This window comes from Lynx canadensis, chromosome C1 (genome assembly GCF_007474595.2).
Source record: "Lynx canadensis isolate LIC74 chromosome C1, mLynCan4.pri.v2, whole genome shotgun sequence".
NCBI classification, from domain to species: Eukaryota; Metazoa; Chordata; class Mammalia; order Carnivora; family Felidae; genus Lynx; species Lynx canadensis.
In genome coordinates, this window is record NC_044310.1 from 19,554,570 (window position 1) to 19,611,572 (window position 57,003).

The 57,003-nt window shown below is 46.9% G+C and overlaps 2 protein-coding genes and 1 non-coding gene across 4 annotated transcripts; all 3 read left to right on the forward strand.

Annotated features, from left to right (window-relative positions):
• The first annotated feature begins 1,116 nt into the window (after positions 1-1,116).
• Positions 1,117-29,889, forward strand: DHDDS (dehydrodolichyl diphosphate synthase subunit). Of its 2 annotated transcripts, none has more exons than XM_030324724.1 (9): positions 1,117-1,205; positions 1,698-1,815; positions 3,492-3,608; positions 6,416-6,558; positions 9,949-10,065; positions 10,977-11,078; positions 17,486-17,600; positions 19,581-19,688; positions 27,616-29,889. In XM_030324724.1, the coding sequence occupies exons 2-9, from the start codon at positions 1,753-1,755 to the stop codon at positions 27,853-27,855; spliced, it is 1,005 nt and encodes a 334-aa protein (XP_030180584.1). In that variant the 5' UTR covers positions 1,117-1,205; positions 1,698-1,752; the 3' UTR covers positions 27,856-29,889. The 2 variants fall into 2 exon arrangements, with proteins under 2 accessions (XP_030180584.1, XP_030180585.1); XM_030324725.1 differs by having other exon boundaries at positions 27,619-29,888.
• A 1,156-nt stretch (positions 29,890-31,045) lies between these two features.
• HMGN2 (high mobility group nucleosomal binding domain 2) lies at positions 31,046-35,161 on the forward strand. The gene is made up of 6 exons (XM_030324726.1): positions 31,046-31,241; positions 32,249-32,293; positions 32,495-32,524; positions 32,888-32,938; positions 33,780-33,875; positions 34,313-35,161. The coding sequence occupies exons 1-6, from the start codon at positions 31,227-31,229 to the stop codon at positions 34,346-34,348; spliced, it is 273 nt and encodes a 90-aa protein (XP_030180586.1). The 5' UTR covers positions 31,046-31,226; the 3' UTR covers positions 34,349-35,161.
• A 7,177-nt stretch (positions 35,162-42,338) lies between these two features.
• Positions 42,339-42,440, forward strand: LOC115522584. The gene has a single exon (XR_003971483.1). It is a non-coding gene; the product is annotated as a U6 spliceosomal RNA (small nuclear RNA).
• The last annotated feature ends 14,563 nt before the right edge of the window (positions 42,441-57,003 follow it).

A 57,003-nucleotide genomic window follows, 5' to 3' on the forward strand; every position in this document is an offset into this window, starting at 1 on the left:
GCTGACCATGGAAGCTGCTAAAAGTAGCAAACTATTACAGGGCTTCAGTAAATGGTCTTCTGCAAAACCGAAGTAATCAGCTAGGCTGAAACTTAGCTCCCAGGATGCAAAGCAGGAAGGATGGAAAAGCTTAAGACTATTCATGGGTGGGTTACTCATCTCGAGGGCTTTCTTTGATCATGTGTGGTAAAAGTAACCCTTTCATCAGACACATGATGAACTGGGAGTTACCAGTGCAGTAACTCTTCCTTACCTTGTTCCTGGGATGAGATTACAAAGTGAGAAACTACAAGGTTCTTTGGAAATTGTAAAGTTGGGGTTTTTTTTTTCCCTGCTTTTCTAATTTCCAGAAAATTGAACTCAGTTCCTTTTGTGAGTGCTCAAATTCCTGCAACAGTTTTCCTTAAAGGTTTGGTACAGAGCTTAATGCCTATGATTTTTCTATCAAGGTTAATCGATGGCCTCTCAGTTATTTTATTAGTCATTCTTAGAGCAGAGCTTTCCTGGCCTCAACCCCATTTTGAGTTGCTCTGGGTTGGTCCTGAGAATCTGACAATCTTAAAATATGAGTGCACAAATCAGCACAAAATGGATTGATAGTAAGTGGGTCTGTGAGACTGACTAGAGCTAGGAATTTACCAAATGATTAAAATCCACTAAACAAAAACTGCAAACAGTAAATACAGGATTTGAAAGACTTGGGCCAGGTCTCTAGGCCTTCCAGCGTGCGGGACACCGCCCAAACTCATTTCTCAGCAGTCCTAAACTGCCACCAGCGGCTGTAACGCCCTTGCGCTTCGGCATGGGGATCCCCGAATTCTCGCTCTTTAGGGGAGCCCGCCCGAGGCCTCCCGATCTGCGGTGAGATACAGACCTCTCCGCTCCCCGAGACGATCTCCGCCCCGCCTTTCCCGGCCGGTTCCCCAAGCACGTGGCCCGGAACCCGCCCGCCCCACTCGGTCACGTGAGCGCAGCTCTTCCCTGCCCCGCCTCCGGGAGTGCGACTTTTGGCCGGAACGTTAGCACCGCCCCTCCTCCAAGCCCGCAGGCGCAGGGCCCGACGCCGCCCATTGGGTGGCGGGAGGGGGCGTGTTCCAGCGCCCGGCGATGACATATTCTTCCAGCGCCACGTCGTGAGGAAGTGTCGAGCCACTGGAGCACCCGGAAGGTTCCGGGTGGAGTGGAGCAGGTGCTGGGTTTAAGCGGTGAGCGAGAGAGGAGAGAGGTGACTGGGCGGGATGGGGGGGGGGCGCGGCTGTGGGAGAAACAAAGGGGCTAGTGGAGGAGATGATTGAGGGAGTGATAATGGGGAGACTTCTGAGGTTGGAGGTGTCGGGTGCAACCCCTGAAGGGGTTGGTGTGTTGGAACGCAGAATGAGAAACGGTCTCTGGGAGGATGGAGAAGGAAGAAGCGGGGAAGGATCAGGATGCAGGCACTGTGGTGTGGCAGGAAGGCGACTTGGATGTCCGAGAAAAGTCGGTGCGGTTTCCAAGGAAAAGAGGATAGCAGCAACGTCTACCAAGCCAGAACTAGGGAAAGGCCTCTACCCCAAAGGTCTCATTCGCTATAAACTCTGGGTGGTGAAGAGTTATAGGCTTAGACCAGTGTCTTTGGATCCTAATGCTGGCTACTCTGCACAGTCATCTGAAGCTGTTTGCAAGCTTTGGTGATTTGTTCTCTTTCTTGTTTATCCAAGGTTACCGGGCTGGTGTCTTCTTGTTCTGGGCTCATCCTCTGCCAGGGCAGGAGCTATGTCATGGATCAAGGAAGGAGAGTTGTCACTTTGGGAGCGGTTCTGTGCCAACATCATAAAGGTGAGCACCAGTTGGCCTGCTGGTTAGTTGGGTAATCTTGTGTCAAAACCTGTTATTAACATGGAGTAGTAATCCATGATGTTAAGTGGAATTTAGCAATGGAACCGAAGAGTCTGAATTGCAAGGTAACTTCCAGGTCTGTGTTTCTGGCAGGTAATTGTCCTAATTTTCATGCTTTCAAGAACCCCGGGACCTCCCAATATCATAGACTGTTAGGTCTTCCTTACAGTTCGAAGTTTGTTACTTGGAACTTTGATCTATTTTTCCTTGTACTGTTCTCTGGATTTAGATAGAATAATCTTTCCTTGATGTGGCAGTAGAGAATGATGGTTAAGAGTTTGGACTCTAGAGACAGACAAACAGACCAAAAGTCCCATGTATCATGTATTAACCCTGTGACTTTATATAGTTGTTTTTGGATGAGAGGAAACATAACACCAAAAATAGCACTCTGTCTAGCAGTTCTTAATTACTGCTATTACTGGGGCTGTTTTCAGCCATTTGAGGACTATGATCATTCCAGTTTCTACACCCCCTTACTTCCCCAAATCTTGCCTCTGCTTCATCTCTAGGAATCGCAACAATTTATATTTTGTCCATATAACAGGTTTGAGATTTAAGCCAGCCAGCCTGATTTTTGTCTTTCAACCACAGACTGTCAAGCAGTGGGTAGCAGTGAATTTAGGAGTCAGCAAAGCCTTATACTAATCTCCCCCCACTCCCCTCCCCCCCACATACACACTCACACACATATGCCAAATGATCTCAAGCAGGCAAGCAAGTAGAAAGTATCTTTTTGGGGAACTACTGCAGTCACGTGTTGGGAAGAACAAACTACATGATTTGACTGGAAATTTTTTTTTCTTTTTATTCTACAACTTGAGGACAAAGGCCAAAACTGTTGGAGAGGTGCAAATGAAGCAGTCAGTGAAGAGGCCCTAAGGCCAGTGAAATTAGGCTAAGGAGTGAATTTTTGCTGTGATAGACAACTAAAGGCTGCTATACGCCAGATAAGAAGTTTTGTTGGCCCCCAAAATGTCTTTTTTGTTTGCTTTGAAATGGCTCCTGACATTTACATTTTGATACAAGTCCTGATGCTTGACTTCTCTTATGTAATTGGAAGATCAGTGACGTCGGGCCCCCATTCCTGTGTGGCAGCGATTGGATCGAGTGGATTCCTCTTTTCTGTGGAGGATACCCTTGCACTGGACCACAGCCATCAATATCGTTCCTGTGCCTGCCAGGTGGAGACACGAAACCAAAGTGGTGGTCAGGAGCATGTGGTTAAAAATGAGTTCTAAAAGCATACGGACCTCAGTGTGAATTCCCACTTTGCCTTTTCTTAGCTGTGTGACTTGTGGAAGTCACTTGACCTCTCTGAGACTTTTTTTTCCCACCTGTGAAATGAAGACACTGCTATTTACTTTATAGGTTTATATGAAAAAAAAAAAAAAACTTAGATGAAGTATAAAAAGCCTAGCATAGTACTTGGCGTATAGTAAGTGCTCCATATAAATAAATACCTACATAAGTAAAAGTGCTTAATACCCATTTATTGAACCAAAGCACAGAATACCCAGTTCCCTTCCTCAGGGGGCTTTTATCATAGAACTCAAGCCTATCAGCTTGGGGTTTCGTGGCTCTCTGTGCCGATCATTTGTCTTCTCACTTCCCAGGCAGGCCCAGTGCCCAAACACGTTGCCTTTATAATGGATGGAAACCGTCGCTACGCCAAGAAGTGCCAAGTAGAGCGGCAGGAAGGCCACTCACAGGGCTTCAACAAGCTGGCTGAGGTGAGTGTGGGTGGCAGGGAACGGTCTATGGAGAACTGGACTGTAGCTAGAAAATCAGGTGCTGAGTTTGCTGTGGTTTGAGAGTATTTTTTTTATAGCTCTTTATCGCTTGCTTGTTATGGGTCTCATGTCAACATTAACAGAAATCAAATTACAGAGTGAATCATCACAAAATATTAGAAACAAGAACAAAATTGACTTCCCTTACACCTTAGTATATCAATAGTTTATAGTTTTCTGGGCCTCATCCCAGTCCTTGTAATGTGTTCTAACATGACTTAACATTTATAAAAATGACATCTGTATCTTCAGTAACCTTGTTGGCAAGTCCTTTTCTAGGTGTATATATACATAGGTTTTCTACCTATATGTTTTAATGCCTGTGGAATATTTTATCATAAGGATCTGACATAACTTGTTTAGCTGCTCCACTATTACCAGACATTATAACAGTTCATTTTTTTTAATAATTTTTTTTTAAGCTTACTTGTTTTGACAGAGAGAGAAGGAGAGAGAGAGAATCCCAAACAGGCTCCACGCTGTCAGCACAGAGCCCGATGCGGGGCCTGAACTCACAAACCGTGAGATCATGACCTGAGCCAAAACCAAGAGTCAGATGCTTAACTGACAGAGCCACCCAGGAGCCCCTTAAACAGTTCAATTTTAGAATAAATTTTTTGAAGTGACATTTCTGGAACAAAGGTAGGGTGACTATACCTATCCTGATTTGCCTGAGGCCTTTTAGTGCTTACACTGGGAAAAGTGCCAGACAGCCCGAGTCATCACTCTAAGCAAAGGTCATGGGCATTTTACAGTTATGTTTGTTTTTTGTTTTTTGTTTTTGAGCGAGCACAGCAGGGGAAGGGTAGAGAGAGAGGGAGAGAGGATCCTAAGTGGGCTCTGTGCTGACAGCAGCGAGCCCGATGTGAGCTTGAACTCATGAACCGTGAGATCATGACCTGGACGGAAGTCGGTCGCTCAACTGACTGAGCCACGCACGTGCCCCGTTTTACAGCTTTAATACCTGTTGTAAATTGGAAAACGTTAAATTTAACAAGAAGAATGGAATATTGTCTGTTGTTGTGAAGCTGACTTTAAGAAGAATGGAAATATGGTCTGGACAGACCTCAGCTTCCCAGCACAAGAACATGGCCTGATGCCAGAGCATTGATATTTTTGGCCTTGAGTGAGTGGCTGGCTGTGGGGCTCCCTAACACGCTGAGGTGGTCTTCTGGTTTGTTGACCCCAGCTTCTCTTTTGTGACTAAGAGGCAGATTTGCCTAGCGCCGAGGAGCTTACGGTCTGGAGTCGCTCAGAACTCATTGTAACCCTTGCTCTGCCGCTTCCGGGCGCTGCGGCCTGCAGCAGGTTACACAGCTTCCCTTTGCCTCAGTTTCTTCGTCAGTAAAATGAGAACAGCAATAATCTCTACCTCCAGAGATGACGTGAGGAATAAACAAAATGGCACAGTGAAAAGCACGTAGCACAGGACTTAGCATAAAGGAAGCGCTCAACAAGTTGAAGTTGTGATTATTAACAGCTATATTGACTCCAGTCAGTGGTAGGTTCTGATCCAGATGTGCCAGCCGAAGGGTGGCTTCCCTGTAAGGTGTGTAGAGCCTGAGCCTGTTCCGGTGTGAAGCTCTCACAGGTAATTTTCCCAAGGTGGCAACGAATTTCATGTATGTGTGTTAAGGGATTAGAAAGGCAGCTCTTCTGCTTTGTTTCTTCAAGTTCAGTTCTGATTGAATGTCTGTGTCCCCTGTGGAGACAGGCTCCCTGTCTCAACACTGCCGTTCTCAGCTCTAGTCTGCTCTCTGCCCTTAGTGACTCTGGATTAGAGCAGCCCCAGGGGCCCGGCTTTACATAGGAGTTTCACTTCTCTTTTCACTGAAGTATAATTTCATCCGGTGAAATGCACAGAATGGTGGGGGGGGGGGGGGGGGTTGACAGTTGCATTTACCTGTCTAATCTGTACCCCTGTCAAGACAGAACATTTCCACCTCTCCAGAAAGTTCCCTTGTGCCCCTCCCTTCCCAGTCAAACCCTGTCCCACTTCCTCTTCCCCTCTTCAGGCAACCACTGTTCTGATTTCTGTCACTAGAGTTGAGGTCTTGCTGTTCTAGAACTTCACAGAACGGACTCGTATAGTAGAGCTGTGGCCTTCTGACACATTTCATCTACTGTCTGAGCCTCAGGTTTTCTCATCTATAAAGTAAGCATGAAAACAGTAATGACATTCTCAAGGGGCTGTTGGGAGATCGAATGAAATAATGAAAGCGAAAACCCTTTGCAGAATTCACTGCTACACGGCCGTGCACTTGATGCCTGTATTCTTAGAACTCATCAGCCTCTCAGTCTAATGGAATGATGAAGTTGTGCTGAGAATAATAAAACCTTGTGTTTTATATTGGTCTTCAGCCACCTTGCAAGGGATGGACTGTGCTCCTGTTTTACAGATAAGGAGACTGAGGCCCACAGAGGTTAAATGATTTGCCTACAGTCACATAGCAAGTGCATGGTGGAGTCTGAGACTAGAACCTAGAACTCTCTCAGTGAAGAGTTCTTTCCAGTAAACCAACAATACCAGCATAGCACACCCTCACTAAGTTCACATTTTTCATATTCTCAAGTGGTGGCTTTCTACTTACTTGGTTTGCTATTCTGACAGAAACACTGGTATTGTCCTAGCTTTACCTGGTTTGGGGAGGAGAAGAGTCTGCCTCTCACCTCCAACACTGAGTTGGGGCGGAGGCATCTCTTATTTCCCTTCCTTGTATCCTAGCTCCTTGCCTTCTCCCTCTCAGACTCTGCGCTGGTGTTTGAACCTGGGCATCCTAGAGGTGACGGTCTACGCGTTCAGCATTGAGAACTTCAAACGCTCCAAGAGTGAGGTAGACGGGCTAATGGATCTGGCCCGGCAGAAGTTCAGCCGCTTGATGGAAGAACAGTAAGATGCCATGGGATGGGGGAGTGTGTTCCTACACCACCTCCAGCCCCACACTGACCCTCAATGCTCTTACCTGAGGCTTATTTAGGGACCTCTAAACCCTTTTAATGTTAGTCAGGTCTCTCTCTTTCTCTCTCTCTTTTTTTTTATGTTCATTTATTTTATTTTGAGAGAGAAAGAGTGTGTAGAGGAGAGGCAGAGAGAGAGAGAGGGAGAGAGAATCTCAAACATCTTCATGCTGTCAATGCAGAGCCTGATGTGGGGCTCGATCTCACAAACTACAAGATCAAGACCTAAGCTGAAACAAAGAGTCAGACGCTTAACTGACTGAGCCACCCAGGCACCCCAGTCAGGTCTCTTTGATGGCAAGCTAGTTTTTCTCCACCACCACCACCACCACCACCCCCTTTTTTAAAGGGGGCATTTAATTATCTGAGGATATAGAGGTATTTCACAGAATGCAAGGATGAGTATAGCCAGCCTCAGGCAAAGCTGAAACCAGGAATTGAAATCCATTAGAAAGCGCCTCTTCCTTCTCTCTGCATTCCACCTTTCTCTGCTTCAAGACAGCAGCCCAGGGGCGCCTGGGTGGCTCAGTTGGTTGAGCGTCTGACTTCGGCTCAGGTCATGATCTCACAGCTCGTGAGTTCGAGCCCCGCGTCGGCCTCTGTGCTGACAGCCCAGAGCCTGGAGCCTGCTTCTGCTTCTGTGTCCCCCTCTCTCTCTGCCCCTAACCCACTCACATTCTGTCTCTGTCTCTCTCAAAAATAAATAAACATTTAAAAAAAATTTAAGGGGCGCCTGGGTGGCGCAGTCGGTTAAGCGTCCGACTTCAGCCAGGTCACGATCTCGTGGTCCGTGAGTTCGAGCCCCGCGTGGGGCTCTGGGCTGACGGCTCAGAGCCTGGAGCCTGTTTCCGATTCTGTGTCTCCCTCTCTCTCTGCCCCTCCCCCGTTCATGCTCTGTCTCTCTCTGTCCCAAAAATAAATAAAAAACGTTGAAAAAAACGTTTTTTAACGTTTTTTATTTATTTTTGAGACAGAGCATGAACGGGGGAGGGTCAGAGAGAGAGGGAGACACAGAATCTGAAACAGGCTCCAGGCTCTGAGCCGTCAGCACAGAGCCCGACGCGGGGCTCGAACTCACGGACTGCGAGATCGTGACCTGAGCCGAAGTCGGACGCTTAACCGACCAAGCCACCCAGGCGCCCCCCTAATTTCACCTTTTTAAAGTGCTTATACTACGTGCCAGGTCCTGAGCCTAACATGTATTCTCATTTCATATTCACATTATCCTATGAGACAAATATTACCATCCCAATTGTAGCGAGGAGGAAAGTAAAACCCAGAGAAGTTCAGGTTTGCCTGCTGGGTCACACAGCTATTGGATAGGCAGAACCAAGACAGACAAGATCTTTCCAACTCCAGGGCTGAGCTGTGGTCTACTATGCTGACGTCCAAAACACAGGAAGTAATCTTACAGTTCCTGAAAGATCAAAATACACGGAGGTAGAGGAGTTACTGAGATCGCTGTCTTCATTCAGCAGTAGAGGAAACAGTCTTAGGTTCTAAAGTCCGGGACAGAACAAGAAGAAATTTTAACAGTGGCTTTCCAACAATGTGCCCCAGAACCTCAGAGTTCTGAGCAGTGGGTATACAAAGAAGCCAGAGGGAATAAGGCACAGGGTGCCGGTTGGCATTTTACTTGTTGTATATATCGGGCTTCTGAGTAATTCTTATTATGAAGAAAGAGCTCTTAGCGAAAAGAAGGTTGGGAAAACCACTGACCTAATTCAGTTGGGAAACAACCCTAGAATGAAGAGAAGTGAAAGACTTGCCCATGGTCACACAGCAAGCTCATGGCAGAACCGTGTTGGGAACCCAGATCTCCTGGCTCCTTGCCAGGGCTTTTGCCTCTCCTTCCCTATAGATGTCACTCAAGTCACCTGTCTGTGTCTGAGAACGAGCATTCACATACTTTATCTTACTCAACACAAGCCAGTGTGGAGAGTATGGCAGGGATGGTTATCACCGCCCCCCCAGTTCAAGGGGTAGGGGAAACTGAGGTTCAGAGAGGCTAATTGGTTATACAAGGTCCGCTTGTAAGTGCTGGCTCTAGGCCTGAATCTATCTGTTTTCATTCTGGTTTTGCTTTGATCTGAGTATACATTTGTCTACTGCGGCCGCTTCAGTGGATTCTCAAAAATAGGTGGTTAGGTCTTGCTTCACCCTCGAAGAAAAGTAATGAGGGTTATAGAGTGGATAAGCTGTTAAGGTGTGGCCTTGCACTCTGGATCAGGGTTCTCCAGGACATGCCTGATACCCCACCTTACAGTATACTTCTTGCTATTAAGTTCCCATTTTCCAAACACTAGTCATTGAGTTTCTCCATAGCATCCCCAGGTGAGGGAAGCTGGTTGGGTAACTGAATTCATGCTCACTGTGCAGAGTTTGGGAATTACGGTATGGAGGCAGTGAAATGCCATGATGAAGAGGACAGGCCCTGGAACCAGACTCCCTAGGTTCAAATTCAGCTTTCCACCCACCAGCTGTCTGGGGTTGAGCAAATAACCTAACCTCCCTGTGCCTCAGTTTCCTCGTCAATAAAAGGGGAATGATAGTGGTCTCTGCCTCAAAGGTTGGTGTAAGGGTGGGATGTGTTGATGTGTGTGAAGCACTTAGACCAACATCTGGCACTTAGTAAACATAAACTTAATGTTAGATGTTGCTGTTATTAACGTATTTCACCAGAAGGTACAGAAGTAATGAATAATACAGCTCCTCCCCTTGAGTTTATTCTCCTGTCAAAATGGGACTAAGTACATAAAATGCAACTTGCCCACAAGGACACATGAAGCGGTGTAATGTGTGGTAAAGAATTTGGGTTCGGGTTCCCAAATCAGACAGACCTGGGTTTCTTTTCCAATTATTTTTTTAAGTTTATTCATATTTGTTTTGAGAGAGAGGGGCTGGGGGGAGAGAGAGACTCCCAAGCAGGCTCCGCACTGTCAGCGCAGAGCCCGACGCGGGGCTCAGATTCGCAAAATGGGAGATTATGACCTGAGCCGAAATGGAGTTAGACGCTTAACCGACTGAGCCACCTGGGCACCCCAGACGGACTCAGTTCTTTCTGATACCGCGTTTGATGGCCGTTTGACCTTGGGCAGTCTCTGACTATCATGCCTGAGCCTCAGTTTCCTGCTGGAGAATGGGGAATGTGCTGAACTCCTGTCAGAGTCATGGAGGGGATGCAGTGAAATACTGCACAGAATGCTGCATAGAACAGTGCTTGACACACACAGGAAAGCACTTAGAAACCGGGAGGTGAGTGTCGTCAGTTTTCCAGCTCCACAGGCTCTCTGTTCCAACCCCGCCTCCTTTTCCTGACCAGGGAGAAACTGCAGAAGCATGGGGTATGCATCCGGGTCCTGGGCGATCTGCATTTGTTGCCCTTGGATCTCCAGGAGCTGATTGCACAGGCGGTACAGGCCACCAAGAACTACAACAAGTAAGTGTTCAGATTTCCCCTGAGGGACCTGTATCAATCTTGGACTCCCTGCTGGCTTTAAGGAGACATGCTGGGTCTTTCTGGGTGTGCATTTGGTACAAGAGGCAAAGAGGGGTTTGAGATGCTTAGAGACTTCCTGCATCTGCTGCACAGCCCAGAGATGGTCCTTAATACCATGTTAAATGTGCACATACGTACAGTTTTTCATTCTCTTCCTTCATGTGTCTATCCCCCCGCAAGATATACATGTATGTTTACATATGCACATGTACATAATAATAATTATTATTTTACTTGTCAGAGGACAGGGCGGAAATGAGGGCTATAGAGTGGATGAGCTGTGGATATGGCCTTGAGCTCTGGATCAGGGTTCTTGAGGACCGGCCCGGACTTGCCAGGACCTGATACCCCACCTTTGTCTACACTGTATCTCTGTCTCTGAAGACAGATCCTTGAAGAAATTTTTTTCCTGTTCCACTCCTTTAACCCATGAATAGGTTGATATTGGGAGGTCACGCAGGTGCAGAGGCGAAGAGAGTTCAGTAATCCAGACTTCATTATGTGTACCTTTGGATTATAATATGTGTTTGGCAGTGGATTAGTTTGCATGAGATTTGCCTCGTATTCTACTTTGCTTGTGCTAATATCACAGTAGATTACATCCTCTGAAAGCTGGTTGGCAGTCGGAGGGAGGCTCGTATGTGTCATTTAGTGTTCACCTTGTTACAAAACTAATGACATGGTCATTCTAAGAAAACTTGGAAAACACAATTCATCATCTCACCTTTGAGTGATAGCCATGATTGCCATTTGGTATTTTTTGCTCTTGTGGGGAAGTGGTGCCCTGCAAGCAGTGACTCCAGTCCTTAGTCCCTGTCCTCTGCTAAATTATTCTCGTCTTCCTTTCTCAGGTGTTTCCTCAATGTCTGCTTTGCATACACGTCCCGTCATGAGATCAGTAATGCTGTGAGAGAGATGGCCTGGGGAGTGGAGCAAGGCCTGCTGGACCCCAGGTACCCTTAGTTGTTTAGCGTGGTAACTGGTAGGGAAACCAGGCGTGTACTTCCCGCGCCATGTACTTGGGCCAGGAGTCAAATCGGGGATACATGTGGACAGATTTGGGGCATGATTCCCCTGCCCCCCCACCCCCCCCATAGAGTTTAGGATTGGCTTGTTATAGCCCACTTTAGAATTTCTGTGTTCACCAAACACTAAGAAGCCCCAGAAAAATGGTATAACGGATAGCACGTCCGAGGCATTCACTAAAAAATGATGTTCTTTTTTTTTTTTTTTTTTAATTTTTTTTAACGTTTATTTATTTTTGAGACAGAGAGAGACAGAGCATGAACAGGGGAGGGTCAAGAGAGAGAGGGAGACACAGAATCTGAAACACGCTCCAGGCTCTGAGCGGTCAGCACAGAGCCTGATGCGGGGCTCAAACTCATGGACCGTGAGATCATGACCTGAGCTGAAGTCGGACACTCAACCGACTGAGCCACCCAGGCGCCCCTAAAAAATGATGTTCTTACACCTGAAGCTAATATAACACTGTGTGTTAACTGTACTGGAATTTAAAAAAAAAAAAAAAAAAAAGGCCTCCATGGGGCGCCTGGCTGGCTGACTTCATAGAGCATGAGACTTGATCTCAGGGTCGTGAGTTCAAGCCCCACATGGGTGTAGATATTACTTAAAAATAAAATCTTTAGAAAAAAAAAAGAAGAAGAAAAAGACGTCCTCCTGGCCCTTTGGCAGTGTTTTTCCTAGAATGATTTTTCAGGAACACAGCTTGTTGGGGGGTATAGTCCTTAGGTCTCTTCACATTACAGTTTCACGCAAGACTCCGGTATTTTTCGAAAAGAAAATTGTTCCTCATAAATAACATGTGAGATCTTAATTTCTAGAGCTGGAAGTCATCTAGCCACTTGGTCCCTCTCATGTTATTATTAGTGTAACCTTTGGTAGTAATATTAATAAACTAATAAGACCAAAAATAAAATAACAGCAGAAAGAACCCAGGCAGTGTGTAATGTGCTGTATTTCACTCAGTCATTAATCCCCTGTGTGAGAGCTTTGAGTGTTTGACTCCATTTTGTAGATGAGAAAACTGAGCCGAGCATTAGAGTGACCTTCCCCCAGGCTAGTCTGCCGGTCAGCGCCAGAGGTGACTCCTTTCTAATGCTGTCTGATTCCAGAGTTCTTGTCCTTTACCTCTAGCATCTGGGATCTTGGGACCCAGGAATTTTCTGGATTCCCTTCTTGGGAATAATTTGATTTACCTGGGAAACTTAATTAAAAATCAAAAAGTTGCTCAGGGAGAATAGAATTAGAAGAAAAGGAGATAGGGTTTTTGTGGGGGCTTTTTGGTGTTTTTCTGTTTCTTGGTTTTTTTTTTTAAATGTTTGTTTGTTTGTTTTGAGCAAGAGAGAGAGAGAGAGAGAATGAATGTGTGCAAGAGAGCAGGGAAGGGGCAGAGAGAGAGGGAGAGAGAGAATCCCAAGCAGGATCTGCACTGTCAGCACAGAGCCCGACTCAGGGCTTGATCTCACGAACCCATGAGATCATGACTTGAGCAAAAATCAAGTCAGACACTTAATAGACTGAGCCACCCAGGTGCCCCATAAGGAGACAGATTTTAACATTATTCTGTAAATCCTTTTCCTTTCCAACAGCTGGGTGGTCTTTCTGTGCCACATAGTTCATTCATTCAATCAGTCATTTATTCACTCAACAAACATTTTAAAAGTGCCACATAAAGGCCGAGCACATTGTTGTACAGAGGGAGTACAGTGGTAAGAATAAAAATACATATTTCCTATTCTCAAGGAGCTCTGGTAAAGGAAACAGACAATAATCTATTTTGCACATTCATATACAATTATAATGTGATAAATGCTATGAGCATTGGCGTATAGTACAAAAAGAATTTATAGCAAGAGGAATAGACCTGGTAGGAAAGGCTTTGCCAAGGAAATAAGTCGCGAAAGAAGAAAGGAAAAGCAGTAACTGGGGACAGAAGAGGTAATGTGAGGAGTTTGTCAGTTGCAGAAAGGTTGTTAGAATAATTCAGGTATAGATTACCTGGAATGGAACTGGGGGCTGGGGGCGGGGGGGGAGGAGGAGGAGGAAGAGGTCGAATCGACTGCATGAAGTGTTATAGATAAAATCGAGAGGCCTTAATGGACCGGGTCTGGGGAAAGGATGTGTTATGAGTGACTGCAGGGTTTTTGACTTCTGGAACAGTGCAGAGTGGTGCCCTTCCTGTGCCACAGACCCCTGAGGGCAGATCCAGTATGAGGAGGAAGGTCAGCAGTGTGATTTGGGATATATGGTAGATGTAGAACATAGCTCCCAGATCGACAGTTGTGAGGAGGGATGGGGACTGGACATATCAGTGTGGAGGTCATCTGTGAGCAGTTGGTAACCAAAGCAAAGAGGGCATGAGTACATTGAGGAGAGTCTAGAGTGAGAAGGAGAGAGGGCTGAGAATGCAGTTTCAAGAAACTCTAAGCTCTGCTGTCTGGGTAGAGGAGAATGAGCCTTGAGGAGAAAAGAAGATGAGCCACCAGAAAGGCAGGAAGAAAACCAGGCAGTCAATATTACAGAAGCCAAGAGAAGAGGGAATTGGTTGGTGCAGGTTGGGAGGGTGGGAGCATTGGTGGGAGCAACAGGGTTGAATCCTGTAGAGAGGTCAATTAGGTCGTGGATTGAAAATGAACTGTTGGGAAAAATGAAAATGCTGGTTAAGTTGGCAGAGGGCAGGCAGGAAGATGAGATCTGTAAGAAGAAGAAGGATGTGTGAGTAGATGCACGTGCATTGTAATTTTCTAATTCTTGACTTGTGGGGTGATTTCATAGTTGTTCACAGTATTATTGTGTTTTACAGTGAATGTTTCATTTAAAGAGACAAATGTTGAGGCACCTGGGTGACTCAGTCAGTTAAGCATCCGACTCTTGGTTTTGGCTCAGGTCATGATCTCGCAGTTCGTGAGTTCAAACCCCACTTTGGACTTTGTGCTGACAGCGCAGAGCCTGCTTGGGATTTTCTCTCTCTTTCTCTCTCCTCCCCTCCCCTGCTTGCTTGCATAGTCTGTCTGTCTGTCTGTCTGTCTCTCTCTCTCTCTCTCTCTCTCTCTCAAAATAAATAAACTTAAAAAATAAATAAAGAGACAAACGTTTCGCTGCAAAGAAAGAATGCTATTTAGCAAGTAGATTTGTATGTGTTCACGCCCCGAACTAGAGCCTGATCTTGCCTCCTAGTTCAGTGTATTGATACTCAGAACACATTGCTATAATCGCTGACCTTTATCTTCTTCTTCTTGCCCCGTAAGTTTTCCCGTATTTGTTTTCTTTGCCCTGCATGGCTTAGTAACTTACCTACATGGGATTAGTCAAGCAGACATGGCATGGGCTGGGCAGGGTCACCAGGGTAAGGAGGCTACAACCTTAGAAAGCTTGGTGTTCTGCTCACACTGGGCCGATCAGAGCCCCGGTACACACATACTTTTATAAAGGCCATACATGTTCAGAGTTTTGCAAACTACTGGATATATAAAGGTGAAAATTTAGATCTTCCAGGATCCCACCCCAATGTTCCTGGCAATACTTTGATTTTAAATATGTCTTTCTAGCTCTTCCTGTATGCTTAAGTATTTGTGTGTGAGTTTAATCAACGGAGTTGATTTTTCCCATCAAACTGTGACAATGTCTACTACTTGTGAGGGGTTCTGGGGTGTTTGCAGGTATGTCGTAAAAAAAAAAGTTATTTTTAGTCTTTACTTTTAAAAATTTGTTTGATTTAAGTTTATTTACTTATTATTGAGAGAGAGAGGAAGCGCACAAGCTGAGGAGGGGCAGAGAGAGAGGAAGACCCAGAATCCAAAGCAGGCTCCAGGCTCTGAGCTGTCAGCACAGGGCCCGATGCGGGGCTCGAACTCCCCAGCTGTGAGATCATGACCTGAGCTGAAGTCAGAGGCTTAACTGACAGAGCCACCCAGGTGCCCCTCAAAAACTTTTTTAGCCTATAAGCTCCTCACATTCCGAAAACCAACATGTATTTATTTCTGAGATCTGTTTTCAGTGATTCATTCATTCATTTATTCAAACACGTATGGAGTCTCTGTCCCAAGAGAGTCCTACGCTAGAAGAGCAAGAATACAGAGATGAGTGTGTCAAGGGGCTTGCACTCAAGCAGCTCCACAGTGTGGTTCGTGTATACAAATGAGTAATCCACGGTGCTGTGTACCACAGTAATGGATGCACAGGGCACAAGCTGGTGCTGACAAAAGTAGTGATCAGCTATGGTTGGAGGTTAAGGCAGAGTCATCTTTTTAAAACACAAATCTAGTAATGACATAAGTATTTATAACCAAAGAAATCACACTGAACACTTTGCAACCCGAATCATGCTTTGTTCACTTGATGTTGTAATATGAGCCCTTTTCCATGCCTGTTTGTTTTTTTAATTTATTTTTGAGAGAGAGGGATAGAGCATGAGCGGGGGAGGGGCAGAGAGAGAGGGAGACACAGAATCCCAAGAGGTTCCAGGCTCTGAGCTGTCAGCACAGAACTTGACGCGGGGCTTGAACCTACAAGCCATGAGATCGTGACCTGAGCCTAAGCTGGTCACTTAACTGACTAAGCCACCCAGGCGCCCCACGTGCCTCATGTTTTCAATAATTTTTCAAGTTATTTTTAATGGCCGCAGAATATATCTTGCTTTAATTTACTTAATCATTCTAGTTGTTGGTTATGTAGGATGTTTTTAATTTCTCCTTATTACAAATAAGGCTCCAACGAAATCTATAAACTTAGCTCTTGTCAGCATTTTAGATGGCTTCTTCCAGATTTGGGTCTGGATGTGTCCATTTCGCCTTATTCTTGTCAAGTTTTTTTTTTTTTTTTTTTTTTTTTTTTTTTTTAATGTGAACTGCTCTAATTTTATAGGTGAAAGTTGGTATTTTACTTTATGTAATAGAGATGACTTCTCGGGGAACCTGGCTAGCTCAGTCAGTTGAGCATGTGACTCGGGGTCGTGGGCTTGAGCCCCACATTGAGTCTAGAGATCACTTTTTAAAAAAATGTATTTCATTTCATTCGACCCTTAAAACAACCTATAAGTAGGTAGGACAGATTTGCCCATTTCAAAGATAAGGGAGTCGAGAAATTACATGGATTATACAGCGTCTCAAATTTCTTAATTAGAGGATTGAGACCATGCTGCTAAGACAGGACTATCAGATTATCAGGGAAATCTGAATTAGAGCCCTTCGTTTTGCAAGTCATAAGTGAGTATCGTTTCCCATATGATGTAACCAAAAAAAAAAAAAAAAAAAGCTCCCTCTGATTTGCAGCACTCTCTCTGAGAGATGAAATGACTTACCCAAAGGCACACTGCCGGTAGGTGTAGAGTTTTGTTTTACATACTCCTCCCAGATCTCTCTTTTTCACCCTGCTCCTGGAAGAATCTTCCCACTAAGAACTTTTACTTGCTAGACACTTCCCAAGATACAAGTCTTACCACTTAGAGATTCCAAATTCTGCCTCTTGGTGCTTGGCAAGGACCAGTAAACAGTGTTCTTGGACCCAGCAGACACCAGCCTTGCAAATACCCTCTTTCCATAGTGGCGGTCCCCATTCTGTCTCCATTCCGTCACCTTTCTAAATGTCTGTCTGCTTGAGAAAGTAGCTCTTAACAAACACAGGAGGGGTGGGCGTATTGCTGTTCTTTTAAACCCTAAGTAGTGTGGATTTTTTGCGGTGTTTCAGGGCCCATATGACTTAAAAGTTTTAAAAGATGTTCTTTATAATAAATTCCAACAATAACAAAAGTACATAAAGATAGTCTTTCCTTCTTATCCAACCTTCCAGAAGTGATCACTACTAATAATATGGTGTGTGTCTTTCTAAACTTTTTCTTTGTAGATACATAGATTCATATATGTGAGTATTTGAGTGTGTGCATATGTTTTCTGCATTGTGTATTTTCTGAGGCTTGCTTTTTTCAACGTTAGATCTGAGACATCTTTCTCAATCAGTGCATTTAGATTCATACTTATTAAAAATAGTTGTGTTAGTATTGCATCAAATTGCAGGGTCAGATATGTGCATTTTAAAAAACAAGACGTTTTAAGTGAAGGACGTAGTCTCGTAGGTGCATCCGATTTTAGGCCTGTAGTGAAATAACCTTGAGCAAGTTATTTATTTTTTCTTAGCCTCAGTTTCCCTATCTATAAAATGAAGATAGAAATACTTTGTGTAGTTGCGAGGGTTCAAACCATGCATTCATTTGGATGTTAGGGTCCTTCTGCTTGTATTGGCTAATGGTGTTCTATAAACTGGGAAGCCTTTAGTATGAGTTCACCACGAGAGTAATCCAGAAAGAGATGTGTGCTTATCTTTGTCTCTTCCTCACTCACCTTAGTGATATTTCTGAGTCTCTGCTTGATAAGTGCCTCTATACCAACCACTCCCCTCACCCTGACATCTTGATCCGGACTTCTGGGGAAGTGAGGCTCAGCGACTTCTTGCTCTGGCAGGTAAGTCGTTTGCAACCACCGCTGTGTTTATGTCAGCCTGAAAGCCATGACTGTGCCCACAGGGCGGATTAAGCGGGGCTCATCCCCACCCCAGGCTGTGCTAATACCAGAGAACCGGGGTTGTGGGGTTGGGGGAATCTGGAGAAGTGTATCCAGACTGTGCCTGGGAACATTTGCTGTCGCTTCCTCATCTGTCCCTGGCTTTGCCAGCCTGGATGGTTCTTGCTGTCTAAAGTGCCTAGAGGAAAATCAAGGCTATCCAGCTGTGGTGCAGACCTCACTTGTGCCCCCGTTCAAAGCACTGGACTTCTGCCCTGTCCCTAAGCGTAAGCTGCTGCCCTGGCAATCTAGCAGTTACTTCAGCGCCTCTGAGCTGGAACCTTGTGTTGGGTTCGAGCAGTTACTCATCTGTCTCCTTCAGACTAATGTCCGCGTCTATGCAAGCACAGTCCACAAGGAATATAAACTCTATGCAGACTCTTTCTTAGGGGCCTGCTGTTGCCTCTCAGCTCCATTACCCCAGTGTAAGTGGTCCCCCTAAAGCTCACAGCCAAATCAGTTTGCGTTTGCTAGAAAATCCCCATCATCTGTTAACTTGGCCCCTAAGTGGCACATGACTGTAGGAAGTCCTTGTTCAAGGAGAGGTCGGAGGGACTCCACTTAGAAGCAAGTTCCAGAAATTTTAATGGACTATAGTCTTAAATGATTTAGCTACTGAAGATACTTTCAGCCTTTGGCTATATTGAAAGAAAGCATGTGCAGCTTACGTTTCTGTGGTCTACTCTGCTGGTCAGATCATGTCTGGAAAGTTTACTTCTGGGCACTGAGTTTTAAAAGACTGCATTGGTAAACTGGAGGACTTAACAGAGCCTGTCAACCTGGATGCCAAGGAATCTGGAACTCATGTCATATATAAGGAATGAGTGAAAGATAGTGGTCTGAAAAAGGGAGGCATGGTGACAGTTTATTCCCTCGGAAAAAAATAGAGTTCCTCCTTTGTGCTGGGAATATGGCAATGGCCACGTCAGAAATAATCCCTGCTTTCTTCAAATTTATAGTTGGCAAAGGCAAACTGAACAAGTCATTACAACCTTGAGGACAAATAACAGGCAGCTGTAATCTAGCCTTCAAATATTTGAAAGAATGTCGCTTTGAAGAAGAAACAAACTTGTTCCAGAGAAAAGACCGGAGACCTTGGTAGAAGTTCCAAGGAAGGTGACATTGGTTTTGCATAACAAGCTGTCTGACAACTCAAGTTGTCCCTCTTGAGGCACTGAATTCCTCACTACTGAGGGGATCAAGCAGTGGCTGTCAAGATGTTCCAAAAGGGATTCGTGTATCAGTGATTATTATTAAAGTTCACCCAGCTCTGTAGTCTGTTTTACGTACATGATCTCGTTTAAGTTTCACAGTACTGCAAAAACCAGGTATTCTTATTACCCAGTCTTACAGTCAAGGAGACTGAGGCCCAGAGAGGTTAAGTAACTGCCTCAGGTCAAATGGATGGTAAATGGTGGAGCTAGGATCCAAAGCCAGGCAGTCTGGCCCCAGAGCCCGTGATCTTAACCACTGTGCCCTGCTCTGCTACTTAAAAATAACAACAGCAGCTACCATTTGTTCGTTGCTGACTTTTATCAGACAACATGTCTCCCAGATGACCTCTAAGGGCCAAGAGCCAATAACATAATCCAGATGTTATTTCATCGTCCTAAAATTGGCTCTTAGAAAAATCCTGGTGGGAATGTTGATCTAGTCTTGCTTTAGTTCTGCCTCGCTGCGGGCAGGTGCCTCAGATGACCCCTCCCCACGAGTGAGGTAAATTGGGGCTGGCAGCGGAGGCAGCGGCAGCTCAAGGTGCCTGTGTCAGCTCATCTCCGGGCTCCTGGGTCATGCTCAGCCCGCTCCTTTGGAAGCCTGACCCAGAGGGTGTTCCAGCAACCTGCTACTAAACTATACTGTCTTCCTTCCCCCGCTTACCAGACCTCCCACTCCTGCTTGGTGTTCCAACCTGTTCTGTGGCCGGAATACACATTTTGGAACCTCTGTGAGGCCCTCCTGCAGTACCAGATGAACCATAGCATGCTCCAGGTAAGAGCTCAGGGCTGGTCTGACTGGATGTGAGAGAAGAAAAGGTTAGCATTGATTGACCACCTACTACTTACACAAGGCACTTGCTACTAAGCTTGTTAGTGATGATAGTAGCTACAACTTATTTACTGTGGTCAGGCACTGTGAACATTTTATAGGTACCATCTCGTTGCATGCCCCCAAGATCCCAATGACGTAGGTATTATCAGCCCCACTCGTGCAAGTGAATACATCGAAATTATTTTGTTAAGGACACATAACCAATAAGAGACGGAACTGGGGTTCAACTTACACATCTTTAGTCTCTTTGCCACAGAAACCCAGGAAAGGCTTCTCGGTGAGCTTGTCCGTTATTCCCTGACGGTATTAAGCTAATCAAAGATTGTAGAAGTGGGAGTATGCGAGATTCAAGCCTCTTCCAGAAGGGATTAAGGACAAGATAGCACTGTCTTTCTATTATACAAAATTGTGTTCTGCCAAGAGTTGAAGTTCAGCTTTGATCACCAGATCTTGAAACAGGTTTTGTTCGGAGGCAGAGTCGCCGGCATCTGATGAGCGTTCTTAATAATCATAATGGGAGTGTGTGTGATGATGGCAGCTAACTTTGAGGGTCTCCTGAGGCACTTCGTTGTTTTCGTGGAAGTTTTCTCATTGAACCCTTCCAGCAATCCCACAGGTTTGGTGTCTTCATTTTCCAAGTATGGAAAGAGAGGGGCAGAGTAACTGTCTCCAGGCCACAGAGTTTGGAACCCTTAGCTGGTGCTGGTGCTTGAGTCTAGAGAGATAATGGCCAGGAGGAAACAATGATGTTAAGTTAAGGCTTCTTAATCCTCTTGGAGAATCTGATGAAAACCGTAGACCATCTCCCTAGAAAAGTTGCATAGATCACACCCAACATGTGGCATTTTGCGTAGGATCCTACCTATCACTGAAACACTTAGTTCACATAACCCCTAGAACCTGTCCGTGAATCCCAAGTCCAGAATTCCTGGAATAAGTCCATCAAATCATGAAGCTTTGGTCATATGCTTCGTCAGTTTTCTCAGAATATGAGGAATTGAAAGAGGAAGTTCTGTTGAAGTAAAGGGAAAAACAACAGTCTCAATTATCCACCCTCAGTGGGGAAGGAGTATCAGAATTTTCTACATGACCAAAGCTCCTTTAAGAACCAAAACTTTTGTCTATCCTTTTTGTTTTGTTCTATCCTTTTTTGATGGGAAACTTTCTGAAATGTGTCTTGTACATAATCCTTGACACCTATATACCAGGCCCTTGCTAACGATGATGATGATTAGAATAATCACATTCTAGTGATGCTAATAATGATAATGCAACTGCCGTCTTGAAGCACTTCCTTGGACAGCGATGCCCTTGAAGGGGGGACTGTTTGCCCAAGCTAGATGGTCCCCAAATACTTGGCTTTGGGATTTCTTGTATGCTTTTGTACATCTTCCATCTCCTTTTTTTTTTACCAGTCAAGAGGCTAATTTTGGCAGCATCCCACCTTCTCTTCCTAGTTACTGATTTAAATCAGCTATAGGCAAGGAAACCAGTCAGTCAAGCTTGTTAGAAATATGTCTGTGAAGTAAGAGTAAACGGTCTCTGAAGCCCAGAGAATTCTTGGTGCGTGAGCTTTTGTGTATGGGTATTCTTATCTCTGGTTTGGCTGTTCAGAAGCCTTTTATAGTAATTTCGGGTTTCTGAGATGCTTTCCCACATGGCTCTCAGAGGACTCAATTTCATTCATTGCATTTTTCTCTAGTGCCTAGTATAAGTCAGGTACTAGAGAGTCCCTACCTTCGTGGAGCTTATAATCTTACTTGAGGAAGATAATAACCTAGTAAACAAATATGTAAGATTATTTCAGATTGTGATAAAGCCACAAAGAAAGTAGAGTGGTGTGCTAGTAATGAAGAAAGCAAGAGATACTGAATGGAGCAGCCAAGGAAGTCCTTTCTTTTTTTTTTTTTTTTTTTTTTTAATTTTTTTTTTTCAACGTTTATTTGTTTTTGGGACAGAGAGAGACAGAGCATGAATGGGGGAAGGGCAGAGAGAGAGGGAGACACAGAATCGGAAACAGGCTCCAGGCTCCGAGCCATCAGCCCAGAGCCTGACGCGGGGCTCGAACTCACGGACCCCGAGATCATGACCTGGCTGAAGTCGGACGCTTAACCGACTGCGCCACCCAGGCGCCCCAGGAAGTCCTTTCTGAGGAGGTGGTTTTTATGCCATGATATAAAAGACGAGAAGTAGCCAAACGTGTGAAAACCTGGGGGTAAGGAATTATTCTCTGCAAAAGGAACAGCAGTGCGAGGATACGGAGGTTATCAAGTTTGGGTCGCGGAAGATCAGACAGGCCAGCATGCGTGAGAGAGAAGGGTGTGGGGCAGGCTGGGAGGGAGTCAGGCCTCTGGTTATATAGAGCCTGTGGGCAATGGCACCACATCTGAAGAATTTCGATCAAAGGACTGACAGGATCTGATTTACATTTTGCAAAAATCACTCAGGATTTTCAGGGAGGCAGGAGTCAAGGACCAAGCTCCTACAGTAGTCCAGGTGAGAGAATGTGCTTCGAGGCAGGGGGTGGGGGTGGGGGGGGAGTGATGTAGGGAGGGGGAGGGCTGAGTGGACCGAGATGGGGAAAAAGAAATGTGAAAACTGAAACAAATGAAAGTAACTCTAAGTCAATAATAGAACCCATAGAGAAAATAATTCAAGTTACCCAAACATAGTTCTCTACCGTACATCTTTAGGGGGATGTATTCTAAGGATAGTACAAACCAAAAGGAAATTTAAACATTATTTAAGAGGTTTTTGTTAGTGATCATGTTGATGATGTAAGTCTGAAACTCTTACGTATCCTGGAGGATAAAACAAATGAGTACAAATATGAATGTTACCAGGAACCAAGACATTTAGGCTTTGGCCTGGGCAGCTGGCGGGGGGACAGTTCTGCTGTTTTCTGGGGTGAGGGGGGACATGTTCGAGGACGACTATTAAGAGTTCTGTCATAGGGGCGCCTGGGTGGCGCAGTCGGTTAAGCGTCCGACTTCAGCCAGGTCACGATCTCGCGGTCCGTGAGTTCGAGCCCCGTGTCAGGCTCTGGGCTGATGGCTCAGAGCCTGGAGCCTGTTTCTGATTCTGTGTCTCCCTCTCTCTCTGCCCCTCCCCCCGTTCATGCTCTGTCTCTCTCTGTCTCAAAAATAAATAAACGTTAAAAATTAAAAAAAAAATTAAAAAAAAAAAGAGTTCTGTCATATACCTGTGAATCATTACCGCAAACATTTATTGAGTTCTTACCACGTCAGGCATCCTTGACATAGATTCTATGTAGTGCAAGAAGGTAAGATACTAACGTTACTGGTACAGTTTTTAAAGTGAGGAAACCAAAGTTCTAGCAGAGGTACTGACTGTCCTGACTCTTTAGCAGCCCCTTTGGGGATCCTGGCCAGGCTTTCTCTACCCAGGAGTCCTCAGAGCTCTGTTCCTAGAAATCTTAGCACCTCAGCAGAAGCTGAGGATAGATTCCAAACTAACAACATCCTCACCAGTCTGGCCTCAGACCAGGTTGCTGATCTTTCCAGTGTCTCCCTTCTGTGTACCCTGTATGACCAAACTGGATTCTTTTTCCCGGTTCCTTGTTCAGTTTTCCGCCTCCATGTCTGTGCTCCCGTCCCATCTCCCAAATTCCCACTGTTAAAATCTGAGCCGCCGTAGCTCTAAGCCCAGCATGGTGTGTGTTTCTTCCTGCAGGAAGCCAGGGCAGAGGGCAGGAAAGTGGCTTCTAGACCTAGAGCAGCTCACTGGGATGAGCGTACCTGGTGCGTGTTAAGGGACGCAGGGACTCAGCTACAACTTGTTTGGGGCCAGACCTTGGTATCTGAGGGGACCTTGGCAGTCTCCAGGTGATCACCCATCGGCCCTAGAGAATGGGGGCTGGCAGAAGGAGCAAATCTTGATTCAGATGCAGTAGGACAGGGAAAACATCAGCAGGGGAGGGGGGCTGGCAGTGCAGAGCCTCTGATCCTCAGTTACAAGCTGCATGGTTGGAAGGTCCATAAGGGGTCACTGAAGTGTTTGTTTCACCTAGTCTGTAAGAATGGTGTTGCAGAACATACATGTTCCCACTAAACTTCCTTTTTTTTGTTTTAAGTTTATTCATTTTTGAAAGGGGGGAGGGGCAGAGGGAGAAGGAAGCACAGAATCCGAAGCAGGCTCCAGGCTCTGAGCTGTCAGCACAGAGCCCGATATGGGGCTCGAACCCACGAACCACAAGATCATGACCTGAGCCAAAGTTGGATGCTTAACCGACTGAGCCACCCAGGCATCCCTTCCACTGAACTTCCTTTGGTGCATTTGTCAGAGATTAAACACAAGGCTGAATCAGTCAACTATTTTATTTCTATTTCTATTTCTATTTCTATTTCTATTTCTATTTCTATTTTATTTTATTTTATTTACTCAGGTAGTCACTATCTTCTTCTTAGGAAAAGTTAAAAGCTTGAACTATCGTCTCAGGCATTCCTGTCTTTGAATCATGGCGCTGCCTACTAGTTCTGTGACTGACTGTCACCCTTCAGAGTATCATTTTCCTCCTCTGTAAAACGAGAGGAGTAATGTTAATAATAATACCTGCCTCACTGGTTTGTGATAGGGTTCAGTAAGCTAATACACCTAAAGTACTGAGAGCAGAGCTGGAAAGGAGTTCCTTTTCAGAGAACGGTGGCCAACATCATTCCCCACGCGTGTCTCCGAGCTCTTCATCAGAGTTCTCCTGTCTCCAGAAAAGCCATAGACTCACGGCACCCTGCTCATCCTGTCCCTGGTACAGTTCCCTAGGCAGGGAGCCCCTGGGGGTGCTTCAGTACATTGTATTTCTGGCAGGGGTAGCTGTCTCAGGCAGCCCTCAGTAATGCATCCCCCGTGCTACTGACCTGGGCATGTTGACTGCGGCAAGTGAGGACTTATGGGAGGACTTGTCATTGGCTAATGAATGTTTTGAAACCAAATGCCTGCAGCCCAGGCCCAGGCAATGTAGTGGAGGACTGAAGGATTTATGTGCTGGGGGGCTATTACATCTTGTTCCCTCACTCTGCTGAGGAGAAAACAAGAGCAGAGAGGCTTAATGCCCAGGAGAGATTTAGATGAATAGGTTAGAACCCCATTTCTCAAAGCAAGCTCCATGGAGCTCTTGCACCAAGACCGCATAAGGTCTGTACAAAAAGTCTCTAAGGAAATTATTAATGCCCTGACTGGCCATTATACAGGGACAGTGGGCAGTATGGTCAGGGAGAGAGAAATTGACTATTAGGACTTCTTGATCCTGGATTTTCTGACACTGAGTACCTGAGAAGACTTAGAACACCTCTGAATTGTGCAGGTAGATCCAGAGCATTTGGAGGCTGGACAGACAGGCATCCATATGCAGGCCGCTGGTTCTGCACTCCACCCCTAGAAAGTGCAGCTTATCCAGAGGCACAACACACATTTCCCATAGACCTCTCAAGAAGCTCCCGTAATGGAGAAACCAATAGAGGGAACTTTATCCCTCTGTGTAACCTAGGCCAAGTCCCTCCCCACTTTGGCCTCAGTGTCCTTGTCTGTACAGTGGGGAGGTGGGACAGAATGTCTTAAGGATCTCCCCTGGCTGTGTCATCCTAACAGTGAATCACTGATTCCTGGCAGTTAGGGGCCAGGCTCTCCCTTGACTGCAGTCTCTTCCTTCCCAGCGCTCAGTCTGGAGCTTGCCGTTCAGAAGAAGCCTGTGCCTCACACAGTGACTTTGCACACAGCATGTTTTCCTCCCTCTGTGGCCGGGTACTCCCCTCCTTTCTGGCCTGCCAGAACTTACCTACTTAGCTCTGGCTGCGAGCAGTGATAATGGAAGAGCAGCTAACCATCAATGCCAGCCATGGGTCAGGCGTTCATTTCCTCATCCTTCCTCAGATTGCCCATTGTGCAGAGGACTCACTCTGGCCTGGTCAAGCTCTTCATTCCGTGTGTCTTTGCCACTATTCTCACTGACCGATGCCCAACCCCCCGCGCCCTGGCACCATGCACCCCACCTTTATCCAAATCCTCCGCGTTGGTTCATGTCCAGCTCAGATTCTGTCTGTCCATGAGGCGTCACTGTTCCTTGACCTCCATCAGCCACATTGTCTCTCTTTGAGCTACATCGCCCTTTTTCTTGCTTCTCTGATGACCCTTACACATTCTACCTAGTATTATGGGACTTTGTATATAGATCTGTGTCCTCATCGGCCCACAAGCACGTGGATTGCTGAGACCGTATCTTGTACGTCACACACTAGTAAGGTCCTGTATGCAGGACCCAGGTTTCCTCCTGACCAAGGCCAGGAAGAAGCCCTTCCAGCAAGACGGGAGGCATTCACAGCGACTTCTCAAACCCATTTTAGTCTTTGTAGCTCCACATGTGAGCTCATCACCCTAACAGAAGAGTACCCTTGGATGCCTGGGTTCATGCAGGACTCTAGGGAGGGATTTTCCAGAATTTCCACTTGTCCTCTTTATTCATGCAGTAAATCTTTATTGCTGAGAGACTCTAGCAAATCACTTCTCCACTCTGAACTTCCAGGTCCATCTCCAGCAGATAAAAAGTAGCTCCCGTGTGAGGGTCAAGTGCTTGTGCACATGTAAGATATTCTTTAAAGGGGGAAGACAGAGAAATCCAGGTTTACAGGCTGAGCAGGACACAGACAGGTACACAAATACTGTAATACAAGGTAGACTGTGGTAAGGGTCATCAGGGTATGAAATGCCAGGTCGGCAGCAAAGTCTAGTTTCTCACACACGGAACAGGTCTGGCAGAAGGAGTTCTGGTGCAAAGGCTCTGCGGCCGGTTAGGACAGCAGGAGCAGAGCCCATCAGTGAGGCACAGCAAGGCCTTGGTTCTGCTCCAAAGAGATTTTCCCCTCTCCAGGAGCATCTCCCCTGCCGTCCTGGGATCATATGGTCGGCCGATTAAGTATTTCACAAGTACAGGGCACCCAAGTGCCAGAGAGGAAAAGCCACACAGTCTCTGCCTTTTAGGAGTTTGTCTGAAGATACATAAACATATGAGAAGTGCTGCCAGGGAGCACGATCACCTGTGTGAGAGCTGGTTCCAGGAGTGCAGGGTGCTCTGCTGAGCCTTCAAGTGCTGAGTTTCTACCAAAAAATGGACTATGGACACTAAAACCTATTCTACTAGGCAGAAAACGGCAAGTGGCTTAAGAGAGCTGAACCCGTTTCTCACAGTATTCATAGGAGGATCATTTGCTGTAAGAGTCAGGCCAGTCTCTATACAGGAGGCAAGTTTGGAGCCAAACTCTGAAAAACAGCTTAGGGAGCTGGGAGGACGGCACCTTTAGAGTGACCTGGGAAGCCAAAGGAAATGACCCAGTGGACCTGCCCCAGGCAGGAATAGAGCCTTCCCAGCAGCAGAGAATAGACAATAACTTGTGAAATTGCTGTTTCTGTTTGAGAGCCTGCTAATATGCTAGAGAGGGTTTTGCATATATTATCGCTAATCCTTAAAACTCTTCAAGGTAGGCACATCCCCCACTTTATAGATGAAGAAATGAGGTTAGGAGAGGATTTGCCCAAAGCCACAAAGCTAGTTTGTGGGGGAACCAGAAGTCAGACTCATATTTGCCTGGTTCCCTTCCAAGTGTGAACCTGAGAAGAATTTCAGGAAATACAGAGGCTCCCACCCAAAACAAGCCAAGATGGACCCAGAAGCCCCACTGCCGTGCTTATACATCATGGGCACCACCTCTGCACACCTACTCCCAAGCTTTTCCAAATCTGGTACAAACTCCCCATTGTTCCACTTAGCTTGGCCCGCCTGGTGCCCCACCCCCTACCTCCTCCATCCCAGTTCACTCACACCTAAAAAATGATCTCCCAATCCCTGCTTTTCCTCTAGCAGAAGGCCCGAGACATGTATGCAGAGGAGCGGAAGAGGCAGCAGCTGGAGAGGGACCAGGCCGCAGTGACAGAGCAGCTGCTGCAAGAGGGGCTCCAGGCCAGTGGGGACGCCCAGCTCCGACGGACACGCTTGCACAAACTCTCAGCCAGACGGGAAGAGCGGGTCCAAGGCTTCCTGCAGGCCTTGGAACTCAAGCGGGCTGACTGGCTGGCACGTCTGGGCACTGCATCAGCCTGAGTGGGGCTGGCCTCCTGCCACTTTGCCCTGCCCTCTGCCTCCAGGGCCCCACTCCCCTTTCTTTTCTTGGTGAAAGGCACCTCCTTCCTAAGGATGAACTGTGTTTCCTTTACTTTGCAAGGGAGCCCCAGAGGCCAGGTCTGCTGGCCAGAGATACACCTTTTGGGCCGCCCGGGACAGTGGCCCCTGGGGAGGACTGAGGGGATGGCCTCCCACAAGTACACTAAACCCAGCTCTGGTCACCTGTAGCTTTGGAGAGCAGGGAGCCCCAGTTCTTCGCTGCCCTCTCCTTCCGCCTCTGCCACCTCTACCACCTCTACCTGTGTTCTAGATGCATTTCACTTTTCCACCAGCACATCCTTCAACATAACAATTTCAGGGAGGAGGTCTCCCCAAAACCCTGGCCCTTTACCCATCCATCTTAGCCTTCCACCCGACTTTCACAAAAGATTGGGCCCCACCTTGGATCTGCTGGTAAATAGCTAATAGGCAGCCAGCGTTATTTGGGCAAGGGAGGGGAGGGAGAGACAGAAAGAAAATTTGCCCATCTGCTGCTCCTCCCCCTGGGCTCTCCACCTGGGATTTGCTATTGAATCTCTACCCCCTCCCACCACACAGTGCTGATTGCTCACTGAAAGGCTCAGCGCCCCCAATGGCGCGCAGAAGCCAGGCGGGTGATTACAATCCAATTACCTATTGTCGACTCAGCCCACACAAGCTTTTCTCCTCCTCTTGCAGGGCACGGGGCCAGGCTCCACGCCCCTGTGCGACCAGCCCCCTTCATGGCCACAGGGTGACAGGAGGGCCTCTAGGCCCTGGTGAATCTAATCCACCACAGGCCCTCCTTCCCCGGAACACCTCACAGGACCCGGAGCAAAGGAACAAGCACTTCTCCCAACTGACTGACGTCTGTCCTCACCATCCCAGACTCTGCTTCCCACCGCCTCAGCCTTTGAGGCTTCTCTGTTTTGGACCTGGCCCCTTAAGTCCCCCCGAGACGATTTATTCTCCGCGTGGCAGAGTCTCAGCTTGTTAGGGCCAGGGCTGCCCAGCAGGGAGAAGGCCAAGTCAAGGGCTGTGTCCTCTCCCTGCCAGGCCTTGCTTCGGAGCTGCTGAGAGGATTAGTGCCTTTGAAGAGCTGTCTGCCTGAGCAACTCTGCTTCAGGTGCCTGGAGCAGCAAGCACCAGCCTTTAACACCGACCAAACACCGCTCCGTTTAGCCTTCCCATTTCACTTTCTGCGAACTGTTTCCCCAGCACCTCCCTCTAGGGGAGAGGTGGGGTCTTGCAAGCAGTGCTCAGAGCATAGTCTTTAACCCCCCACTGCCCTGTATTCCAGTCTCCTCTTCCCCTTCCTGTGCCAGTATACCTGGCACAAGAGACCCCTTGGCCATCATCCCTGCTCCCAGAATCAAACAAATGCCAGACACTGCGATTGAGAAGCCAATCAATGCACCCTTTGGCAAGCCCCCCACACACACCTGGCATTCCCCACAACCAATCCCTGGCACAGGGTTCCCAGAGAGCAGGTGCTGTACATTTTCCAGCTTTACAATGGGGCTGTTGACAGCCTTAATTAGGGAGGCATGAATTATGCGGCTATAATGCAGAGCCCTACAATTAAGGCGGGAATGAGGGGCTGGAGGCAACAAACGGAATCTGCCCAGTGAGCATGGCTATTGAGTCCTGTCTCCGTTCTGTGTCTGACTTGCCCCAATATGAATGGGGTACAGATGATTAATGGAGCTGGTATCTCTTTGGCCTTAGGTCCTGTATTCTGAGAAAGATACACAGAGTGGGATGGGTAGGGGTGGAGGGACCACCACTGCCAAGGAGCAGGGGCTGCAAACAGTTGATATGAACTCATTGTGATTGTTTTCTACCGGTAGGATTTGTACAAACCGGCTCATCCTTTGCCTCAAGAAAGTAAGTGGGACCTATTTAAATGTCTCACCTGTGAGCCAATCCCCCACTTGAGGATATTTATTGTGTTCTCGTGTTCTCCTGGGTTTCAAATAGAATTTTAAAAATTCTTAGATGTATAACTTGTTTACAAATAGTACAGCAGAGGGAACACCTTGTTTTGCGGCTGCAATGGCCTGCCCTCTCGCAGGTGCGCTTGGCGACCTCCAGAATCCTCGGCTTTGGGGGCGCGTGGGGTGGGGGAGCCAGTGGAAGAGCCCTTTGCCATCGCAACACCTGTTCCTCTACTTGTTTCCTAATCCCCGGACTCTCTCCTCCACCCTCCTTGTCCTCGCGCAAGTGAGAGGAAGCCAGCCTGCCAGTGTGGAAGGAGGGATTTCGCCAGCTGCGTTTGCAGCGCCCAGGCTTGGTGGCCGCGTCGGGTGGGGGCAGCTGAGCTTGATGTCTCCGGAGCGGGTGGAGCATAGGGGGAGGGGAGTGCTGGGAGGCCTAGGCGGCTGCTTTCCGTCATTCTGTGGCGGGGTCTTGAGGTCCGCGAACACAGGGACCTAAGGGAGCCACCCGACAGGCTTTGGGGTGGGGGGGCTTCCTTGGCATTTGGGGAGGCGGCTGAGAAACGGGTGCTGAAAGGACAGCTCCTACCTGCCCACTGCGCCCGAAAGGGACCTCGGCGTGTCAAGTCTCACCCTCGGACCCCCACCCCACCTCGAGTGGACCGCCTTCCAGGTGAGGAGCACGAAGGGATTCCTTGGAGTGGCAGCTTGGAAGGATGCACGTCCGGCTGCGCCAAGCTGGCTTCCCCGCTCTTTCCCCACTTCAGCGTCAGCCTTGGCCCTGGGAATTGCAGCCTGTGCCTCCAAGCCGCGCGCTTCCTCCCGCCTCCGGCGGAGAAGGGTGGTGCGGCCAGGCCTCGAAAACCCTTCTTCTGGGGCCCCCAGCGGGAACAGGAAGGAAAGCGGCCGAGATGCGCCCTAAGTGTCGCATGGCTTGGAGAAGTGGGTAGCTTGGTTGCATAAGGTGGAAGGAACTTGGTAGTTTGCAAGAGCCAGCTCTTGGCGGGAGCCGAAACGCAGAGCCCGCCGACTCGCACACACTCCCCCCCTCCTCGTTTATTGCCTTCGACGCGCGCCTCCCCCACTGCGCCCCCACCCCCTAGGCGCGCCGCCGTCTCGCGCGCCCTCCCCCCCCCGTACCCCCCTCCTCACTCCCTCCAGAGGAGGTGAGTTTAAACCCCGCCCACGTGACCCCAGCTGGGCCAATGAGCGGCGGCGGGAGGTGAAATCCGGTTCTAACCGGTCCGGGGCTCCCAGCGCTATAAAAACTTTATAAACCCCCCGGAGCCCGAGCAGTGTGAAGAAGAGGAGGCGAGAACGACCCCCGGACCGGCCAAAGCCCGCGCGCCGCTGCATCCCCGCGTCCAGCGCCTACGTCCCGCCGCCGTCGCCACCATGCCCAAGAGAAAGGTACGTGGCGCGAGGGCCCTCAGGCGCTGGGCCGCCACTGCCGCCGCCACCACCGCTGCTGCCGCCGCTGCCGCTTCCCCCGGCTTTGGGGCGCGAGGATCGGCACCGGGCCGGGACAGGCTCAGGCGCCCTACACAGGAGCTCGAGACGGTGTCAGGCTGCCCCGGGCTAACCCTGCGCGGCTCGGCTGCCCGCGGGCGCCAGAGGCCATATTGGAGGAGCGGCGGCCGCGGCGGGAGGAGCCATGTTGGCGGCTGTTTATCCCACTCCCCTCGGGCTCGACGTGCCCGCCCCGCGCCCCCTCCCCCATCGCCATGCCCCCTCCCCTCCCCGCGGGCGGGCAATTCAAACCCGAAAGGGCGGGAAGGCGGCGCTCGGGTTTGGCGGGCGGGGGAGCGCGCTGCCGCCAAAAAACCGCCGCCGTGAGGGGGCGGGGCCCATGTCCCTTGGGGCGGGGCTTCGCAGTGTGGCCCCGCCTCCGCCCACGGCCCCGGCGCACGAGACTCGCGCCGGTGCGCGCCGCTGCCGCCCACGAGTTCCCCCGGCTGCGCGCGCCTCCAGTCTCCCGCCCTCGACGGCTGCTATGGTAACGGCGCCCGGGCCCCGCCTCCGGAGGGGTTTGTTTGCACCATCTGCAGCTGTTGCTTCTCCCTGGCGCGGCGGCGCGGGCCGCGCTGCTCCGCGCTTCTCGCTCCAGTTTAGCGCGCGCCGCCCGGGGCGGCTCGACGGAGACTCTGGGCAGGCTGGGGCCCGGGGACCCGCTGTCCCTGCGCTCTCTGGGCCACTTCGGGCGCGACGCTTACACAGAAGAGCAGTCCGCTCTCCGAGCACTTCGGGCATCGTCACGGGAGCTGGGGATGCTAAAACCGGAAGATTTGCGTGTCCTAGAGAAGTTGTGCGCAAGGCTTTCCCTTCAGTTCTTTCCCTTGGGATAATTAAGCTTAGTGAGTCCTTTAAGAATGGCCTCAGAAGCTACAACTTTCTTAGGTCTTGTTTGTTTTTTATAGGCTGAAGGGGATGCTAAAGGAGATAAAGCCAAGGTGAAGGATGAGGTAAGTCTTTCTTCGTCTCTTTTCTGGAGTCTTAACAAAGCCTTTGGGCTCCTTTGCTTAACCATACCCCTAGTGCTGAATTACCCTAAGCTCCCTCCGCTTCTGTCATCTAGAACAAACGGATTTTTTAATTTTAATAATTTTTCTTGAGTGGTTCAACTGCCCTATTTCTAATTTTTTTTATTTTCGTTATCTTAATAGCCACAGAGAAGATCTGCAAGGTTATCTGCTGTAAGTGTCTGCTGTTAAATTATCGTGTTTATCCCTGAAACTAAAAAAGCACTAAGAACAATCTCCTTTTGTGTCCCATGGGTTTGGGTCAGTGGCTGGTTGTGAATGATCCGCTCTATTGTGGACGCTCACCCATTTGATACATTTGCTGGTTCTGAAATGCTGATGGCTGTAGCGAGAGCGGGACACTTGCGTGTGTTAGTTAAGTGGGTTTCTGAAGACCGGATATTCCAACTGAAAGCCAGCCTGAAAAACTTAACGAAATAAGAGAAACTTCTGTGCCAGTGGTACCGTGGTTTGGGGATGGGTTGTCTCTTTGGTCCACCATACTAATAGTGTCGTCTTCTTTTTCTGAAATAAAAGAAACCTGCTCCTCCAAAGCCAGAGCCCAAACCTAAAAAGGCCCCTGCAAAGGTGAGTGGAGCTGAGACACCAGATGCTTCTAGGTGTTGCAGAACGCTGTGCAGTTTCCCATGTTGCTGACAGGAGTACTGCTGTAGAACAGCGTCCCCTTTGGCACAAACCTGAGCTGTGAGAAAGTTAATTTGGACTGGGCATTAAAATTATGTTGGGAGGCGGTCTCGGTGGCTCAGTCGGTTCAGCGCCTGACTCTTGATTTCGGCTCAGGTCACTATCTCACAGTCAGGAAATGGAGCCCCGAGTCAGGCTCTGCGCTGACAGTGTGGAGCCTGCTTGGGATTCTGTCTGTCTCACTCTCCCCACTCTCCCCTTCTCGTGATCTCTTCCGCTCTCAAAATTTTTTTTTTTTTAATAAAAAACGTTGGAATTGATCATTTTCACCAAGTGAGGTCTGTCCTTCAGTGTCTTAATTCAGCATCATGGTGACACCCCATTAATGGATCTTCTAAATTGTTTGGCTAGCTTGCCTTATTCCTGACATTTGTAATGTTTTCTAATCAAGAACTCTTATCAGAATAAAAATACGTAAACAACAAGAGTCAGGGAGAATGTCCTCCATTTAGAGGAAATTGTACATTTGAAACCCAAGTATTTTTATTTGCTTAGTTATCTTTTACATCCACATAAAGACACATATACTTAAAGACCACAATAAGTGATAGATAATTTGGCCTTCCCAGTGCGGAGGGATTTATAGGGTGTGTGTGTGTGTGTGTGTGTGTGTGTTTTATCTTTTGATAAATAATCCTACTTCTTAACAGAACTTTACAGACAATACCCTGCTAATATGAAGTTAGAAGAAACTGCTTTTTTTTTTTCTCCCTCCCCTTTTTAGAAGGGAGAGAAGGTACCCAAAGGGAAAAAGGGGAAAGCTGATGCTGGCAAGGATGGGAATAACCCAGCAGAGAATGGAGATGCCAAAACAGACCAGGTACGACTGCCGTTTCACTTTTTGTTAAGTCTGCTCTGAATCCGTTAGTGATCCCAAAAGCTCTTATTGCCTTTCTTCTGTGTCTCTCACTTGAAGTATGCTTTTCAGTCCAGAGTTCGCTTGTGGTTTTTCTCTTAACTTAAATTCTGGATTCTTAAAACCTTTGCGGTCCAATAAAGGGCACTGTAGTGTGAGATCCTTGTCCTAAGCTCCTGCTACACCGTAGAGTTTTCAAGCTGGGAATAAACTCCAGTCTTCTAATGTGCCCCCTTTCCCAATTTTACAGTAAGGTCCAGAAGGAAAGTTACCTACCAAGGTAACCAAGGATCTAAACCCCACTTTGGGCCTGGGAGCAAAGTGATGCTAGGGATGGAATGTGAACACAACTAGTTTTGCAGTCTACAGGTGGTAATGTTGTATTAATCTTTTTCTTCCAGGCACAGAAAGCTGAAGGTGCCGGAGACGCCAAGTGAAGTGTGTGCATTTTTGATAACTGTGTACTTCTGGTGACTGTACAGTTTGAAATACTATTTTTTATCAAGTTTTATAAAAATGCAGAATTTTGTTTTACTTTTTTTTTAAGCTATGTTGTTAGCACACAGAACACTTCATTGTTGTTTTGGGGGAAGGGCATATGTCACTAATAGAATATCTCCGAAGCTAGATTGATTCAAGGGGAAAAACACCATTCCCTTCTAGTTCTGAGAAACTTCCTCTTGGTTCCCAGGAGGAGCAATTCCTTGATGTTGACACACATTAGCCACCTTGGCACAAACGCCTTGTAGGGTGGAAAATCTAAACTTCATTTTTTATGTCCTTTTCTCCCTCTGCCTTCAACATAGACTTGACTCCCTTAAACCCAGAGACCTGTTGGAACCTGACCCCAAGAAATGGTTCCCAGTATGTCAGGCAATCTGGACTTTACAGTGTCACCATGGAGATGGCATCCCTCAAAAGAGTTCCTTTTTTAGCTTGTGGAGCTTCAGATTGATAATTCTGCCATTTTCATTTCATTTCCTGAAAGTCAGGGTCGGCTTGTGAAAAGTTGTTAAACAACATGCTAAATGTGAAATGTCAACCCTCACTCTAAACTTTCCCTGTTCAGAGCATCAAATGAAGATTTCATTGGGTTTTATAGTGGCTTTCTGATTTTGGTAGTCCATTGAAGAAGGGAGTTTGAAAGTTGTTGTATACTGTTAACGATTGTCTGCCCATGTCCTGCCTGAAATACCATGATTGTTTATGAAAAGTATCTTTAATAAAGCTGGATACAGTTTGGCTTGGAATGCTGCCTCTAATCTTTTCCCAGGAGTGGGGGAGCCTGGTTTCTCCAGGTCTCTCGGGACAGGATGCATTCTGGTGTGAGGTGTGGAGGTTTCAGGGATGGCCATTTCTGGTTTTGAGTCCGTCTGTAGGTGGAGAGCACAGTGTTAGGTGGAGTTAGGAAAACTCCCTGCAGTGGACTGGGGGTGAGTGGCTGGGAGCAGAGGAGTGATTTCTGTACTTGCTTCTGAAGCGTATTTTTAAAGGCAGAGTTTTGGATGGAGCGGAGGTTGTGGCCTGGTAGCTGACAGCAGAAGAGCCTTTCCACTTCATTCACATTTAAAGTCTCTAGAATGAGAAAATTAATAGGTCCGGCTCTAGTCCTTGTGTCAGGGAAAAGTGCTTCTGTGTCTATACACAGCTGGCCATTGGGTGTGTAAGACCGATCATGACACTCTGTTCGTAAACGGACCTGCAAGTCTTCTGGGACTTCTTAAATTCGTGTCCTTGCTGGTGAACTGCTCTAGCTCCAAAAACAGATGTTAATGAGGACTCTTCTGATTGCTTCAGCTTAGCGACCCTGCAGAGAACCCCTTTCCTCTTGGTGACCTAGCAAGAAGATAAATTGTTGCTTGCAGTTTGAATTCACTTTCACAGGTCACCTCTATCGTTTGGGGGAAATAAAGTAAATTGGAGACTGTAAAGATTGCTTTGTGTATCCCCTTAGAAGAGTAGAGCTATCCTATTAAGCTCTTCCTTGGTAAATTTTTTGTGTATTCCCTCCAGTCGTCGGTCTCGGGATGCTTGTGTAATGCAAGTGTTAACACTCTTTTTATGAGTGAGGAAATGAGCTCGGTGAAGAAACTTGTTCAGGGTTCTGTGTACATAGAGCGAGTAGCCAAAATATGGATTCAATCCCCCAGCTTTATTTAAAAATAACTTCTGACTTCTTTTTGGAGGCATCTTTTGGATAAAGTAAAATTTGTCCACCTGGGCAATTTGCAGCCACTTGCTTTATTGCTGAAATAGTTCTAGGTTATAGATTCCTAATTCTTATTCGGGAGGTGTTGTCTTCCAGGGTGGAACGTGACTACTATTAGGGGTACAACAGCTTGGTCTTTGAGTAGAAGTTGCAGAATTTGAGAAAGCCACAATTGGGGTTCCTCTAATCAATATTTGTAGGATTTCATATTCAATAAAATGTGTTGAGCTATAGACCATGCTAGGAGCTCAGCCAGATACTCAACAGTCTTTGTGTTAATCTTGTATAGGTCTTAACCCCCATCTTCTAGTTAAAACAGATGTGGAGTGACTGGCTGAAGTTAAACCCAGTAGTAACCCTCTATTTTTGCTACCTAGAAATTAGGATGAGTAGAGTGAGCTTGAGCTTTATTTTTCCTTCATGGGATACACTTGGCTGACTCGACTCGACTAACTATGGACCGTGAGAGTACTTGGGCTTAGAAACCAAGACACCAGGCTTGGAAACATGGTAAGGATATTTTAGACCGCCACAATACCATGCTCAGTGCCAGCCTTGACCTGAACTAAGTTTGATCATAGTGCGATAATAAGATGGCCACATCTCCCTCTGGCCCCATCCCCAAGCTTTTATCCCACCCGTGGGGAACAGTCACCATAACCTGTATTAGGATAGATGCTTTGGACTTTTGGACTTTTAAGTAAAATAAAATGACTTCCAACTGGAGGAAGATCTGTCTCCCTATGAGAAGTCCTGAGGTGGGGTGGTTCTAAGGACTCAGCTGGTTATTTCCAATTTTTCTGCCCTGTTGCCCTCAGTACATTGTCCAACCACCTCACCTCCCAAGGCAGCTGCTCTGGGCCTCAACTTGACACTCCAGTATCCAGAGGCAGAAGACCTGTTTGTCCTGAAAATCCTGAATTATTTCCCAGAAGCCCCTCGGCAACCTGAGTTTCTTTGGGCAGAACTGGATGGCCTGCCTACTCCCAAACCAATCGTGGCAAGAAAGGTGAAGCCACAGTCTGTTTAGGATTCAGCCAGTCCCTGGACTTAAATAGGGGAGGGGTAGAGGATGGAAGAGGGCAGGTGCAGTGAGTGAGTGGACAGCCGCTGCTGTGCTGGGGTCCCACGGTCTCCAAGCACCCCCTGGCCTGGCTTCACTGCAGCATCTGCTGAGCACAAGTCAAAGTGGAGATAGAATCCACATTAAAAACTCACCACTTTAAAGCACACAATTCAGTGGTTTTTAGGATATTCACAAGGCTGTGCAACAATCAGCACTAATTCCAGAATATTCATCACTTGAAAAACAAACCCCGTGCTTCACAGTCACTCCCCATTCCCCCCTTCTGGACCTTTCTCCTACAGGGAATCCTAGAATGTGTCATCCTGTGACAGGTGCCCTAGCATGGGGTAGTTAAGGTTCATCTGAGCTACAGAGTGCTCTTCGTTCTACTTGTCAGATAACCTTACTTTACGGATCTCCCACTTTTTAAAAGTTCACAGTATGCCACTTTGCTTTCACAAAAGACCTAAAAAGAAAGGCAAAACGTGGAAATACAGTGTTCGCTGTTGGTTTTGTCATGAGCACATCTCCAGGCAGCACTCACCCAGAGCAGCCGGGGTGGCCCTGCAAGGCCCCTTCCCCAGGAATTACACTCTGCATCAAACCACTGTACTAAGCTTTAAACTGTGTGCGTATCTCTGCTTTATCTCCATTTATCCTGTGTTTTCCATTACTGAGAGTATCCTAAGGTCTCAGAAGAGCCTGACATTTTTTGGGTCTGGGAAAGCTCAAAAATGTTTCCCTAATAATTAATGGTAATTGCTTCACTTGGTACCATTTGGCTTAGGAAAGGTTTCACTGGAATGCTCTACTTTTGGGTAGCGGGGAAAACCTGTCCCATATTTCATACATTTGTTGATCGGTTGACAAACATTTGGGTTGTTTCCACATTAGGGCTATTATGAATACTACTGTATTGTGTACAGATTTTTGTGTGGACATGTGTTTTCAGTTCTTTCAGGCTTATACCTTGGAGTAGAAATGCTGGGTTGAATCTCTAATTTTTTGAGGAATGGCCAGACCACTTTCGCATAGCAGCTTTACCATTTTACATTCCCACCGGCAATGTAGGAGGGTTCCAATTTCTCCACATCCTCATCACATATTTTCCCATCTTTTTTTAATTATAGGCATCAGGGTGGGTATGAAGTGATATTTTGGTGTGGCATTGATTTGCATTTTCCTTTTTTTAAAAAAAAAGTTTATTCCATGAAAGGTAGAGATATGGTGCAAGTAGGGGAGGGAGAGAAAATCCCAAGCGGACTCTGTGCTGCCAGAGCAGAGCCCAATGTGGGGCTCAAACTCCCAAAACTGTGAGATCATAACCCGAGCTGAAACCCAAGAGTCAGATGCTTAACTGAGCCACCCAGGCACCTCTTGATTTTTATTTTCCTAATCGTAAGATGTTGGGCATTTTCCCATGTTGACTGGACATTTGTTAACTTTAAGTGTTCAAATCCTCTGCCTTTTTTTTTTTTTTCCTAAATGTGTATTTATGTTGAGAGAGCATGTTGCAAGTGAGCTGGGGAGAGGCAGAGAGGGAGGGAGAATCCCAAGCAGGTTCTGTGCTGTCAGTGCAGAGCCCAGCATGGGGCTCCATCTCATGAACTGTAGCCGTGAAATCATGACCTGAGCCGAGATCAAGAGTCAGACACTTAACCAACTGAGCCACCCAGGTGCCCATGCCCCCCACCCCCACCTTTTTTTTAAGTAAACTTTACGCCCAGCATGGGGCTTGAACTCATGACCCCATGATTGAGAGGCACATGCTCTGCGAATTGAGCCAGCCAGGAGCCCCTTTATATACTCTGGATACTAGATTCTTACCAGAGTCACAGTTTACAAGTGTTTTCTCCCATTCTGTGCGTTTTCTTCACTTACTTGATAGTGTTATTTGACACAAAGCAGTTTTTAGTTTTGGTGAAGTCCAGTTTACTTAAATTTTTATTGCTTGTGCTTTGATGTGCTATCTAAATCTGTTGCCCAGTCCAGGGTCATAAAGACTATTTAAACCTGTGTCTTCTAAGAGTTTTAAATAATTTTAGCTCTTCTATTGAAGTCTTAAAACATTTTGAGTTCATTTTTGTATACAGCGTGAGGTAAGACTCTTCCCTTCTTTTAAAAGCTGTTCAACTTGAGAAACTTAACAGAAGACCATGGGAGAAGGGAAGGGGAAAAAAAATAGAAACAGAGAGGGAGGGAGGCAAACCATAGAGACTCTTAAATACAGAGAACAAAATTGAGGGTTGATGGGAGGAGAGGGGAAAATGGGTGATGGGCATTGAGGAGGGCACTTAGGATGAGCACTGGGTGTTGTATGTAAGTGATGAACCATGGGAATCTACCCCCAAAACCAAGAGCACACTGTACACACTGAATGTTAGCCAACTTGACAATAAATTATATTAAAATAGTCAACTTAAAAAAAAACTGTCCTAGGGGTGCCTGGATGGCTCAGTTAAGCGTATGACTTGATTTCAGTTCAGGTCCTGATCTCATGACTTGCCAGATTGAGCGCTGCCTCCAGCTCTGTGCTGCAGCGCAGAGCCTGCTTGGGATTCTCTCTCCCTCTGCCCCTCCCCACTCATGCGTGCTCTTTCTCTCTCTCTCTCAAAATAAATTATATATATAAGCTGTTCTAGACCTCTCTGGGGCCCTCCAGTTTCTAAGATACTGTAAGTCTAGTTGACCACTCCTCAAATCCCTTTGTGCACCCTTCTCTACAGTTTCTCCCTATGATGTCATCCAGTGACTCACATTTTCATTCCCTGCCCACATCTCTCTTGAGTATTTCCACCAACCTTCTGTGCAGTCCCACCCAGATATACCACAGGCACCCCAAATCAACATGATCAAAATAGAACTCTTCTTGTTCACAAACCCACCTCCCCTACTTTTCCTAGATCTGGTAAAACACCACCACCCATTCCATTCCTCGAGCAAGAAACCTGAAAGTTACGACAGATACTTCCTTCCCTCCCCATCATCATACATTTCCAGTGAGAGCCTAAATCGTGGTGACTTGGCTTTGGAAAATTTTTTTTGTCATGGAAAATTTCAAATATGTGCAAAAGAATAAGGTGACAAAGCCTGGGGCGCCTGGGTGGCTCAGTCGGTTAAGTGTCCGACTCTTGGTTTTGGCTCAGGTCATGTCACGGTTTGTGAATTCAAGCCGCATATCAGGCTCTGCACTGACAGTGGGAAGCCTGCTTGGGATTCTTTCTCTCCCTCCCTCTGCCCCTCCCGCAGGCGTGCTCTCTCTAAATAAATAAATAAATAAATAAATAAATAAATAAATAAACTTATAAAAATGGAGTCTTTTGCTACCATATATATATATATATATATGGAAATATATATATATATGAATATATGAAAAAAGGACCACAAAACCCCATGTACCTATCACATAGCCTCAGCAATTATAAACTCCTAACTAATTTTGCTTAATTTATAACACTGGCTCCTCCCCTTACAGTAAGGTGATATATCATTGCATCCATAAATATTTATATGTGTCTTTAAAGGACAGGAACTTTTAAAACATAATACTATTAGCATACCAAAAAATAACATCAACTCCTTAATATTATGAAATACTTAAATTCTCAAATTTCTAATTGCTTTTTTTCTTCAGTAGTTTTTTTGTTTGAATGGAATCCAAATGGGGTCTATGTGGGGTAAATGGTTGGCATACTCTTGTAATCTCGGAGCCTGTAGATTCCCTCCATCTCTGTTTCCCAGTCTGGATTTTGCTATTATGTCTCTGGTGTCATTTCCTAGGTTTCTTTATCCTTTGTATTTCCTATTAAAAATAGGAATAGATCCAGAGGTATGATTGGATTCAGATACAGTGATAAGAAAACCTCAGCATTGTGTGCTTTCATCAAGAGACGCATCGTATTTGGGTGTCTCTGTATGTTGTAGCCATTGAAGCATAATACGTAGATTCATTAATTCATCACGGGTTGCAAAATGATGATATTCTAGTTTTGCCATTCCTTCTTCATATAATACCCGAAATATCGTTGTAAAGAGAAACTTTTACTCGTCTGCCATTTGGTTACTAGGAATTACAGTTCATACTGGAAAAAGAGGATACAATGCCCAGTTTTCAAAGTAACGAGTCTTGGCCAGTTTTCAAAGTAACAAGTTGGTTTACCAGCATCCTTCAAAAGTGACCAGTGGATTGTTTTTTTAGCATCATTAGGTATCATGATCACTGAATTAAACATATTTTATGTGTTTGAATTCATTGCATTTATTCAACTTCATGATGCTCAAATTGTTATTTTTATCCAACAGGCCACCTCTTCAAGTGGCTGCTGAGCCCTTCTGATACAATCCTTTGGTAGTTTAGGTAGCATTTGGTAACTTGTTATCTAGTATGATAGGATGTTCCAGCCTTATCTTGTATATCTTCTGCTCCAGACCTGGAGTCAGCTATTTCTAAGAAAAAAACAAAATCCTGCATTCCTTTTGGTGGTGAATGGTATCGCACGACCAAAATCTAGGCTCTAGAATGCCCATTGCTGCTGTGTTGGTCGTCGTTTCTAGGCCTTTGGGATACAAAGCTAGGACCCGTTTTCTTTTTAAGATAACACATGTTCATACTTTCTATCCAAATTGAAGACTTAAAAGCTTTTTCTTTACTATCTTACGTATTGTTTCCTCAACATTGAGAATCCCAGTTCTCGTTTGTAACCTGAATTATGACATTAGATTATCCCAGTTATTCAGGTGTGAAACCCATATCACACAACAGTATCAGAATAACAAAAGGGAGTTTAAGGTTTTGTTTGTAGTTCTTTGGGGGATAGTTCACTGTGTTTTAAACTTACCTGGAGCCCCTGGGGGGCTCAATAGGTTAAGTGTCCATCTTCAGCTCAGGTCACGATCTCACAGTTCGTGAGTTCGAGCCCCGTGTCGGGCTCGGAGCCTGGCACCTGCTTCGGATTCTATGTCTCCCTCTGTCTCTGTCCTTCCCCTGCTCGTTCTCTCTCTCTTTCTCTCTCTCTCTCTCTCAAAAATAAACGTTAAAAAAAATTAAACTTGCTATAGTTCCTCTCTGTGTGGCTTGCCACTAACTGGATACGCATTTACATTAACCTCCCTGTTTTAGTTTTCCATTTCTTAAGAGTTTCTTGCACTCGCTTCAGTGGCAGCATATACTAGAATTGGAACGCTACCGAGGGGACTAGCACGGCCCCTGCCCAAGGATGACACGCAAATTCGTAAAGCTTCCATACTTCGGGCAGCTCTCCAGCGTCCTGCCACCCTTTGTGGGTTAACTCGGGGGACATGATGGGAGTCAAAGTACAACGTGTGGCCCTGAATAATGAAAATGTGATATCTCACTGTGAGAATATTCCTGTAAAGCCTTTTGTGACATGTGAGCAAAGCTGAGTTACACCTGGAAATTCTATATGCAAATACGTCCTTTCTACAGATCTCAGAAATGAGAAAATGTCAACTCGCATTTCCTTACAGAATTAAAAAAAGAATTTCAGTTTAATTATGTAAACTATTGACATAGTTCCAAGTCTAATCTACAAAACAAGATCGATTCAAAGTCTAATTTCTATTCCTCTGTCCTCCACTTTACGCCCTCCCTTCCCATTTAGTGGCCTGTTATGTTCGATTTAATCATTCCCATCTTTTTAAAAATTTAAACAGAGAAGTATGGCATAGTTCCCCTTTTTTCTATAAAGACAGTATACAATACATTTCTCCACCCTCCTTATTCACTCAACAGTGTGTGCTGGAGAGACGTGGACATTCCTCAGTTCTTACACAGCAACGCAAAATGGTAACTATGTTTGGCCTCTACCCATCATACTGTTTCGTGTTATATTTACATGTATTCCGTGTCTTTTATATATAGTCCTTACGTTGTCTATTATTTTTTCTCTTTTTGTTTTTCTTTTAGCTGTTTGATTTGGGTGTTTTCGTCCAGTGGTTAACTTTATATTGTTACTGCCTCTATGGAATAACAGTCACTGCTTCCAGCCTCACTGACCCTACCTCTTCGCCTTTTCCCCACCAGCCACCTCTTCTCTCACCTCTCCTCCTTCTGACTCAGCTCAGATTTCATTGCCTGGCTCGAAGCCACGCTCTGCTCCCTCCTCTTCTTCACACTCACGGCACCTCACCGGCACCCGCACCCACACAGCTCAACACTGCAGAGCACCCACCGCCAGGCTAACCCGACTCACACCATGGGTAGGACCGCACTTCAAGCGGGCCCTCGGCGCCGCCAAGCTCTCCTGTTACGTGTCCCTGAAACACTCCCCTTTCTTCGCTCGGATAACCTACTTCCCACCTTCATCTTCTCTCCCGTCTCCAACACCCTCTTCGATGACTTCCCTTCAAACTTCAGTTCTAGACAACACAGGACGGAGTGACTTTGTCTTCCTCTTCCTCTACTACCTACAGTGTAGTGTGGCCACACCCCACATCCCCTCCTACTCTGGGGGGACCCTCTCTCTTCTCTAAGTCCAAGCCTTCAACCTGTGATCTGGACCCATCCCTCTCCGTTTTGAGACTAAACCCACGTGCAGTTGTCCCCTGTCTCTCTTGCCTTATCCATTTCTTCTCTGCTGGGTCATTCCTACCTGCAAACACCTTGAAAGCATCTTCCTTTGGCTCTCTTGAGCCACCACCCCATTTCTTTTCTCCCCTTTACAGCGAAGCTCCCCAAAGAAGCATATTCTCCATCACCATTTCCAACCCTCCATTCTCTCTTCCACCCACCCAGATAAGGAGGCTTTTGACCCCACCATCTATTAAACAGGCCACCAATGGTGTGTATCTTGCCAAAGTTTCTGCCTTTCCGTTTTCTTCTTTTTTTTGAGAGGGCAAGGGAGAGGAGCAGAGGCAGTGAGAGAGGGAGGGAGAGAGAGAGAGAATCTTAAGCAGGCTTCATGCTCAGTGTAGAGACTGACATGGGACTCGATCCCATGACCCTGGGATCATGACCTGAGCCAAAATCAAGAGTCTGATACTCAACCGACTAAGCCACCCAGGTGCCCTACTCCTGTCTCTTTTCACCCAACCTCTTTTCTTAGGTGTCCAAAACCAGTATTCTGACTTTAAATACCATGCATGTGGCAGTAACTCAAATTCTGATCTCCAGATAGAACCTTACCCCTCAGATCCAGAGTTAGACCACTTAATAGACTTCACCAATTTAACATGGGCAAAAAATTAATTTTCCTACTAAAGTAACTTCCCCTCAAGCTTTCCCCATCTAAGTAAACACCATCATCCACCAAACCTTTAATTTCTCCCTCTCCCTCACACTCCATTATCAATCCATCAATGTAGCCTCTTGGCTCAATTTTTAAAATCTGCTTTGGACCCAACAAGTTGCCACCTACCTGCAATGAATGACACAAATCCTACGGGTTCCCGTAGATTCCTCAACTGCGTCTTTAGTGCTCTCATTTGGGCCCCACCTGCATTAAGTCACACCTCCATTTTCACACTTGGTTGAAAAACCACTCCTAGGGACATGAGATCTGGCTTCCTCAGAGGCAGCCAAGTGGCTAATTCAGTCCAGAACTGTGGAGACGTTAGCTCCCCAGAGATAAACGTTGAAAAATAGGAAATGGTGGATGGAAAGGGAGGGAACTAGGCTAACTGCCTCTTCCTTTTCTCCAAAAGTTCTCCTTTCACTTTTCCAGAAAAGTCTCTGTACCAATTAATCCACTTGCTGAGTGACCTACCATGTCTCTTTGCAGCTTGTTGAGAAGCAGTAGCCAGGACATAATGCACCACATCTCATTGCTTTGCCTCTTCCCTTCCTCGCCTTCGGCGCCCTGGGCTTGCACCTTCCAAATAAAGTACCAGCATGTTAACCCCTTCTTCAGCCTCTTCTCTCTTGAGGGCCGAAGTTAGCACCAGGGTAAGACGCAAGGCACCAATAATTCTGGGACCAGTGCCTCAGCATCCCTGTGAACTTGTTAGCGGGCAGTTCTCGAGCCCTGCCCCAGACTCACGGAGTGAGAATCTCTGGAGAAGGGGCCCAGGACTCTGGCTTTAAAAGCTGTTCAGATGATTCTTGCACCCACCAAAGTTGGAGAAAGATTGAGGAAGGAAAGGAGTTTCCAGAGGAGAAGGCCTGTTGCCGCCCCCACCCCCCCCCCTTCCTGCTTGACTGTGTTGTGCGAGAACATGAAGCTTGGGGTTGCAGCAGCCACTTTGGGATCATCAGGTTAATACACTGAGGATGCAGAGCAGAAAGAGCCTGAGATAGCTGCCCAGCCAAGTCTAGAACTACCAAAGCCAGACACTTAAGTGAGAGAATGAAACGCCTTTATTGGTTTTGTCAGGTAATCTGTTACTTGCAGCTAAAAACAGCCCCCGATGACTCAACAGATGGTGTGGTTTTATCCTCACATTAACTTAGGAGTGGGAATTAATTTCTCCATTCTACAAGTGAAGACACAGGGCCTTGGAGACCCAGTGTGGCCCAGCCAGGAGTCCAGTCCAGGCCCGTCTGGCTCTAAGGCCCACTCTCTGAACCATGACTCTGTTCTGCAAATACTCAGATAGTATTTGCTGTGTGAATTAATGAATTGGGCTTGAAAATGTGAATGGAAACCATCAGAGTCCGCACAGGGCCCTGGACTGAAAAGTTGAAGCATTACTGACGGACCACGGCAGAAACACTCCCTTCATTTTCCCACACAAAATGCCGAGGGTCGAGGACCCTGTTCTCAGTGATTCAAGAGCTTTGTCATTCCTCAGGGCTGCAGGTACAACTGAACAGAAGGGGGCTGGCCTTACACTGCCCTCTAAGAAGCTGGGTCAGACATGAGAGAGGAGGACTTCCAAAACCAGAAAGAACCCCCAGGGGTCACTTGCCACATCCACAACACAGACAGGAAATACCAGCAGGTCTGCCTCGTTAACGGGGCCTCACTATAAGCCTGGCGCCCCTCTAAGTAATTTATTTGACTTACCACGTTTCCTTCTCACAAGTTAGTGTCGTCGTGGCTCCCATTTTACAGATGGGAGAATTGAAGCACCGGAGTGTTAAGTAACTTGCCCCAAATCACATAGTTGGCAAGCGACTACACCTGATCTGAACTTGGATGGGCTGAGCCTGAAGGAAGGCTGCACTAGAAACCTCCACACCATTCTGAGGCCCCGTGGTGTGCCCTGGACCACGCCAATGGCAGAATGGAGACTAGAAGCCACCCCTGCCTCCACACTGGTCTGATCCCCACGATATGCCCCAGCCCTTAAAGCTACCAACTGCCACCCCTCTACCCACCATGTTGTACCACTCAACTTCTGGAATTGCCACTGCCCCAAGACAGGGACTCGGATAACTGTCTCTTTCTGCTCCAACCAGACAGAACACTGGCCCTTGGGATCCCATCCCCGATTTCCCTACGTTTAACAGGCAAAATCTTCATCCCCTCTCACCTCCTTCATGAGGGCTACAGGGTTTAGCTGAGCAAAGACTGGTTCTTAGAATATCCTTATTCTTACCCAAGTTTCTTTGTGCTAGTTGTATGGCGTACATTATCTCATTTTGAACCCTCACGACATTTCACACAAAAGAACACTGAAGCCCATAATGGCTAAGTAACTTGCTCACAGTAAGTTGGCCAAACTCCTGACCTCTATGCCACGAGAAGGCAGGGTTCTCAGTACCACAGGGGGGCTCCCATGTTCCCAGCATAGCCCCCAAATTGAACTGAGACCCATCCAAGGCCCACAGCAGGCCTCATGCCAAAGCAAAGGCCCCATTTTCCACCAGGGCACTTCAGGCACAAGGCTAAGACCCCTCACAGCCCCGGGCCCTAAAACAACCTTTTTGGCTACTCTGATCTCTGGTTACTCTGGGGCTGGGGCAAAATGGTGAGACCTGATAGGGCCTGCACTGCAGAGGGCCAGCCCAGAAGCCAGACATTTCCCCAGAGTTTCAGCAGCGACTGGGAGAGTGGCCACTGCTAGGCAGTGAGTTCATGACTTCTGCTTCTTATTCCTACTTACCTGCCTGCACATTCTCAATTTTCCACACTAGCCAGGTACTCCTTTGGTGGGCTGGGAGGAAGGTGCGGGGGCGGTGTTTTCCTTTCCTTCTAAACATAAAGGTCTTGCCCGCTTGCTATGAAAACATTTTTTGAAACAACTCAATACAGACATATAGAGGGCAAATGTGAAAATCTTCTTCACCTCTCCAAACCCACTCTCCTCCCAAAGGCACCCACAGTCATGTTGATGTGGACCCTTCCAGGCTTTTTCCTGGGCATTTACAAACACAGAGGAGTCCAGATGTCTTCTGAGGCCTCTTTGCCTCTGAGCTATAGCGGACAAACTGAGCTGGGCTCCCACCTCCACCTCCGTGAATCATGGGAGGCTGAAAGTCACCTCTCTGAGTCCCAAGAATGGCATTGGGGAAAAAGAAGGGGACCCTTATGTGTCCGGTCTCCTCAGTCCCTGGCCTTTGCTTCTGCCCTTCTTTTCCCTGACCCAGATGAAAAGCTCAGCTTCTTTCTGGATTCTACCCTAAAACTCATGCACACAGACATTGGTCAGTCGAAAAGACTTCACAGAGGGCTCGAGGGTCCCCGAAGCGTTCACACTGTACCCAAGGTAGCAAACAATTTTAAGCATCATCTCTGTGATGGGTTCATATCCTTTCAGCCATCCTCCTTCCCGGGGAGGGGTGCTCCCTGGCCCTTTGCCCCATGCATTCCACCACCTTGGCCCTTACCCGTTCTTCCCTGACTGGGGAAATTAAAATCCTCCTCCCTTCCCAACCCAAGCAATTCAGTCCATCAGACTCCTCTTGGAGCTAACACAAAGGCCTCCCATTGTTCTGGGCCCACTCTCCTGAGCAGGCATCTGTGGCACATTTCATTTTTTCCTGCTGCTCTCATGGATTGGGGTTGGAGCTCTCATAAGGGGAGGAGACTTCTGTTAACATCTGGGTTACATATTTAACATATATAAATAGTTTGGGGGCGGGGGGTTTCTATGTTTGCACAAGTGAAATCATGTTGTACACAGTGCTCAGTGACTTTCTTGTTTCACTCAACCCAAAGTACAGATATCTTCCAGATCACTAATAAGAATAGCTGAACTTCATTGGGAACTTGTGCCCCCGGGCACTTCATATCTGTGCTGTCCCAATCTGGTAGCCACTAACCACATGAGGTTCCTGAGCCCTTGAAATGTGTCTGGTACTACGGAGGACCCAAATTTTAAGTTTACTTAATTATCTTATTTATTTATTTAATGTTTATTTTTGAGAGAGAGAGAGAGAGCGCACGAGCACAAGTCGGGGAGGGGCACAGAGAAAAGGAGACAAAGGATCCAAAGTGGGCTCTGTGCTGACAGCAGAGAGCCCGATTGGGGGCTCGAACTCAGGAACTGTGAGATCATGACCTGAGCTGAAGTCAGACACTTAACCGACTGAGCTACCCAGGTGCCCCAAATTTTATTTAATTATTTTAAGTTTAAAAACAAAAATATTTGTCTGTTAAATACAGCTTTATTTTTTGGTAGGACATGGCTTTACGATATTATTGTTATGTAGCTGAAATGTGCTATAGTAAATACACACCGGATTTTAAAGACTTCGTAGGAGTGGGAGAGAGCCAAAGCATAAGAGACTCTTAAAAACTGAGAACAAACTGAGGGTTGATGGGGGGTGGGAGGGAGGGGGGGTGGGTGACGGGTATTGAAGAGGGCATCTTTTGGGATGAGCACTGGGTGTTGTATGGAAACCAATTTGACAATAAATTTCATATATTAAAAAAAATAAATTAATTAAAAAGAAAAAAAGACTTTGTAGGGAAAAAAAAGAACAAAATATCTCAGAGGTGCCTGGCTAGCTCAGTGGGTAGAGCATGTGACTCTTGATCTCAGAGTCGTGAAATTAGGCCAACGTTGGGCATAGAGACTGCTTTAAAAAAATCTCAGTAATAATTTTTATATTGATTTCATGTTGCAACGATATTTTGGATACATTATGTTAAAATATATATTATTGGGGCACCTGGGTGGCTCAGTCGGCTAAGCGTCCGACTTTGGCTCAGGTCATGATCTCACAGTCTGAGTTCAAGCCCCGCGTCGGGCTCTGTGCGGACAGCTTGGAGCCTGGAGCCTGCTTCGGATTCTGTGTCCCCCCCCCCCCTCTCTGCCCCTCCCCCACTCACACTCCTGTCTCTCAAAAATAAACATTAAAATATTTTTAATAAGTAAAATATATATTATTAAAATTAATTTCACCTTTTTCTTTTGACTTTTTTTTAACATGGCTACTAGAAATTTCAAAATTATAAGTGGCTTGCACTGTATTTCTATCAGACACTAGTGCTATTTTATATGCATGATCTCTCTATTCCATAGATTTGTTCAACAAATACTTGTTGAATAGCATATAGGTGTCAGGCACTGGGCTAGGCACTGGTGATACAGCAATGAACAAAACAGACCCAAATCCCACTCTTATCAAACTTCCATGCTGGCTTGCTAATTTCTTATAACTTTGTCAGGCCCATACTATTATTATCCCATTTTATAAATGAGCAAACTGAGGGAGAGAAAAGTCAAATAACTTCCCCAAAGTCTCAGAGCAAATAAGAGGTCAAGGTGGGATCTGAATTCAAGCATTCTGAGTGCATCCACAGGTGCAACCATCCTGTACAACCACGGATACCCGGTATTGTATGGTATTAATGTATTGTAAGTTATTCAACCTGGCCTTTACCACTGCGGGCTATGTAGGAACCAAAAGAGACAAGCTTTAGGTCTGAGGTCATAAGCAGGATCAGAGATGTGCAAGGCCTGCAACTGGGCGAGGGCAGAGAGAGAGTGGGAGACACAGAATCCGAAGCAGGCTCCAGGCTCCGAGCTGTCAAGTTCAGAAGCTGGGGGGAAGGGTTGTCTGGAAAGAGACCACAAACAGGGTTTGGGGGTGCGGGGTGGCCTGGCAGGCTGAGGACCCACACAAGGTAGGACAAAAGGACTGGAGAGGAGGCTGCACGTAAGGGGCAGCACAGGACAGGGCCAGGTACCAAGAAGCCGATCCAAGGGGCGCCTGGGTGGCGCAGTCGGTTAAGCGTCCGACTTCAACCAGGTCACGATCTCGCGGTCCGTGAGTTCGAGCCCCGCGTCGGGCTCTGGGCTGATGGCTCGGAGCCTGGAGCATGTTTCCGATTCTGTGTCTCCCTCTCTCTCTGCCCCTCCCCCGTTCATGCTCTGTCTCTCTCTGTCCCAAAAAATAAATAAACGTTGAAAAAAAAAAAAAAACCCACCAAGAAGCCGATCCTCAGAGGCCACCATTTCCAAGCCAGGCCCTGTGCTAACAAACCTTTTATATGCATCTGATCAGTCAGCTGGGTCACTCAACACACATGTACTGAGCGCCTACTGGCACCAACCTCAAGACGACAATCTTGCAAGAGCCCTAATAAGATGTTTTATTTCACCCATTTTACAGCTGAATGACATGGGGCTCAGGGAGATGAAGTGATCTAGCCTAGTCACCCGGTAAATTTGTGACAGAGCTGAATTTAAACCCGAGGTCCACTCTTCTTATCAGCTTGGGCCTGCCTTCTGTGCCCTAACTGCCCATGTCTGGACATCCCCAGGGGCCACTGGGATGGGGCCGGGGATAGGTCTGTCAGTAGCTCTGGCCCAGCACTGGAGATGTGGTAGGGGTTGAACCTCACTCCTGAAGATAAGGAGTTTTATGCATACCTTAGATCTGGAAAAAGAGCATTCTGGGTCTCCTAATGAAGAAAGCATTTCCATCCTGCCCGCAGAGGGGTCAACAACATGCTGGGGACGCAGCTGGTGCAGCAGGAAAATGCCAGGCTTGGGGTTTGGGCAGGCCCAGTTTCTAATCCTGGCTCTGTCCCTGACTGTGTGACCTCTCTGAGGCTTGGCTTCCTCATTAATAAAATGGAGATAAGAAAGTATCCTTCCTCCTGCTCCAGGCTAGAGCAGAGAGGAAACCCCCACTCCCTGGTGATCACCACCAACCAGAGTATGAGAAACAGCAGACCCCCACTGGGCAGAGGGAGTTCATGAAAGGAGATAATAACACTTACCTATACCCAAATAAGGTAAGTACTATTATCATCCCATTTTGCAGAAGGCAAAATTGAGGTATAGGAGGCAGCAGATCTGACTGGAACCCAAGCACTCTGGCCCTTAGGTCTATGCTTCTAACCACTGTACCACATTGTCCCTCAAGCTCTTACTTCTTCTGTGTAGTACAATATGACCCCCCCCACACACACACACACAGGGCACCCAGAGCTTTGGCTATGAGAAGCACCCTTAATCCCCAAGGCTTCCTGCCTGCCTGGCCTCTAGGGTGCAGTGAGGAGAGCAGGCTTCAGAATCGGCAGACCCAGATTTAACTCCCTGATCAGTTCTACTGATTGTGGGCAGTCACTTCTCCTCTGTGAGCTCAGTTATACCTTGTTTGTTTGTTTGTTTGTTTGTTTTAAAATTACTTTGTTTTATTTTTATATTTGAGAGAGAGACAGAGAGACAGAGAGAGAGAGAGCAGAGGAGGGGCAGAGAGACGGAGACAAAATCGGAAGCAGGCTCCAGGCTCTGAGTTGTCAGCACAGAGCCTGACACGGGGCTCGAACTCATGAGCAGTGAGATCATGACCTGAGCCGAAGTCAGATGCTTAACCTACTGAGCCACCCAGGCACCCCTGTTTGTTTGTTTTAAATGCTTATTTATTTATTTTTGAGAGAGAGAACATAACTGGGCAGAGAGAGAAGGAGACACAGAATCTGAAGCAGGCTCCAGGCTCTGAGCTGTCAGCACAGAGCCTGACGCGGGGCTCAAACTCACAAACTGAGATCGTGACCTGAGCAGAAGTCGGACTGTTAACCGACTGAACCACCTGGACGCCCCTGTTTATTTATTTTTAAGTGAATCTGTACACCCAATGTGGGGCTCAAACTCACAACCCCAAGATCAAGAATTGCACGTTCTACCAACTGAGCCAGCCCAGTGCCCCAGTTCACCTATCCTTAAAATTTGGGGTATATGACCAAATACAAGGGGATAAGAGAGAGGTCTGGAAAAGTGCCCAGCACAAAAAATTCCTAGAGGACTTTCAGGGGAGCTGAAGTGAGGGGAAGAAACTCCTGAGTGAAGATGAGGGCAGGCCACCCGGGGAGAGGCTGGGAGTAAGGTGGGGAATGGGACCATCACGGCCTGGTGTCCTTGGTGGCCTGGAGTGAGCCTGAGGTGCGTGCCACACCCTGCCTCTCACTCTGGCCCCTCACAGGTCCTTAAGCATCCTCCAACACGCTGGACTGATCAGTGTATCTGAAACCCATGTCCCTTGCCTCTGCCTGTGGCCCCACTAGTCAACCACTCATCAGACTCAGAACCTTGGCGGCCTTCAAATCACTCCAGGTCATGTCCCCCACAGCTTTCAAAATCCATTCCAGGGCATCCTCCTCCAGGAAGCCCTCCCTGATGCCCTCACCAGGTGTGACCTGCCCATAGCACGGCTCACAGCTTGTTTCACTCCAGAGTCAAACAGACATTCACACGCCCCCAAGACTGCAGAGCTCGGGGGGCAGGCCCAGGGCCCAGCGCCAAGCAATGGCTCAGGGACGGCTTCATTCAACGGAAGCCCTACCAGGCCCTGAGACCTATCACTTCCTCTCTCAGGACTTCTGTCCCTCGCCTGTGCACAGGCTGTATCCTCTCCCTCCCAGGTCACATACCTTGTCCATGGTCTCCCCTTCAACCTCTCTGTCCCACCATCTCTGCAAGATGACACCTGTTTTCATCTGGTTCTTTCAATAATTATTCGTACAGCAGGTGACTATAGTTAACGATAATGTACTGTACATTTGAAAGTTGCCAAGAGAGTACATGGTAAAAGTTGTCATCACAAAAAAATAAAACAAAACTGTAACTGTTGTGGTGATGGGTGTTAATTAGACTTATTGTGATCATTTTTTCTTTTTTATGTTTACTTATTTTGAGAGAGAGAGAGAGAGAGAGAGAGAGAGTCAAAGTACGAATGGGGGAAGGGCAGAGAGGGAGGGAGACACAGAATCGGAAGCAGGCTTCTGGCTCTGAACTGTCAGCACACAGCCCAGTGCGGGGCTCAAACTCACGAACTGTGAGATCACAGCCTGAGCCGAAGTCAGACACTTAACCGAGCCACCCAGGTGCCCCGGTCATTTTGTAATATATATAAGTATGGAATCATTATGTTGTACACTTAAAACCAATCCGACGTTCTAATCGATTATATCCCAATAAAACACCAGAACAATTTTTTTAAAAATTTGCCGAGCCCACTTCTGCATGCCAGGCCCAGTCCTAGTGCTAGGAACACAATGACAAGCGAAAGAGGCAGATTCCCTCCCTTGCAAACTCACCCTCTATGGGGGAATCTGACATTAAACGGGATCCCACCAATGGCCACAATTGCAGACTGAGGTAAGAGTCTGCAGAAAAAGAATATGGTTGAAGGATCAGACTGGGGCCAATGGGGATGGGGAGAAGGGGGAGGGAGGAGGGGGCAGGTGAGGAGTGGCCAGAAGGGGCGAGGCTGGGGAGAGGATGTGTCAGGCAGCAGCAGGAGTGATCAGAGTAGAAAGGGTGTAAAGGAAAACAGGCCGGAAGGGGAAGGTGCATGGTGACACTGGTCCCGTGTGCAGGTAGAGACCCACTCTCACCCGGTCATTCCCCTGCTCCCACATCTTCTGTGGCTCCCTTTGGCCACACACTGCACAGCCCATAGTTGGCCTCCAAGGTCTACACTAGCAGGAGAAACCTGCTAGTCCTCATCTCCTCCCTTCCTCACCTCCCCCTCACCCCACTGTGTCCATTTACAAACATTTTATAAAGTGTCTCTGGTAGCTAGGGACATTGGTAAGCTCTGGACATGCACACAGCAGGGCACAAAACAGACGCGGTGTCTCCCCTCATGGCACCTGTCCCAAATGGCTCCTTCCAGCCCTATAGCCATCACCATTGCAAACCACCCTCCATTCACCTTGATCTTCACGGTGGCTTCCTCACCTGCTCCGACTGCACTCATGTTCCTGGATGGCCTCTTCTCTTCACAGGAACGAGGGAAGTAGTTTGAAGACACAAATCTGTGTTTCTTAAGTCTGAGTCCTCCTGCCTGCTGTGTTCGTCTTGGCCTCAGGTTTGTTTCCCTCGGTAGCTTTCACAGTCTGTAATTATTAACCTGCTTACTGGTTTAGGAAAAATGGAAGCTCTGAAAATTATGGCAGATTGAACATGTGGACCTAATGTCATCATGCCCTCCCAAAACCCCGCCAAAACTACAGTAAAGAGATTTTAAGGCACAAACTCACTAAGACGAGGAGAATGATGGAAGAGACCAGAGCATAGCATCGGGAAGTTGGAAAACAGATGGTTGGGGAATAACTGCACAGCAAATGCAAGGAAATCTTAGCCTACGCTGGATGTGGGGAAGAAGGATCACAGACACCCCCCCACACACACATACACACAGGTACCTGTTTAAATATAGCGGGGTATGAAATAAAAAGAGTTTGGAAACCGTTTTAAGATCAGAATTGTCAAAACCACAGTGAGGTACCACCTCACACATGTCAGAATGGCTAAAATCAACAACACAGAAAACAACAGATGTTGGTGAGGATGTGGAGAAAGGAGAACCCTCTTACACTGTTGGTGGGAATGCAAACTGGTACAGATACTCCGAGAAACAGTATGGAGTTTCCTCAAAAAGTTAAGGATAGAACTACCCTACGACCCAGCAATTGTACTACTAGGTATTTACAAAAGGATACAAAAATGCTGATTTGAAGGGGCAAATGCACCCCAATGTTTATAGCAGCATTATCTACATTAGTCAAATTATGTTAAGAGCCCAAATGTCCATCAACTGGTAAATGGACAAAGAAGATGTGGTATATATATATATATATATATATATATATATATATACAATGGAATGTTACTCATCCATCAAGGAGTGAAATCCTGCCATTTGCAACGACGTGGATGGAGCTAGAGTATATTATGCTAAGCGAAATAAGTTTGCCAGAGAAGGACAAATATATGGTTTCACTTATATGTGGAATTTAAGAAACAAAACAGAGGAACATGGGGAAGGGGGAGAAAAGAGGGGAGGAAAGCAAACCATAAGTGACTCATAAAACTATAGAGGGCAAACTGAGGGCTACTGGAAGGGAGGTGGGTGGGGGGTGGGCTAAATGGGTGATGGGCATTAAGGAGGGCACTTGTGATGAGCACCGGGTGTTATATGCAAGTGATGAATCACTGAATTCTACACCGGAAACCACTTTTACCATATATATTAATAAACTAGAATTTAAATTAAAAGTTGGAAAAAAAATCAGAATTGTCAGGTTCCTTCCTGAATCCTGGCAGAAGACTGGAGGTTTACTCTGGAAAGGATGAAAAAGATTCACCGGAATGGGGAAACCGCAGGTGCAGGGGAGGGCGGGAGCGTCCTCCCCAAGTCAGGCGGTGACATGAATGTATATGCTGTGAATGCCGGACACCCCCCAACCCTGTTTCCCAGCTGGCCCCCCCAGAAAGCTGGCAGCCAAGACTTTGCTCTCCAGGCAGGGGATCAGAAAAAGTTTTCTCAAAGGTAATCTGACCAGGCCAAAAAGACCTACTGTTAATATCTTCAGAGAGAGAAGAGAATATCGTGCATCCATGAAGCAAGAGCAGGATGTTATTTAAAAAGAACAGGGGAGCCTGGGTGGCTCAGTTGGTTAAATGTCTCACTTCAGCTCAGGTCATGATCTCACAGCTTGTGAGTTCAAGCCCCACATCGGGCTCTGTGCTGACAGCTGGAGCTAGGAGCTAGGAGCTTGGAGCGTGGAGCCTGTTTGGGATTCTGTGTCTCCCTCTCTCTCTCTGCCCCTCCCCTGCTTGTGCTCTGTGTGTGTGTGTGTGTGTGTGTGTCTCTCTCTCAAAAAATGAATAAACATAAAAAGAAAAAAGAAAGATATCTCCAAAGTGCTCAGTGCATGGATGAAAACAGACCAGTATCAAGATACTGATGTGACCTGTCAGAACCCTGGAGAAACAAAGAAGATCCTACACCTTCCAAAGTGGAAAAGACATTCCATACAAAGCACCAGGAATCAGGATGCCTTTGAACTTCTCAGTAACAACACTTAAAGAAAATAATCTCCAACTAGAATTTTTTATAATAGTGATAGCAAAACTCCTATAGTACTTATTATGTGTTAGGTCCTGTTCTAAAGGTTTTGTTTTTTTTTTTTAAGTTTATTTATTTTGAGAGAGCAAGCGAGAGAGCACGAGTTGGGGAGGGACAGAGAGAGAATCCCAAGCAGGCTCTGTGCTGTCAGTGCAGAGGCCAACATGAGGCTCAAGCCCACGAACCGTGAGATTACAACCTGAGCCAAAATCAAAAGTCAGACACTTAACCGACTGAGCCACCCAGGCGCCCCTAAGAGTTGTTGTTTTTTTTTTTAAATATATTCTGTACCCAGCCATATTATTAAGGGTGAAAGTAAAATGAAGTTATTTGCAAATATACAAGGTCCCAAGAAGTGACATTTCTTTCTTTCCTAAGAAACTACTGGAATGGGTGTTCCAGCAAGAGGATGGAGTAAATCAAGAAAGAAGTGATTGCAGGAGAACCCAACATAGGTGTGAGGTGAGCCCAGTCCCTGGGATGATTGTGAAGATCCCAGGATCAGAGGAGAACTTCCTGAGAAGCTCCTATACCCTAAGCTCCAGGTTCCTGCACTTCTCTGGGGCCCTGTGAGGGCTGGGGGTTGTAGAGTGTTCTGGGT

Bases quoted from the DNA above. Each gene is read 5' to 3' on its own strand.
- HMGN2 (XM_030324726.1), top strand. The intron at 32,525-32,887 runs GTAAGTGTCTGC...CTGAAATAAAAG, and splicing joins GATCTGCAAGGTTATCTGCT to AAACCTGCTCCTCCAAAGCC. The intron at 32,939-33,779 runs GTGAGTGGAGCT...TCCCCTTTTTAG, and splicing joins CTAAAAAGGCCCCTGCAAAG to AAGGGAGAGAAGGTACCCAA.
- DHDDS (XM_030324724.1), top strand. From the start codon at position 1,753: ATGTCATGGATCAAGGAAGGAGAGTTGTCACTTTGGGAGCGGTTCTGT. The intron at 1,816-3,491 runs GTGAGCACCAGT...CTCACTTCCCAG, and splicing joins TCTGTGCCAACATCATAAAG to GCAGGCCCAGTGCCCAAACA. The intron at 11,079-17,485 runs GTACCCTTAGTT...CACTCACCTTAG, and splicing joins CAAGGCCTGCTGGACCCCAG to TGATATTTCTGAGTCTCTGC.